Raw genomic sequence first — 71,804 nt, 5'->3', positions numbered from 1 at the left:
CACCTGCAGAGCGTAGTAATCAACTAGGTATATAAGGGGTCAGATGATATTTCAGGTATCCTGATCCCAAGCTGTATATGGCTTTGTGCACCAAAACCAGAACCTTGAACTTAGCCTGGTGGTAGCTAATAGGCAGGATTAGCAAACATGCAGGACTTGTTAAAGAAGCTAAGTGCATCTGTGGCCAGTCTTGGATGGGACAGCATCCCCAGGCATCTGCTGTGGGCCCACCACTTCTAATCTGCTGCCCGGGGGGTGGGGGAAGGGCTGCTCCTATGAGTCCTAGATGGATGCCATACCACTCCAATTTCTTTTATGAGCAATTAAACATAAGAACTTTCTATGTAAGAACATCAGAAGACTCTGCTGGACCTGACCAAAGGTCCATCTTGTCCATCCTGTTCTCACAGTGGCCAACTAGATACCTAAGGGAAACCCACAAGGAAGACTTGAGCGCAAGGGTCCTCTCCCCTCCTGTAGTTCCCAGCACCTGGTATTCTGAAGCAGGCTTGCAACGACAGGTGCTCAACACTCACTCTGGAAATGGTGCTACCTCTGCTGTTTGTGTCCCTTCTCCTTGGTAAGGCCTGTCCACCACCACCACTGCTATCACTCCTGTGTCTGGCAAAAATAAGCAGAGAGGAAGGGAGGAGCAGAATGGAACCACCATATTGAGGACCCCATTGCCCATCCCTTGCTATGTCCCTGTCTGTGAGATTTGCACCACCAGGAGCATCAGGTGTGATGTGCAACAGGGACAGAAGGTCTCAGGGTGGCTGGGGGGCATCAGAGGACCCTGGAATGCCCACTGAGGAACAGGGCTCTGCTCAATGTCCACCTCTTCCTCCCACGTTGGGCCATGCAAGCAAATCCTAAATGTCACCCTTGGGAAAGGGGCAGGTTCTGCCAAGCATGAAGACTACAGATCTCGTTCTCACTAACCACATACTGCTTGTCAGCTGCGCCTGTCTATTAGTATGACGGGTGCTGCCTCAGTGGCCCAAGCGCAGCTTGTAAATCCAAAATTACAGGTATCCTGGCAGAAGCTTTGTGTGTGGCACAAATGCAGGAGAGGAAGCTGGGGGTCCCTTGTTGTCAGGTGGTGCTTAAAATTGCCATCTCATCAGGCACTCCTCAGGGGTTAATTTGAGCCAGGGCATCAGCATGAGAGATGCAAAGGAATGAAGAATCACAAAGAGGACAGACTTGAAGCTTGGCACAGGTTCTATGCCTCAATACAACCTGGGAGCCACAGGGAAGCACCATAGATGAGGGGCACAGTGCAAGACATCCTTGATCCACCTGCCAACTGTGCTGCTGGAAGCCTGGGCATCCTAGCAAAGAGGGGGGAAGACACCATAGCTCCCACCCACTGGCGTGAGAACAGACAGCAGTGTGTGTTTGGGGTGTGTGTGAGAGAGAAAGAGCTTGTGCCCCTTCAAATCCAACACAAAATACATCAGTGGTTTTGTCGGCTGCTGCAAAACTCCCTGGCCATTTTGAAAATGAAGGCCTGTAAAGAATTATTTGGGGGAACATTTCTTATCTTCAGTTCCTATTCTTTTTTGTTTTGTTTTGTTGTGAATTGCAATGCTCAAATAAAATGGAAAATGCATTGAAGTCATGGCCCACTATTTAAAGAAAACAAATTATAGCGAAAACCAAACATGACAACGTAGGGGTTGTTACAAACCTTTTCCAATCACATTTCCTATCTTATCTAAATAAGGTGGCTGAAGCCATCATCTTTCTGGGGGAAGGTGTGGGTTAAAATGGCTACATTATTTTCATTTGATGTTGACGCTCTGGCTAAAGTGTTTGCACTGCACTGACCTCCACACTGCCTCCCGCCTCTCTCCTGGTAAGCAACAGCTGGGAAGCTAGCACAGAATCATGGAATCGTAGAGTTGGAAGGGACCTATAAACCCAACCCCCTGCTCAATGCAAGAATCCAGCTTGAAGCATACCTGACAGGTGCCTGTCCAGCTGCTTCTTGAAGGCCACCAGGGTTGGAGAACACACCCCCTCCCTAGGCCATTGGTTCCATTCTCGCACCGCTCTAACAGTTAGGAAGTTTTTCCTGATGTTCAGTTGAAATCTGGCTTCCTGTCACTTGAGCTCATTATTCCGTGTCCTGCACACTGGGATGATCGAGAAGAAGTCCTGGCCCTCCTCTGCATGGCAACCTTTCAAGTTCTTGAAGAGTGCATAGCGGCTCCTCCCCAGATTCTGTGCCAGTCCAGTCAGCTTCTGTATTCGCTGGACCAGCCATGTTGTTTGAATGCCTGATTACCAACTTCCAAAGCAGCTACTTTATTTCCAACTTAAGGATGGAAAACGGAATATCAGTGGACAGCAAAAGAGGTTTAAAGATGTTCTTAAAGATAATATTTTTAAAAGTAACATGAGCATTGAGAACTGGGAAGCTTTGGCCCATGAGCTTCCCAACTGGAGGTCAGCTATTATCAAAGGTGCTATGGACTTTGAAGAAGCACAAGTACAGGGTGAAAGGGACAAATGAGCCAAGTGGAAGGCATGTCAAGCAAATTTCCATTGTGACTGTCTTCCACCTGGAAACCTATGTCCTCACTGTGGGAGGCTGTGTGGATCTAGGATTGGCCTCCACAGTCACTTACAGACCCACTGTTAAAGACCTTATCCTGGAAGACAATCTTACTCGGTCACGAGTGATCACCAATGAATGATGGTATGTAGAGGGGGCAGAGCATCTGGTCTGCACACTATCTTGGGCTGGCCCTGCCTGGCCCTTATCTAAGCTCTGAGTAGTAAGGGTAGTTGCTCTAGATCAGCGTTTCCCAACTAGTGGGCCACCAGATGTTGTTGGACCACAATTCCTATCTTTCCTGACCATTGGCAATGCTGGCTGAGGCTGATGGGAGTTGTGGTCCAACAACATCTGGTGGCCTACTAGTTGGGAAAGGCTGCTGTAGATGGTCTTCCTCCTTCTGGCCCTGATCCTGAACCTGCCTTCAGATCTACCTTAGTTTAGCTCCTAGCCTGGCCCTGTGTGTCCAGAGAAGAGTTCTCTCTTTGAAGGGCTGCCCAGTCCAAGTGTGGTTTGAAGGAAAAGAACCCTAAGAATGGAGACCTACAGGGTCATTGACAGTTCTCATCAACATAGGAACATAGGATGCTGCCTTCTCCTAAATCAGTCCATTGGTCCATCTAGCTCTCTACCAGCAGCAGATGTCCAGGAATTCAGGCAGGCTTTTCTCCCAGCTAGGAATGGGGTGGAATTCGACTAAGTTCACATTTATAGCTCAATCGATCAAATTCACACTTTCTGAAACAATATGAGAACCTAAACATGGCCATCATTCAAAATTTGCAATTAACCGAATTTTGCGACGCAGTTCTCCAACCAAGCAGTGTTTACAAAAATGTATATATTAGGGGAAAGTGTGAACAAAATGAATATATTAGTGAAAATAGCATACAAAAATGCGTTACATTAGAATAAATTGCTTGCAAAAAAATGTATACATTAGCAAATTCAGAAGTGCAGGGTCCCTTCATGATAATCAGCCACACACACACATCCTGAGATGAGAATGAGATCCTTACTAGTGCCTTCTCCCATAAGAACAGACATCTGTATGAGCCAATCAGAATGAAAGGAGGGTGTGTTAGGTACTGAATGAGTCTTCTCAATGGCTGACATTCCTCCTTTCTCTCTGATTGGCTCCAATCAGCAGTAAAGGACTAGGATGCATGTTAGAAGACTGTTCTCCCTTTTCATGTCAATTGGTTTGTAGGATGCTGGAGACACAGGGAGCCTGCTGGGACCTAGCTCCCAAAAAAGTACGGGGAATAAGACCTCCCGAGACCCTGAACGACTACACCCCTGTACATTAGTCAAAACTGCATACAACAATTTGCACTAAAATGGTGAAGAATATTCATGAGGATTAAAAAAACAAATTGCTGCAGAATTGTGGCAAACTGAATTTCAGATGGAAAGAATTACAGACTGTTGTTGTTGTTGTTCTGTGCCTTCACATCGATTACGACTTATGGCAACCCTATGAATCAGCGACCTCCAAGAGCATCTGTCATGAACCACCCTGTTCAGATCTTGTAAGTACAGGTCTGTGGCTTCCTTTGTGGAATTTCCCCCCTGGGATAAAAACCAAAGAAATGATGAAATTTTAAAAGGGGTAGGCCTAGAAGTAGACATTGTGAGAGTAGGGGCACAGGATATAAATTCAGAAGAGCAAAATTACCACAGGCCAAACCACAAGTGCCAAAGACACTTGAAGAGAGACACTGCTTACAAGTGCCTGTACACTAATGCTAGGAGCCTGCGAACCAAGATGGGAGAACTGGAGTGCTTGGTCTTAGAGGAGAGCATTGATATAGTGAGCATAACGGAGACCTGGTGGAATGGAGAAAACCAGTGGGATACGGTTATCCCTGGATATAAACTATATCGGAAGGACAGGGAAGGACGTATTGGTGGCGGAGTCGCTCTATACGTGAAAGAAGGCATTGAATCCAGCAAGCTCGAAACCCCAAAAGAGGCAGACTCCTCCACAGAATCGTTGTGGGTGGTGATACCATGCCCCAGGAGGGATTTAATACTGGGAACGATCTATCGTCCCCCTGATCAAAATGCTCAGGGAGACCTGGAGATGAGATATGAAATTGAGGAAGCATCCAAACTAGGAAATGTGGTAGTAATGGGTGACTTCAACTACCCAGACATAGACTGGCTGCATATGTGTTCCAGTCATGACAAAGAAGCAAAGTTTCTAGATATTCTAAATGACTATTCCCTAGACCAGTTGGTCATGGAACCGACCAGAGGGACGGCAACCCTGGACTTAATCCTCAGTGGGGACCGGGACCTGGTGCGAGATGTAAGTGTTGTTGAACCGATTGGGAGCAGTGACCACAGTGCTATTAAATTAAACATACATGTAACTGGCCAATTGCCAAGAAAATCCAACACGGTCACATTTGACTTCAAAAGAGGAAACTTCACAAAAATGAGGGGATTGGTAAAAAGAAAGCTGAAAAACAAAGTCCAGAGGGTCACATCACTCGAAAATGCTTGGAAGTTGTTTAAAAACACTATATTAGAAGCTCAACTGGAGTGCATACCGCAGATCAGAAAAGGTACCGCCAGGGCCAAGAAGATGCCAGCATGGTTAACGAGCAAAGTCAAGGAAGCTCTTAGAGGCAAAAAGTCTTCCTTCAAAAAATGGAAGTCTTGTCCGAATGAAGAAAATAAAAAAGAACACAAACTCTGGCAAAAGAAATGCAAGAAGACAATAAGGGATGCTAAAAAAGAATTTGAGGAGCACATTGCTAAGAACATAAAAACCAACAACAAAAAATTCTATAAATACATTCAAAGCAGGAGACCATCTAGGGAGACGATTGGACCCTTGGATGATAAGGGAGTCAAAGGTGTACTAAAGAACGATAAGGAGATTGCAGAGAAGCTAAATGAATTCTTTGCATCTGTCTTCACAGTGGAAGATATAGGGCAGATCCCTGAACCTGAACTAACATTTGCAGGAAGGGATTCTGAGGAACTGAGACAAATAGTGGTAACGAGAGAGGAAGTTCTAAGCTTAATGGACAATATAAAAACTGACAAATCACCGGGCCCGGATGGCATCCACCCGAGAGTTCTCAAAGAACTCAAATGTGAAATTGCTGATCTGCTAACTAAAATATGTAACTTGTCCCTCGGGTCCTCCTCCGTGCCTGAGGACTGGAAAGTGGCCAATGTAACGCCAATCTTCAAAAAGGGATCCAGAGGGGATCCCGGAAATTACAGGCCAGTTAGCTTAACTTCTGTCCCTGGAAAACTGGTAGAAAGTATTATTAAAGCTAGATTAACTAAGCACATAGAAGAACAAGCCTTGCTGAAGCAGAGCCAGCATGGCTTCTGCAAGGGAAAGTCCTGTCTCAGTAACCTATTAGAATTCTTTGAGAGTGTCAACAAGCATATAGATAGAGGTGATCCAGTGGACATAGTGTACTTAGACTTTCAAAAAGCGTTTGACAAGGTACCTCACCAAAGGCTTCTGAGGAAGCTTAGCAGTCATGGAATAAGAGGAGAGGTCCTCTTGTGGATAAGGAATTGGTTAAGAAGCAGAAAGCAGAGAGTAGGAATAAACGGACAGTTCTCCCAATGGAGGGCTGTAGAAAGTGGAGTCCCTCAAGGATCGGTATTGGGACCTGTACTTTTCAACTTGTTCATTAATGACCTAGAATTAGGAGTGAGCAGTGAAGTGGCCAAGTTTGCTGACGACACTAAACTGTTCAGGGTTGTTAAAACAAAAAGGGATTGCGAAGAGCTCCAAAAAGACCTCTCCAAACTGAGTGAATGGGCAGAAAAATGGCAAATGCAATTCAATATAAACAAGTGTAAAATTATGCATATTGGAGCAAAAAATCTTAATTTCACATATACGCTCATGGGGTCTAAACTGGCGGTGACTGACCAGGAGAGAGACCTCGGGGTTGTAGTGGACAGCACGATGAAAATGTCGACCCAGTGTGCGGCAGCTGTGAAAAAGGCAAATTCCATGCTAGCGATAATTAGGAAAGGTATTGAAAATAAAACAGCCAATATCATAATGCCGTTGTATAAATCTATGGTGCGGCCGCATTTGGAATACTGTGTACAGTTCTGGTCGCCTCATCTCAAAAAGGATATTCTAGAGTTGGAAAAGGTTCAGAAGAGGGCAACCAGAATGATCAAGGGGATGGAGCGACTCCCTTACGAGGAAAGGTTGCAGCATTTGGGGCTGTTTAGTTTAGAGAAAAGGCGGGTCAGAGGAGACATGATAGAAGTGTATAAAATTATGCATGGCATTGAGAAAGTGGATAGAGAAAAGTTCTTCTCCCTCTCTCATAATACTAGAACTCGTGGACATTCAAAGAAGCTGAATGTTGGAAGATTCAGGACAGACAAAAGGAAGTACTTCTTTACTCAGCGCATAGTTAAACTATGGAATTTGCTCCCACAAGATGCAGTAATGGCCACCAGCTTGGATGGCTTTAAAAGAAGATTAGACAAATTCATGGAGGACAGGGCTATCAATGGCTACTAGCCATGATGGCTGTGCTCTGCCACCCTAGTCAGAGGCAGCATGCTTCTGAAAACCAATTGCTGGAAGCCTCAGGAGGGGAGAGTGTTCTTGCACTCGGGTCCTGCTTGCGGGCTTCCCCCAGGCACCTGGTTGGCCACTGTGAGAACAGGATGCTGGACTAGATGGGCCACTGGCCTGATCCAGCAGGCTGTTCTTATGTTCTTATGTTCTTATGAATCAATCCATCTCTTGTTTGGCCTTCCTCTTTTTCTACTCCCTGTTGTTTTTCCCAGCATTATTGTCTTTTCTAGTGAATCATGTCTTCTCATGATGTGTCCAAAGTAGGATAACCTCAGTTTCATCATTTTAGCTTCTAGTGATAGTTCTGGTTTAATTTGTTCTAACACCCAATTATTTGTCTTTTTCGCAGTCCATGGTATGTGCAAAGCTCTCCTCCAACAACACATTTCAAATGAGTTGATTTTTCTCTTAACCGCTTTTTTCACTGTCCAACTTTCATGTTCATACACAGAGATCAGGAATACCATGGTCTGAATGATCCTGACTTTATTTATTTATTTATTATTTGATTTGTATCCCACCCTTCCTTCCAGCAGTGATACATCTTTGCATTTGAGGATCTTTTCCAGTTCTCTCATAGCTGCCCTCCCCAGTTCTAGCCTTCTTCTACTTTCTTGACTGTTGTCTGCATTTTGGTTAATGACTGTGCCAAGGTATTGATAATCCTTGACAAGTTCAATGTCCTCATTGTCAACTTTAAAGTTACATAAATCTTCTGTTGAAATTACTTTAGTCTTCTTGACGTTCAGCTGTAGTCCTGCTTTTGTGCTTTCCTCTTTAATTTTCATCGGCATTCGTTTCAAATCATTACTGGTTTCTGCTAGTAGTATGGTATCGTCTGCATATCTTAAATTATTGATATTTCTCCCTCCAGTTTTCACATCTCCATCTTGGTCCAATCCCGCTTTCCATATGATATGTTCTGCATATAGATTAAACAAACAGGGTGATAAAATACACCCCTGTCTCACACCCTTTCTGATGGGGAACCAATCGGTTTCTCCATATTCTGTCCTTACAGTAGCCTCTTGTCCAGAGTATAGGTTGCACATCATGACAATCAGATGCTGTGGCACCCCCATTTCTTTTAAAGCATTCCATAGTTTTTCATGATCTACACAATCAAAGGCTTTGTTGTAATTTATAAAGCACAGGGTGATTTTCTTCTGAAAGTCCTTGGTCCATTCCATTATCCAGCGTATGTTTGCAATATGATCTCTGGTACCTCTTCCTTTTCTAAATCTAGCTAAATCTTTTCTAAATCTAGCTTGGACATTGTAATAAATAATAATATTAAAAAGTGTTTTTAAAGTTGTATATTTGTTTTTAATGTTTTTAATTGTTGTAAACCGCCCAGAGAGCTTTGGCTATGGGGGGAGGGTATACAAATGTAATAAATAATAATTTTAAAAAATAATCTGGCATTTCTCGCTCCATATACGGTATGAGCCTTTGTTGTAGAATCTTGAGCATTACTTTACTTGCGTGGGATATTAAGGCAATAGTTCAATAATTACTGCATTCCCTGGGATCCCCTTTCTTTGGAATTGGGATGTATATTTAAATCTTCCAGTCTGTGGGCCATTGCTTAGTTTTCTGAGGGAACCAGAACGGACAGATCCTTCCATCCCTGCTCCCAGCCCTACCTGAAAATGCTGGGTTTGAACCCAAGGCCTACCACTGAGCTACATCCTTTCTCCTAACAGTTAGCAGCACCTGGACAGCAGACTAAAAACGTACACAGGTCACCTGCTCACAGCCTTCCTGCCTGTGCTGAGATGTATTGTCTTTCTATTTAAATTACAGTAATTATTTCTAAATCTGCACCCCTGCAATTAGCATATGCACCATTTATTCAGATCCATGCCACCTTCTTTTTTGGATGGTGCATGTCCCCTTTGGGGGCAATGAGTAAGTGGCTACCGTATTTGCCTCACTTCATCGTTGTTTTCTCCTTTCGTCACCTCTCCGCAGTCAGCCTTGCCTTGTTCCCCAGAGCAGAGCTGGATTCTTAGGTCATGTGGGCTGTGTTGTGATTGTGTGAATATAATTGCAGGGAAACTACAAGGGAAAGAATATAACTAGTTTCATCCAACCACTCTTTGGAAATTTATAGTCACCCAAATGCAAGGAAAAGGTAGCAGATGTGATACCTGGCCCCCTGTCTTAACTCCATTTTGCAACCATTTGTTTTATGTATATAAACCATCGCTTTTATTCATCTCCTAGAAAGACATTTATTGTTGCTCTGTTAAAAACAATGTCTTGCAGAACATTATCTGAGAAGATATTAATTCTGCTATCTGATAATGATCCACACGATACCAAGCAAGTGGCTTTGTTTCCTATTGCAGCCAAGAAGATCAGAACAAAGTTCCTAAGATCTATCTCTACCAATTGTAAAGGTGATGGTTTCATTTAGCGTACAATTTTGCAACCAAAAAGACCTCCCCCCCAAAAAAACACCTGTGACTATCGAGCAATAAGCATCTATTAGTTTGTACATTCATTGTGTTGCTGAATGTCCTTCATTCTCCAGGTTTAATACAATTTTTGTTCTCCACCCTCCTGCCCCACATCTCCACTCTTTGTTAAAATAGCCTTTCCTTGTTCTCTGCCTTGCTAAGAAACTGTTTTTCTTCCTTCTGTATCGATAGGAGCAATAACTGCATTAGCCTAATTGATCTATTAGGCTGTCCTGTTTATGGATTTAATCACCCTTCATTTTCCAGCTTGGCTTGGATCCAAAAGCCAATTGAGATCAATAAAAGGAATTCAATGGGATTTCTATTTGCCTTCTAATGAGCAGAGTATTTTACACCTGTGCATGTGTGTGTGTGTGTTGCTGTTTTTATGATGGTACTTCTGACTAGTAAAGAGTACCATCCCCTCTACAGTATTTTTGCTGCCCAAGGTAAATATTTTGTGCTGGCACCCACATCACTTGTATCGAAATATGAGTAATGGCACCTTAGTTTTTACTCTCTCTCTCTTTCTCTCTCTCTCTCTCTCTGTCTCTCTCTGTACCTATCCCAAACTTTGGGGTACTCTCTGTACCCTTTCTCTACCTATACAGTACCATTTCTTTTCCAGCGAGGTCACTGGCTACCATAGCAATCAAGGGGAAGGAAATTGCGGAAAGAAAGCAAAGAAATCAACTCCTTGATTAGGTAGAAGCACTGAGATAAATTAGGCAGAAGCACTGAGATAAGAATGCGGCAATATAAAATATTTTTAAGGATTTCCCCCTCATATAGGCAATTATTCTGTGATACATCATTGACCTAAAGACCCCACTCTTTATTTATGAAGTTACAGTTATTTGCTTTGATGGAGCCCTTGAAAGTTTGGGATAAAGGTTGTTGGGTAAGGTGTTGGACTATGGCCTGGGAGACCAGGGTTCGAATCCCCACATAGCCATGAAGTTCACTGGGTGACCTTGGGCCAGTCACTGCCTCTCAGCCTCAGAGGAAGGCAATGGTAAACCCCCTCTGAATACCGCTTACCATGAAAACCCTATTCGTAGGGTCGTCCTAAGTTGGGATCGACTTGAAGGCAGCCCATCATCATCATCATCGTAAGGAGAGAGAAGAAAAAGAATTCTGTTTGAAAACAGGTTGTGGGCTGGGGTTAGCACCCAGGAAGCTGAAATGCATGTCCCAGGAGGACCGTGACTAAATCTAGCTGGGGGTTCTCAAGTGCTCTACCCTCTTGAGAGGGCTGAGAAGTCCTGAGGCCCACCCGTCACACAATAGCAGGGCAGGGGGGCAGGGGCAGAGCCCATCACAAAACCATGGCAGACAGAGCTGGTTTGCTGTAAGTGCTGGTTTTGACCGCAACATCTCAAGGAGTGCCTTTCCCCAGATGCACCAGCCCAGACCCTGTGGTCTTCTCAGAGGCCCTTCTCTGTGTGCCCCACCCAAGGGAGGTGTGGAGGGTGGCCACATGAGAACATGCCTTTTGGAGAGATGATCCACCTGGCGCCATCCTTGTCAGTCTTAAGACCTGTTTGTTTACCCAGGCCTTTGGCAATCAAGTTGCTGCCTCCAGTGGTCCTCTTCTTTTAGTGGAGTGGGCAGGACTTCTCCTTAGTAATATGCTGCTGGATGAGCATTTTATGCATTTTGTATTGTTCATCCGTAAACGTTTCTGGTTTTAAACTGCTTTTATTTATTGTATTTTATCTTGTTAAGTCACTTTGAGGCTTTTTCTCAAATATGGTATAAGGTAACTGACAAAGGTGATAAATCAGCAGCGGCTGGCAAGTACTGACCATTTTCTATTGATGTTTTAACCCCTCTTTGTGAATTTCTGAATTCTTTAGCACAGTGTTTCCCCTGTGGCAAAGAGTGCCATAGGTCAGCTTTCCTCAAGTTAAGCGCAGTCGTCAGCTCTGGAGGAATTGTGACTCAAATGGCCCAGTCTTTAGACAGAATTTGCTGATCCAGTGGAGAAGGATTTTTGTTTTGTGCTGTTTTCCTTCCTCCCCCCACATCTCAGCCTCCTATAATTTCTGCTCCTATGCTTCTGTCATGCTTACCCTGTACCTTATCCTGCCCCCACTGCCAGTAGAGCTTTGCTCCCCTTCTGATTTGAGGCCCAATCTATTGCTTCAGAGCAGCCCCGATCTGACCTGGGATGACCTGGCACCAACCTGGCCCAGATCCAGGCCCCAAACCTAACCAGGGGAGCTGTGCACAGTTTAACCAGCTGCCTGTGTGCATCTCTGTCTCCCTGCCCCCCTTGCCACCAGAGCTAGGGATGGAGAGTTCTGTTGCTTTTGGTTCTCTCCGTTTCTCATTTTTCCAGTCTTCACATTTCTGTAGCAATTTGCATTTTTTAAAAAGAAAAATCCTCATAAAAACTGTCAAGCGTTTTAGTATAAATTTCTCCTAATACACATTTTGTAGGCACTTTTTGACCAACGTATACATTTTTGCAAGCAATCTCTTGTCATATAATGCATTTCGGTGTGTTATTTTCACTCATATGTTCATCTTCATGCACACTTTCCCCAACGTAGGCAGTTTTGTAAACATTGTTTGGTCGGTGAACTGCATTGCAATATTTGAAGATGTGCGAATTTTGAAGGACAGCTGTGTTTCGGTTTGCATATTGTTTTGGAGAGTGAGGATTTGATAGATTCGGCTTGAAAGGCAAACAGAATCAATTTCTCACCCATCCTTACACCAGGCCCATGTGTCGCTCTGGGTAGACCTGATCTGACCCATGGCTATCCAAGGCTGCCTCACCTTGAACTGGCTGAATTCCGGGTCAACCCAAATCATCCCAGGGTAGTTCAGGATCTGGGATTTGGCTGGATCTAGTAGTACACAGTCCTACCTGCCAGTTCCTTTCATTCTCCCTCCATGCTGCTTTTACATCTACTTTTTCCTTCTATAGCTGCTCTCCGCTCCTGTCCCCTTCTTTTGTATTCTCAGATGATGGCAATACTGATTAAAAATGTTCACCTTTTTTATCTCCCTGTCTAATTTCCTTCAGCACCTCCTCTAGCCCTTTTTCCTCAGAAGAGGGAGTCCTCCCTTCCCTCCCCCAGTGAATTTTTATGCATCTTTATTCAGCTTGTAGGGAGTTGCTGGTGCTGGCATCAGTCCAGCCAAAAGGCTATGGCACAGCTATGGGGCAGGGAGTGCAAGCAAGGAGGCACTGGGCAGTCCGTGGCAGTAAGGGCCACCTGAAAGTGGCCTGAGGCCCCCTTCCAGTCCCTGGCCCACAATTTGAGAACAAAATGGAAAGCTAGGCCAGAGCCTGGCCTCCAAAAGGTCTTCTGTATCTTTAAAAGTTGTGCAGGGCGAAGGGAGAATTCCACCTTGTGGTTTTTCCCATTACAGTGTTGCAAGAACACCTGCACTTGGCTGACTTTCTCTTCTCCTAAAGACACAGGATCAGTCTCAGGCCCTGAACCTGGCAACCCTAACTGGTTAGGTTGATCCATAGAAAGGTAATGGTTGGATGGCTTAGTCACAGAGCAAGGGTTGGCCTAAAAGACCTTTGGCTGTTTACAAGAGGTGTGGGCAAACTTCAGGTTTGATACATCTACCATGCTTGTTTGTTTTTAATAGAACTCCAGGATCCATCAAACTGAGCCTGGTGCAAAAGGCATAAGCTTATAATTAAAGGATTCCAAGCCCAGATATTCGTCTTGAATACCAGAAATGTACGGAGCTTACAGTCTTTCCTTACACAAATCTTTTCCTGGTTACCCCATGCTTGTTTGCTTTCAGTAGTATAATTCAGCGCAGGGAGATCATTTCCTTCCCCCCCCCAACAATTGAGAGTCAGATGTCAACTGTAAATCATCTGGAGATCTACCAATAGATCGAGATCTACCTTCTGCCTACCCCTGGCTTACAGTTTTAAAGACTGCAACCATTTCATGCATTTCAGAGCTGCAGCATGTGCAATCAGCCCATCCAGACACTGAAAAACTTATAGGGTTGCAAAGCCATCCAAATAACATTTCTTCTTGTACTTCTTGATTACTAGCTATTGTATAATAGCTTTTCTTGTTATTAGGTGAATTACATCTTTTTCCATGCCCCCCTCCTCTCTGTATTGGATTCATCTCTTTGGCAAATAATGATCTGGGAGTTGTTGATTTCAATCTGCAATTTGATTACAAATTGCTGCAGAAATGTACAGAATTGAAGACTGAAAAAAGAAGAAACAGGGAGAACCCAAACGGACAGATCCTTCCCTCCTTGCTGTTGATCGAAGGTAAGACCAAGCCCTGCCTTCCTGCTTGGCTCACCCAACCCCCCCCCCCGCCAAAGGATGTTCCTGAGTTTCCTGATTGTCTTAAAAAGGGCTTTGAACCAAGCCATCAAATCCGAGATGAAGGCAGTTAGCTAATCTTTTCCCCAGCACATTAAAACACACACCAAGTGATGTCTTTAAGCACTTAGGTGGCATTAGTGTCATCATAAGCACTCCAAAAATCATTTCTGAGATGAGCTCAAATTTTATGCAGGCACAGGGAACAGAAAACAGGCAATGATCCTGTTTATCCGCACCTTCCTCTACCCACAGCAGGGAGAGGGAATCTGTGGCCCTCCTGATATTGTGGGACTCCCAGCTCCCATCAGCCCCAGGCAGTATGGCTGACGGTCAAGGATGATGGGAGCTTAAGTCCAGCAACATCTGGAGATCTGCAGCGATCACCAGTAGACTGATGCACAATCCCAGTTGGCTGGCTCAGTTTCTGTCTTGCTCCTTGACAGAGGAAACCTTACTGCCTCTTGGAGAAGACTGAGGACCAAATCAAACATGGATCCATTCCTGCAAATACCAACTGTGTCAGTGGTTTTTAAAGTAGAAATAGAAGGTGAGGAGTGCTGGTCCATATTAGGATCCTGATGTGTGTGAGAGGGGCTTTAAACCTTTGCCCCTTCTCGGGGCCTCACCATGGTTCCAATGTGGATCAGGGGGCTCTGTGACTGCTATTGGTTCTGGAAGAAAAAATGCCATTGGCATGATTAGGATCTTCCCTTCAAGGGCAAACAGCACATGCAGGGGACCTGATCTGGACCACATTGGGAGCTAAAGGTTAAAGACCCCCTCCCACCAGGGACCTGATCTGGCCTCCTATTTGCTCTTTACTTGCTGGAAAATTTATTTATTTATTTGTTTGTTTGTTTAATTTGTATCCCGCCCTTCCACCCAACAGGAGGAAATTTGAGTGAGTTTGTCCTAATAAACACATTTTTCTATGCAGCTTTGACTAACGTGCGTATTTTTGCAAGCCATTCCTCATTATTCATTCTTGTATGTTATTTTCACCAATATATTTATGTTTATGCACACTTTCCCCTAATGTATGCATTTTAAAAAACATTGCTTGGTTGGTGAACTGCATTGCAAAATTCAGATAAGTGCGAATTTGGAAGGACGGCTGCGGTTTGGTTCTCATCTTGTTTTGGAAAGTGCAGATTTGATTGATTCAGCTTGAAATGCGAACTGAATTGAAAATCTCCCCCATATCTAAGTCCAGAGGGGTCCTCAGCCAGGAAACCCTGTTAATACACCAAGGACTAGTAATAACTGTTCCTCCTCAAAAACCTCTGTGAGGAGTCCCCGCCACCAATCTGAGCCTGACCTAGCTCTCATTGAGATGGACAGCCTGTTCTTGGATGAAAGTGGGGGCTCACATGATTGATTACCTCTTCATGCAACCTCCCCCCACAAAAACAAAACTCCCTGCACATGGAAACCTAGGTTGTCAGGGAGAAGGGTGCAAGCCTCGCTTGATGTGTTCATTGTCTATGTACAAGAGAAGTATTTATTTATTATTTTTAGTATGGAGTAACAGCAAATCATGTGAGCTCCTCCTTACAAATGGAAGTGATATAGTCAAGTCACAGGTTTACCTGTCACAACGAGACTTCTAACACAGGCAGATTTAAGGACTGCAAATCTCCTTGGCAGCAGTTATTCTTCCTTGAGGCCATTTTTCACAACTAGAGGCTGGGTTGCAGCACAGATCCTGTCAATCCTCAGCCACCATACCCAATAATTATTAACTGATTCCTTGCTCGGAGCTTGCACTATATCCACTCATCGGAACAACTGTTCATATCTTTGGGTGATTATTATGGAACCTAATCTAGTCAAGTGATGTAGAAAAGGATTGGCTAGATTTTTTCTGTTTCTTTGCTTGCTGATTCATGTGGGATCCCCCCCTTTTTTTGTATAATAAAAATTGGAAATCATCAGAGAAAATGAACATTGCTCAGTGATATTCAGGGCTCAATGGTTAGCCAAAGATGACATCCGAAGAGCGTGCGGCAGGCAGAGTTTCAGGAAATCTGCTTCTGTCTCTTGGAAGCATAGCTCTGAGCCAGGTTAATCATCAGCTTGTTCGTTCGCATTTGGCTGGATTAAATGAAGAAAAAAAATAGTGGTGTCTGCAATTCTTTTCACCTCCTCTGGTTCCAGTTAAGCCTGTTTACCAAGCATGCTGGTTGGCCAGCAGATGTTATGAGCAGAGAATTTTCTGTCACGGGTGGGGGGGGAATGGGATGATCTCTATATGGTTCTCAGAACACAACTGCTGAGCCCATGGGGAGCTCAGTTCCGGCTGGATTGGACCTGGAGCTGAACAGAGTGCTGGAGCAGGTGCAGGAAACCTTTGACCCTCCAGATGTTGCAGAACCTCAACTCCCATCATCCCTAGCCACTCGTCATGTTTGCTGGGGCTAATGGGAGTTGTAGTTCGGCAACATCTGGAGGGCCACAGCTTCTCCGTGGCTGTCTTAGAGCATCGGTAGCCTTTCAGATGTTTTGGGTTAACACTGCCATCAGCCCCAGTGAACATGGCCAGTAAGGACAATGAGCCTCATAGTCCACAACATCTAGAAGGATTGTAGGCTCTCTCTCTCTCCCTCTCTCTCCCTCTCTCTCCCTCTCTGTGTGTGTAGGATTTTCTAATGTAATTTTTAAAATATTACTCTGTTCCTCTTCTGAGAGATATTGGTGGTGCAGTGGTTAGAATATTGGACTCAGCCTCAAAGCTCTGTGGTTGATCTTGGGCCAGTCACCATCACTTACCTTATCCCCTCAATTGTTTGTTGGGGGGATAAAATGGAAAAGGGGAGTAACATGTAAATAATTTATTGTTGTTATTGTTGTTATCATCATCATCATCCCACCCTTTCTCCAAAAAGAAGTCCAGGTTGGCAAACAGCAAATGACAAAACAATAAAAATATCTTTAAAACATCTTAAAAACAATTCTAATAAAGTTGTTACCTGGAGCTCCTTGGAGGAAAAGTGGAATATAAATGTAATAATAAAAATAAATTAGTGAAATAAATAATCTGTGGAGCTGGGTTGATGGGCCATTGCACTGGCCCATTGCACAAGACCTTGGGGCGTAGTGGATTGCTTGATGAAACCGACAGCTCAGTGCACAGAAGCTGTGAAAAAGGCGAATTCCATGCTAGGAATCACTAGGAAGGGCACTGAAAACAAAACTGCCAATATCGTAATGCCATTATGCAAATCTATGGTGTGACTGCACTTTGAATACTGTATGTCAGGGTTCCAAAACTGTGGTCCATTGACCACCAGTGGTCCATGAGCTTCATTCAGGCAGTCCATGGCGTGTCTGCATTAAGTATTCATCCTGATTTCTAATTGTTTATTTCTTATGCTGCATTTTTTTTATTTATCTAAAACACATTTGTATACTGCTACTTTGTTAAAAACATCAAAGCGGTTTACGAAAAGTTAAAAAAAACAACCACCACACAATAAAAACATTAAAAATACAATAAAAACAAAGGTCAACAATGGAATGCAAACTGTAATACAGTAAGATACGACAGGAGAAAGACAAGAAGCTTTCCTATGTCCATTTTCCTGCAACACTCGCCCCCTACAATGAAGTCTGTAGCCGTAGCTCGCCATGGATGTGCCAACAGTCAGTTCCACTCACACAGAGCAGTGCCTTTAAGCACGCATAATATTAGCCATCCAAGTGCCTCAGCAGGGGCAGCTGACAGACATATTTTAATTAGCAGAAGAGTAAATTACACTGGGCTCCGAGAGCCCCGGACTCCTTTCTCGACAGCCTGGGAAAATGGAGAGACTTGCATTTTCAATTTGAGGTTTAGTTAGATAATGCCTGTTGGTGCCAATAGATTACAGAGTGGATATTAAATCCTACAGGATTTGCAAGAGGAGACAGCCGGCGGAATCCATAAGCAGTTTGGAAGCAGAGAGAGGGCCCAGGCAAGCTTTGGAGCTAACAATCCCCTGGTTCTTTAACAATGGAGAGAGAGAGAGAGAGAGAGAGAGAGAGAGAGAGAGTAGATCATTGCAGTAGAGGGGGCTCCAACTTCGAAGCATGATGTCTGTTCGCCTTTCAAGGTTTTCTGATTAACCACTGAAGAAGTGTCTTGCAAAAAAAGGGGGGAGGAATGGGTGTATGTAAGGAAAAGGAAACTCTAATCGATTCTAGTCTTTCTTCAAGAACTACTGGCTCATCCTGCAACAGGCTTACCCTGCAAGATTCCCTGGAACGTGTCCTATGTGCTAACAGCAAACTCCTTCTCCAAGTATAGATCCTTATGCAGCCGAAAGAGCACTAGGCACACACGAGAGGGTGGCATTAGCAGGCTTTAGGAAATGCCAAGGTTTGCAGAAGATGTACAATAAATCTTGGGAGGGGAGGGAACCCTAAAGGGTTGGGAGACCTGAAAGCTTTGGGGGGGGGTGCACACATTTCTCTGCCATCCCTTCACAACTGTTCACCCAGAGCATACAAGTTTGCAGAATGTGTTTGAGCTGTAGCAATTCTGTAATTAGTACAATCAGCTCCATTAAACAGATTCAAGATGCTCCAGGATATTCTTAAGGAGTTTTTAAAAGGAAACAGAAGCCTCCTTCCCACATTGCTTGCACGAGGGGCCGTAATGTGAATAACAAGGGCATTCCTCTGTCCTTGGACTCTGATCATGCAGGATCTCGAAACACCTAACACATTGAGGTCTGCATGTGTGCACTTCTCCATCTCTAACATCCAGGTTTCGGGAAAGGGGCACAGCTCAGTGACAGAGCACCTGCTTTGCATGCAGAAGGACCTAGGTTCAGTCCCCGGCATCTCCAGATAGGGCTGGGCAAGAACCCTGCTTGAAATCCTGGAGACCTGCTGCCAGTCAGTGTAGACGATATATAAGGCAGCTTGCTGTGTTCTGGCCAGTGGGGAGCTGCATAGGGGTCGAACCATGGGCTTCTTGTGAGTAACCTGTGAAGGAGGCTTATGCCATGGTAAGTTTGCTAATACGGAGTGCTTCAGAAGCCAATGCAAGGCACAGGCTGTTCCAGGGTGAACGAATACAGCAAGCAAAGAGGAGACTTCTGAAATATATAAGGCAGAGGAGAAAGAGATAAGGAATGGGCCTATTTTTATCTAAAAATGTTGCCTGGCGTGTGTGTGTTTCCCCTCATTAATAAGCAACTAGAGTCACATCCCACACAGCTGGAATTGTGAGTGTGGTGGGAGAGTGCCAGCTACTAAGAAGCTGATTGCATTTCCCCAGGGACTAATTTGCTCTCCCGACATCATTAAGGGCATGATGCTGGGAGGGAGGAGGACACTAAGGGCAGCTGCAACAAGCCAGAAAGCAGGAAATGAGATCACTTGTAAGCCAAAGGAGACAGGTTATGATGGTGGCTGCTTACTCTGGGCTGGATGTGGAATAGCAGCTTTACAGCAAGAATCCATTGGGGGAAATTACCTGGGTGCTTTGCAAGCAGGGATGGACAAATCTCCCGTGTTTGGTTTCTCTGTTTCTCATTTTTCCAGTCTTAAGTTCAAAGTCCTTATGAAAATCTGTCAGCATTTTAGTGCAAATTTCTTATAATATACACATTTTGTACGCTATTTTGCCTGATATCCACATTTTGCAAGCACCTTTACTTCACATAATACATTTTCTTATCATTATTTTTCACCAATATCTGCATTTTATGCACATTTTCCCCTAATACTCTCATTTTTGTGCATATTATTTGGTTGGAGAACTGCATTGCAAAATTCAGAGAAGTGTCCCTTGTGAAGGATAGCTATGGTTCCGTTTGCATATTAGAGCAAATTAGCTAGCCTCCCATTAAAATCTGAACCGAACCAAATCTCTCTCCCCATCCCTATTTGCAGTGCAAGCAAAAAATAGTTTTTAAAAGAAAGGCACAAAAATAAAATCTGGGTTAGAGATGTATTGAAAGAGAAAAAGAAAAAGGAATGAAAGCGTTTTGTTTTTCAACAAAGCATCATATTTTAAGCCAAGCCCGATGTTACATTGAATCAAGCCACACCAAATATTCCTGAACTAAACACCATTTTAAAAAGAAAAACAATATGTGCTTGCTTTATTGGTTTTCTGTTTGCTAGCGTTTCACCCCTTCCATGGTCACACTGGCCCCCATCCAAGACACAAAAACCTTTCTGACACAAAGTTGATCAGGCTTTCAGAATTCCTCTCACTGAAAAAAGCAACCCCTCTCTCCAGCAGTGATGATATTTGCTTGCCTCCCTGGGGTGTCCATGCTTGCAAATTGATATTTGCAAATCATTTTGAGACGTTCTGGCAGCATTTGTGTTTGGCAAGGGGAAGAGGAATATCAATTATTGTCCAAAAACACATGCTGAACGATGGGACTGGCCTGTTTGACTAAGCCCAGGGACCGTCTGGGGGCTGTGTAGATGACTGATGAGGGCCTGTAAGATTGCTAGCTTTAATTTATGAGGAGGGGGAAATCCCATATAAATTAATTACCACAAGTATCTGGGCATGTATTTTTATTGTTCAACCCCTTTTCTCAAAGGTTAGAATAAGTATTAACCTCCTGCTCCCTCCGCAAGAACCAATCCTTCTGTTTATAGATATTAAGGTTAATGGAGAGCTCTTTAAAGCGGATCCTGGCAGCAGATGGAGATGGAGCACAAATGAGTTTGTTCTCAGCAGTGTTTAATATTTCCCGATCTTTTGGAATTGGGGTGATGCCGCTCATGATTTGGGGATGGATTTTTCATTTGAGCTGAAGATGGAAGCCCTCATTAAAAGTGGCTAAATACAATGGAGTGTGTTTAGTTTTATTTTGGGTTTTTTCAGGATGCTAGGCAATTGAGTAACTGGGGGTTGCATGAAAAGACCAGGGCTGGCCTAATCATGAGGCAAATTGAGACAATTGCCTCAGGTGGCAGGCATGGGAGGGTGGCAAATTGGTGCCGCCACAAGGCCCTCCCTACTTGTCCTATTACTTTACAGTTGTACCCAAGTTTAAACAAAATGTTCTTTCCATTACAGCAAAGTGGTACAGGCAGTTTCCTGGCCACCTTGCCCAGAATTAGGGATGGGGGAGGAATTCAATGCAGTTCGCATTCAAAGTGAAATCTGTCAAACTTGAACTTTCCAAACAGTGAGAGAACTCAAACACAGCTATCCTTCGAAATTTGCACTTATCCGAATTTTGCAACGCGGTTCTCCAACCAATGTTTACAAAAAAAAAAAAAAAGCATAAATGAGGGGAAAGTGTGAATATAAATGAACATATTGGTGGAAATAACAAACATGCATTGTATTAGGAGAAGCTGCTTGCAAGAAATGTGTCCATAAGTCACATTTGCATACAAAAATATGCTTATTAGGAAAAACCCACACTAAGATGCTGAAGAACTTTCATGTGGATTTTTTTAAAAAAAACCACATGACAAATTGCTGCAGAAATGTGGAGAACTGAGTTTCAGATTGGAAAAATGAGAAAGTGAGAGAACTGACATTGACAGATCCTTCCATCCTTACCAAGAATGCATCACTTTGAGGAAGATCCCCACCCCTTGATCCTTTCGCAGAACATGGCAGAGAGGAGGGGGAGGGAAGAGGCAGTGGTGCCGGAGAGAGGGGAGAGAAAGAGTTGGGCTGCTGACAGCCCCCCCAAAGCATTGTAGACTCTGGCACCAGTCCTGTAAAAGACTTTCCACAAACAAGACCTGCCCTTCTGGGGCAGCTGAAGACTGTCAGTATTTTGCAGGAGTCATTTAAACACACACCAGAACTTTAGGTTTGTGCATTTAAAGTGGATTAAGTGTTTTAATCCACTTTAAATGCACAAACCTAAAGTTCTGGTGCCTGGTCTGGTGTGCACAACAAACCCACTTTTAAAAAGAAAAAAGACATTTTCCAGTAAGGAAAGTGACTGGAAAATGCAATTAAAATGTGGGATGAACAAATGATGAACAGGAAGATGTATAAACACCCTGTAAGCAATCAAGAAGAATGCACATTGTTGTATAACTGTCCTACAAACAAATCAGAAGGAATGTTCAATGCAGGCTGGCTGCAATCTCACCTCTGCATAAGCAAGTAAATCAGGATGAATGCTCAAGAAGGTTGTCTAGAAGAACACTGGGTCAGTGACTCCAAATGTCCATTTAGACAATATTGTGTTTCCATCAGGAGGCAGCCAGATGTTTGTGATACGGTTACTAGAGGAGCATAATGGCAACAGTCACGCTTCAGCATTTGTCTCCAGACATATAGTGCCTCTGGAGGTTCGCTTCAGAGATTGTGCCTATAGCCATAAGTAGACCTGTTCTCTTTGTTAATTTGCCTGATCCTCTCTAAAGCCGTTTAAGCTATCTAACGCATCTTGCATTGGTGAGTTCCACAAGTGAATAAAGCAAATTTTGTGATGTAGCATTTTCTGCAGGACCGAACATAGCTGTTTTTTTTATTGTTAGGTAGCTTACAAATGGCAGCTGTGAATAGCTGGAGCAGCATAGAACTGGTCAGCAAAAGCTCCCATGAGCCGGAGGTGAATATGTGAACTTGTAATACGTCAAATTCCCAGGGGCTCCAAAAAGTGAATTCCACCTCACTGTGACCAACCTTAATTTGGAATCTGTGTCTCCTCTTCCACCTCCAGCTGCAAATAGGCTGGGTCAACTAAGTTCTCTCCATGATTCCTTGACGATCCAAGCAGATGTTATAGCAGGTGTGGCAGCTGAACCCCCCCCAAAAAGCAAGACCGAGGAACAGCTGTGCAGATAAAATGGCACAGACAAATTGCAATGGAATGGTGACCCCTGCTGGACACTTTGGTCTGTGCACCATGGTTCCTTCTGATGTTATAGAATCAGCTGGGTAACTAAAGGTTGCAAAGCAAAACTTAGAGGATAAAATAGTTCGAGGGTTTTTTTTCATTTTAGAGTTATATGTTTTCATCCTGAAGAAACTATCCCACGTTTTCAAATATAACAGGCTAATATACACATGCCATTTGATGGGAGACTGGAACCTCCATAAGAGAACGTAAGATGGGCCAAAAGGCCCTCTAATCGAGCATTTTGCTTCCTAAGTAGCTCTATATGCCTTAGGGCAGCCCTCAAGCAGGACTTAAAGGCAATAGTTCTATTCCACTGTGACTCCCCAGGAGGCTGCCCCTGAACATGGAGGCTTTATACTGCCTTCAAGTCAAACAGCCATCAATAGACATGCTCCATGAATTGGCCTGATCCCCAGCTAAAGCCATCGTACGCTTATCAATGGCCACTGCCATGTCTTGTGACCATGAGTTCCATAGGTTAAGGATGCACTGTGTGCAAAAGTACTTTCTTATATCTGTGCTGGATCAACTGCTAATCGACCCAGAGCTCTTTTCTAAGCTAACACTCCACCACCTAAGACTTTAGTCTTTCCTCACCTGCCTACTCTAATCATTCTGGATGCTAGAAGGGCTGGCCTCTCTCAGTAGCACCTCCATATTGAGTGGCACATCAAGGACATTTTCAGTGCCACTTTTGTAAGCTTTGCACACTGTAGAACCATTCAGTGCACACCATCCAGGCACTGACACCACTTGACTTAACATAAAGCAAGTGTGATCTATTTCTTTCAAAGGTTGGTGAGTGCATTTGGCTTGAAGGGAAGCCTTGATCTAGCACAAAGGGTCTCTGCAACACACACTCTGTATTAGGGTTGCCAGGTTCCTGGCCTGAGACTGATCCTGTATCTTTAGGAGAAGAGAAAGTCAGCCAAGTGCAGGTGTTCTTGCAACACTGTAATGGGAAGAACCACAAGGTGGAATTCTCCCTTCCCCCTGCACAACTTTTAAAGATATAGAAGACCTCTTGGAGGCTGGGCCTGGCAATGAAGAGGTCTTCTGTATCTTTAAAAGTTGTGCAGGGGGAAGGGAGAATTCCACCTTGTGGTTCTTCCCATTACAGGGTTGCAAGAACACCTGCACTTGGCTGACTTTCTCTTCTCCTAAAGGTACAGGATCAGTCTCAGGCCAGGAACCTGGCAACCCTACTTTGTATGCAAAAGGTGCCATGGTCAATTCTTTGCCATATTCAGATAGGACCAGTGGTGCTGTCTGGGCTGGACTTTAGGGCACAAGCCAGGGCCCTATGCAGCACGATGGGCAGAAGAGTCTCCAACACACCATGGCTAGTTTGCCACCTTCTGAAGTAAGTGAAATGTTACCATCTCATGAGAGAGGTCCCTGTAAGCCTGTTAAGTCCGGAGGCTAAAAGGTGGTATTCAGTGCTAGAGTAGATCCTCTGGAGTTAATAGCTCCATTCCAGGCAGAAGTACTGGTGGAGCCAGGCCTCTGAGAACTTTTCAGGAGCAGGTCATGTGCACCAGGCCAGGCCAAGCTCTGCGGTTCCTTTGTGGCTTCTTCTCTGGAAACCAAAAGGCACCAGAGGCAGCAGCTGCAATATCCTCTGCTTGCATTTCTGGGATCTGGAAGCGAAGTGCTTGTTTCAACCATTTTAGAAAGAGAAGAGGATTTTCTTTGATTGCTTTTTAATCACAGTAATAACAGTAGTGGATGCAGCAAGTGGAATGGATAGGGAAGAGCCAATAAGTTGGCACACATAGGATAAATGAGAGGAATTTGTCTCACTTCTCTTGCGCATCGCAATCCCAATTTCCTTCTCTGGGAAAATGACTCTGACCTCTCCATTCATGATAGGTAAAGCTTTGAAATAATAATATATATATTTTAAAGCAGCACATGAAAAAGCTGACAGGCTTCAAACCCCGTCAGCCTCTTCGAAGAGAATGCTCAAAGAGGTTGTAATGCTGATCACTCGGGTTGAATCTAGTCCCTTCCTTTCTTGTGCTTTCTTGCTTTTGAAGCGATGCAATGATAAAATGCAATGTTTGAAACTTTTGGTTTTTTGCAGTGTGCTCTGACCTTTACATATGTTTTTAAAGCTTTGTTTAAAGATATTTTTCAAGATTTTTTAAAAATGTTTTTCAAGATGTTTTTTTTTTTAGTATGTTTTAAAGTCTTTTGTTTTTAAGATCTCTTAGAGTGTTTTTAGTCAGGGACGGTGCCAGGCATGATTGAGCCCTTGGGCACCAGCCTGTCCCGGGCCCATGGCACCATAGTCCTACACCCCCCCATATAGGCATCACAGGGTTAATAAGCTCGCCCACATGCCCCACCTACCTCTCGTGTTGTGGAATAATGCGTGCGCATAACATGCCTGCCAGCCATCAACCAAGTTGGTGAGAGGGATGTCAGCCCCATACGGAAACCTCCGCTGCCATCTTGAGTAATAGCAGGCACGCACACACAGTGTGCACAGCATTCACATTAACACCCTAGATAGATGGGGCAGATGGATGAGCTTATTGAAGCCCATGCTTTCTGTATTGGGGGGCTGCCTGGGAGCTCCCTCTCCACAATCCATGGCAGGGTCACGTTGCAGGACCTGACACTGCAATGGATCATGGAATGGGAGTGCCACCCTCCCACCCTAAGGAGGGGCCCTTCAGGGGCTCCCCTGGGCTACAGGAGCCCTTGGCCAGGGCCCAACCTGGCTGCCCTCTGGCACCAGCCCTGTTTTTAGTGTTTTTGTTTGCCACCAGGGGCTCCTTCTAGGAGGAAGGCCGGGATATACATTTAATAAATAAAAAAAGAGGAAACTAATTGTTTCCAGGGACAAGAGTTTGTGTTTTTTTAATGGCTAGGGTCCAGATCCATAAGAACATAGGAAGGGCCCTACTGGACCAGACCAAAGGTCCGTCTACTCCTGCATTCTGTTCTCATAGTGCCCAACAAGATGCCTCTTCCAGGTAGCCCACAAGCAGGAAATGAGTGTAATTGCCCTGTCCTGCTCATGATCCACAGCGACTGGTCCCCAGAATCTGGGAACTGGTCCCTCAGGTGGGAGGTGGAAATAAGTGGATCTTACCTTTGTACAGGAGGCTACATTCTAGCCATGCAAAATCAGAGGTTTCGCTACACATCCAGCCTCCATACAGGAAAACAAAGAAGATGTGGAGCAGAGCAGGAAGAATGAGGGTGTTGACCTATGAGAAAGGGGTGTGGCTTGTGATAGTCACAAGGGCCACATGGAGAGGCCTGGGGCCACATTTGACCCCTGGGCCTGAGATCCCTGCTCATATCTTGATGAAAGTGTCACGGGTGCCAGCACAAAATGGCTGCCATAGGCAGCGGGGGGGGGGGAAGGTGCTGGCACTCATTGAGTACTGTCACCAAAAAAAGCCCTGCACGCACACACCGAGTGTGCTAGGACGTGTTAATTTTGCCTCTGGACTCATCCAAAGCTGCTGAGATCCACCCAATCCCAGCACAAATGGCCAGGCTTTGCTCCTGGCTCCACCCCCACAGCCCAGCCCAATTTCTGATTCCAAAATTGTCAACTTTATTCACTGAGATAGCAATGCTGCCCCCAGGCATGATTGTGGTGCTGCCACTGATCGCTTGTTCTGACTGCCTCTTTACTGGGTCTTTGTGTTCTTGAACATCCAGCCTCCTCCAGAAGCTGGCCCACCAGCCACTCTAGGTGCTTTTTAGCAGTACACCTCTGCCTCAAGTAGGGTTGCCAAATGAGCAGGGAAAAAATCCAGCTGCTCCTGCGCCCTTTAGGCAGCTTGATTTGCAGAAATCAACAAGCAAAGCCTTTCCCCACACAGACACACACGCTGCATGGAGATGAATGTGATCCCTTACTAATATTAATATAATAATTAGGGAAAAGCCATAGCTCATTGGTAGATGCAATAGCACCTAGGTTCAATCCTTGTCATATCTAGTTAAGGCTGGGAGACACCCCAGTCTGAAACCCTTGAGAGCAGCTGCCAGTCACTGTAGACGATACACAGGTAGATGGGCCACTGGTCTGGCTCAGTATTAGGCTGTAAACGCACTAGTAGCCAGATCAAAGCATTTCCATTAGCCACACCTGGAGGGAGGTTGATCTGCTGATCAACTGCAAAATCTCTTTGAAGCGGAATCATTAAAAAAAGAAAAACTCAACCTGCCCCCACCAGGTTTTACATTAAAAAGGGGCAGAGTCTGACTAGCGTTGTGTGCCCCTGTTGTCAGAAGAGAGATGTGGAGATGACCTGGAACCCGCAGAACAGGGAGTATGCTTCTATCCTTAGGCAGCTTCCCTTGTTCCTGGGTTTAATACATCTGCGGATGAAGACGCTGTTAAAAGGTGCAACTACAGGAGCTGCTTGAAAAGTTGTAACGTTTCTTCCAAAGCAATGGTCTTGATTTTTTAATGGTCCATAGAGGCTTAGCATTTAGCTGCAGCTGTTATCAATGACATGCCTGTAAAAGAGAGGAAACCCAAGACTCTAGGGCCTCTGAATTTTCAGGTTTGAGTTCTGCAGTGTAGAGCTCTCCCCTGTTGCTCAGCATCCGCGCGCTGCCCCCTCCCCCAAAGAAAGCATCTCGGCTGCTCTGCCCAAGGAGAAAACAGTCTTCCCTGTGTTCCGAGGAGAACTAAAGTATACCCACCCCTCTGCCCATCTGGGCTTATACATGTAATATCAATGCACATATTAATGTTGGAGCAAGAGGGAAATTTTGTACAAATGCAACATCTGGCAAAAGACATTCAAAATGGGAGGGCTGCATGATTTTATTTTTTTTTTAATTCTACTGTTCTATTTTCAGGGACATTTACAAAGCTGAGTCTTCCACCTTAAACTTCTTTTGAAGGCAACAAACATTAACTTGTCACTATTAGTGTTTAAAACCTGCACGTCCTCCTCAAAAGTCTCTAAATGTGACATCATCCAGAACAGGGAATTGTGTAAAAGAAGAAAGAAAAGAGCCATATGCACACTCAAATTAAAAGGATAGACATCAGACTTCTTTACAAGCGATTCAAGGATAGTTCACTTGAGCCTCTCCCCGCACAAACACACATTAATTTGGTTTCTCTCATTTTCCAACCAGATATCAATCCCTAAAGAACCAGGTGCTGGTGGGGGGTCAGATCTCAGCCTGGGTTTTGTTATTACTAATGCATTAAAGTATTTATTTTATTACTCATTCATTCATTTATATACCACTTTTTTGGCCTATAGTCCTAGATGTGTGGGAACAGCCTGAACATCAGTGGTGAGATGAAAGGCACAGTCTCTCTACAAGCTTTAAGGCATGTTTGACATAATCTGTTCTGGGGTTGAGCCCTGGGATTCAGAAGCATTTGGGGGGGGGGTAACCGGGCAAGCCTGGATGAACTCACCCAAGCATTAATTCAGACCTGGTTATGAAAGAGGACCATCCTGGCTGCAGTTTGTTTTTCTTGATTTCCCTAATATTCAGATAAGAAGGACTTTCAGAAGGGGGGGTGCAAATCTCTGCCTCTTTCTCCTTTGGTGATAAACTGACTCAGTAAAGGTGATAAACTGACTTAGTAAAGGGCATTTTCCCTGTGCACCACACTGGAATCCACTCGGCCACTTGCTTGCTCTAATTTCTCCAGAAATGTTCCAATTTTTGCTTTGCTCACTCTGTCTAATTTCTCTTGATAAGTCATTTTTTTCTCTCCAGTGCCTCCTTTAAAAAAAAAAGAAAGAAAGCGTAGTTTTGTGATAAGCAAGATAAGCTTTGCAAGCTGAAGTAACACTGACCTCGCTACAGCTCACTTGTCCTGCAGGCTAATCGACCGTGCTTAAACGAGATCATCGACAACCACAAGCAATATATTGCAAATGTATGAGAACTTGTGGACAGCACAGAACAGCAACAGGAATGAGCAAGACTCCAGATCTGCTTTTCAGTCTTAAACTGGGATGATGCAAATGTATTTTGTTGGCTTGCATTTTGTCTCCTCATGCATGTAGGAATATGACCAGGTCCCTGAGCCCTGGTGGCTTTATTTCAATGGGTGTAGTCATTTTAGGTAAGGACTTCTTTGGGGATATTGAGATACAGGTAGGAATGTGAATGGAAGTGATGCCCTCACCAACCAATTCGCAACTGCCTCTCTCCAGTTGCCTTAATGGACACCTTGCAGGCATTCTTTCCAACATCTGACAGAAGAAAATGGGAGTGTTCAAGTTATGTTCAATGTGGAGGGAAAGGGCTTCATAATGAACTAACAGAACAAGACAAATGAGCAAGCCACTATCATGAGGTCCAGCAACCTGCCCTGCTGGATATTAATGATCTCTCTCTCGATCTCTCCTTGTTTTTAACATGAATGTATAATTACTATTATCATAAAGCATCCTGAAAGAAAGGAAACAAAGCAGGAATAGCCCCAAAGTGCAGCAAACAAAAATCAAGATAGTTATCAGGCAAGAACAACAGAGTAAATTGCTTCAGTAGGTTATGAAATCTTCTTCCAGAGGTGGGAGCCAGGAAATAAATCCACAGTTCTCAGATCTCTTAAAAACCTGCTTCAGATTCTGCATTTAGAAACATAATTTTATTTTATTTTTGAAAGTGGGGTGTAAGGTGTTCTAGAGGCAAGATATTTCGAGCTGCAGTCTTTTAAAAGTCTAAGGCACTGGTTTAAAAGCAGAGTATAGCTTTTTGTCTTTGTTTTGCACAGGGATTAGCTGCCAAGTAATTTTCAGCAAGTAATAGGTGTGACCTCTGTTGGACAGATGCTGTGTGGGCATGGTCGCTCATGTGTATGTTGCCATGCATTGGGAGCGGAGAAAGAAGGATGCTTTGAAAGAACTGCTTGAATGGGAAGGGAAAAAAACTTCGTGTGTCAGCCATGTAGTGTTTCTAAGGATAGAGTCCTTCCCCGGAAGGGATTGGTGCATTAAAATGCCATCAGTCTCTAGCAGAAGACTGAGGCTCTTGGAACCTTGTAAGAAATGGTCAATGGCTTTCAAGCTTGGGTACCAATTCTAGGGGCTGGGTGAAATGGTTTCCAAGGCAACTGTAGCTCATTTGTTCTCCCTTAAGATTGCACAAGCAGCAGCATCGCCTTTGCCATGGTTCTTAGTTTGCACTCATTCCTTTTACAATAGTACACACAAATGTACACAGTATCCCCTTGTAACATGATAAGAATAAATCTCAAAACTTCCAGTAATAAGTCTTCTTCTGGATAATAAAACAAAACAACTGAACCAAAACACATCAGCCAATATCATCTGAGGGTTGCGAGGAAGGGACTAGCTCAGACATCTAATCCATCTTCTATTTGCAGGATAGATTTCTCTGCCTTTCTTCTTTAATTTGAAAAGCTGGCTGAAGGGAGGATGTATTAATGGGCCACCACAGAGCCTTTGGGCTATCAGTTCACAGCCCCTGCCTAGTTAAGTGGCAACAAGGAAGGGACAGAATTCCGTGGAGCTGTTCTTCTTGTTGCTATCAGAAAACAGGTTTGGGGGTGGTGTCTATGTGGCAAGAGCCTTTGTTAAAAGTGAACAGGGTGTCTCTGATGTGAGTGGATAAAGATGCAGTTACAACCAACAACGAGATGGTTTAAAGCAAAAAGTGGTTACGCTGAGAACACCAGTTTCATGATGCTGGTCCCTCAGAGGAAAGCAAATTGATGCACAGCTCAGATCGCTCCCCCTCCCAAAGCAAACTCATCGCAGCAGCTAAGCAGATAGGTAAGGAAAGGGGGATGCATATCAGAACTGGGTTTGCATTTCTCAGGGGCTGAAAAACTGTCATCCAGAATAACGTGATGGTGCCCAAGGGGAACACAACTGGGGGATGCTCTTCATTTCCCCCTAGAATGGGGCATACGCTACTGCTGCTGCTTCCAACAGCACCATTTCCCCCACCCCCTTACAAAATAAAAGGAAAAAAAGATTAAAACAGCATGGTTAATGCAGCAGCAGCAGCAGAGGCATCCATGAAAATTCTCATATGTTCTTCCTCTTCTGGCACAATTGGCTCCTTATGTACACCATGAGAATCAAGGAGCTTCATTGGAGGTGACTCCATTGCCCTTGTTGACATAGAAGGGGCGATAGTGGGACTGTAAATGGAGAAAGGACATGGTGAGTTCAGCTTAAGAAGTAGACAGATGCTTTGGAGACTGGCGGCTCCGAGGTCAGCAGAGCAATGAATCCGCTCTGGGTTTTCCATCCAAACTTTCAAAGAGCTGTCCAAGGTGCCTCACTGACTTTGGAGTCACCAGTTCTCCATTGGATAGATAGACTTGCTGGCTTGTATACAGCTGTCACCCATGTTCCTCCTCTACGCTGAGCAGAGCTCCAAGGGAAGGCAGCTCATCAAATGCTATAACGTCTCTATACGTGAATTATTAAAATACACATTATTATTGTTGTTAAGAGAAGGGATCTGCCACAGTCAATCCGGAACCAGATTTTGTAATGTGAAATAACAGGATCACATGGGTAACTGGGAATCACTAGGGAAATTTGATTCAGTTTGCATTTAAAGACAATCCTACCTAATGTGCACTTACCAAAACAATATGTGAAACAAAACACACACACATATATATTGCAAACTGATGTGGAAAACTGACGTGAAGGTTGGAAAAATGAGAAGCTGAGGAAAAAAACACTACAGATTCTCCCATCCCTACTTGTGATACAGGCTCATCAGTTTTGCAACTTTTGGTCCGGTGAATTTCCTTTTTAGAGAGAAGTGATTTGGTGCAAACTCAGCTGTACTGGTGACATCCCTATTAAGCCAGCTAGATAAAAAAAAAAATATTTATACTTATTGCAAAGGGTCTGCAATGGGACGTGGTGATTAGGAATCACCTGCCCTTTCATTCTGCTCCCCTCCCCCTCCAAGTTCAGCCCTACCTGGAATATGGAGCCCATTTGCTTTACGACGCAAGTTTTGCACCTAATTAAACAGCTACCCTTTAAATAACCCTCAATGAGCTGGTGGGACAGGCCTCCTCAATCCGTGCTGCCGGTTGCTAGAACTCATATTTACAGGCCTTTTTCTAAGGACGTGGATTACTTCAAATACATATTTAAAGCCGCTTTAAAAACTGGATTACTGGCCCAGCAGACCATAAAAGCCCCTGCTGAGTTTCTGCAGTCCAGTGGAAGTACATCTATTCTGGGACTTTTAATACGCTTTATTTATCAGCCTGATTGGTTGCTTTGGGGCAAAACTCCTGAATATAAATACAATTTAAAGACCGACGAGCCCTAGCTGTTGAATATACACACTAGAGACACACTTAGACCAGCCAGGGCAGGAGGGTGGGCAGTTGCTAGGGTTGTGACCTGTTCCAGGGACTGGCAACTCCAGGTGGGGCCGGGAATGTCCCCTGTCTGAAACCCGGGCAAGCCACTGCCATTCAACAGAGACTGAACTAGACTTCTTTCCAAGGCCTTGACTTGGCACGTGGCATCATCCTGTGTTCCCGGAACTTGCAAGCCCATCAGTTCAAGTGGCCAGCTAATCTAGTAGTGACAAAAATGGTCCAGGATCAAGCAGGATGTAGCTCAGTGATAGATCACATACTTTGCATGCAGGAGGTCAATCTCTGGAACCTCCACTTAGGGCTGGAAGTACCCCCCCATCTGAAACCCTGGAGACCCACTGCCAGTCAGTGCAGACAATACTGAGCTAGATGGACCAATGTTCTGGCTCAATATAAGCCCCCTTCTATGTTTCTATACTCCCCGTGAGTCAGGGCAGCCATCATCCTGGTCCTTACTCAGGCTGGACCCTGCCAAAACATAGGAAGGTGCCTTTATACTTGGTCAGACCATTAGGCCACCTAGATCTTTCTTGTCTACTCCAAATGGCAGCAGCTATTCAGGGTTTTAGACTGGTGTCTCTCCCAGCCGTACCTGGAGGTACCAGGGATTGAGCCTGCTACCTTCTGCGAACAAGCTAGCAGTGGAGGCTGGTGGCTCCGATGTCAGTGGGGCAGTGAATCTGCTCTGGGTTTTAGTCCAAACTTTCAAAGAGCTGTCCAAGGTGCTTTCAGCAAGGCAGAATCTCAGCCAATAAGCAGTGGCACCAGGTCCGATCGAAAACACTCTGCAGTTCCCCGTGGAGATGCAGGAGGCTCTGGAGCACATTCTCAGATTGGGGCCAACTAAGCTGACACATGTCCTAGATAATGCAGTGAGGGACACTAAGGACCCTTTCCCACCGTGCCCTGCATTTACCCTTGGCCAGGCTGGATGCCTGGGTATAGAATCATAGAACAGTAGAGTTGGAAGGGGCCTATAAGGCCATCAAGTCCAACCCCCTACTCAATGCAGGAATCCAAATCAAAGCATTCCCAACAGATGGCTGTCCAGCTGCCTCTTGAATGCCTCCAGTGTCGGAGAGCCCACTACCTCTCTAGGTAATTGATTCCATTGTCGTATGGCTCTAACAGTCAGGATGTTTTTCCTGATGTCCAGTCGAAATCTGGCTTCCTGCAACTTGAGCCCATTATTCCGTGTCCTGCACTCTGGGACGATCGAAAAGAGATCCCGGCCCTCCTCTATGTGACAACCTTTCATGTACTTGAAGGGTAGGCGTGGCCCAGAGTAGGTGCGGTTAGCACACATTCTCTCATGCATGCACAGGACACCCCCATGTAGATCAGCTGAGGAGAGAGTGATTGCCCCTCTCCGGTCATCAAATCACTGCTCTGATGGCCAGAAACGGGCAAGTTCCATCTACCCTCCCCACTGCTGTATCTACTTTATTTATTTAATTAATTAATATTTCCACCACCACCACCATTGTCAAAATCAGTGGGGTCTTGAGGGGGCAGAAAAATTTGTTTGGGGGGACTGAATCAGGCCTCTGTACTAGAGATCAACTCCCCCCTAAGCTGGCGCTTCCCTTTCCTGGAGGTCATTCCTGACAGCCCTGTGAACAGCTAGGCAAGCAGGAAGGGGTCAAAAACACGCCAAAAGCCCCACCTCACAGAGGCTGCAGAGGCCAGACACACTCGTGCATGCATGTTCTGAGTAAATGAGAGACACCACGTACCCAAAGAATATCCCCAAGTTGTTTTGAAAGGCTAAGGCCAAACTGCCAAGGTCCCCTTTAGATCCAAACACGGTGAATTTTGCAAGCCACGTGTCTTCTCTCTCTCTCTCTCTCTCTCTCTCTCTCTGCATGCCATGCAGTTAATTATTTTTTATTAAAAACAACAACTGACAATCAAGAATCTCTTCATCAGGAGAGCTTAGCTGCTGTCTCTTTCCTTGATCCTCCTTAATCACTTTCTTTAAACTCCCAGGGCTCCATGCGCTTGGGCTCTAATTTCCTCCTTTGTGGATGGCTGAGTGAAACGCATTAGAAAGAGCAGAGGGGCAGGGGAAGGGTACGCGAGAGCTTAGTGTTGCCATAGTCCACCTGGAGCTGGCTCATCCCTTGACAAAATTATTTTTTTTCTTGGAGAACTGCTTTGGGAAACTGAGTGTCATGACCCATGACCTGGAGACCTTGCAGTGAGTGCACAGCTGAAGACTTGGACGAGCTTTACATTACTTCCTTGGGGGAACCACCGATGCCTTATTCAGGGTCCTCCTGGCTGAAGGATACAGACCTGCCTCCATCCTCTGCGTCAGAGGATGAGTCCCTTGCAGAAGCCCAAGTCAGCAAAGTAAGCTGAGGGCCACTTAACAAGCCAGCCCGTCAGCCAGCAAGCACCTACAGGGAAGCAGAGTTTACCACACTTCAGGCCTGGTCAGCCTACATAAGGCTTCGGTTGGTTTTACTCCCTGCAGAGACAACTGCTCCTGTAGCTGCCTTAGTAAGGTGCCTTTGCTAGACTCCGTCTTAGGATTGGACACTGCTGGCTTCCCCTGCAAGCCTCAAGCACCCACAAGAACCGGACAGTGGGTGATCCAGGACTTCTGCCTTCTCATTTTTCCATTCTTAAACTCAGCTGTCCATGCCTGCAGCAATTTGCAATTTTTTTAAAACAAAAAAAACCTCATGAAAATTCTTCAGCATTTTAGTGTGGATTGCAGTTTTGACTAATGCACACATTTTGTCAAGCAATTTCTCTTGACAGAATGTATTCTTGTATGCTATTATGAACATATACATAGAATTATATCCAGGCATCATATACTACTGCTGATTGGAGAATTGCATTGCAAAATTCAGGTAAGTGCGTGTTTTGACAGATGGCTGCGTTTCGGTTCTTATATTGGTTCAGAAAGTATGAATGTGATAGATTCAGCTTGAAATGTGAACCAAGTCAGATTTCTCCCCTATCCCTAATTGCCGGTGGGGAGATCACGGTTGGGTTCAGGTTTTGCTTTTAGGTTTCCCACAGGCATCTGGCTGGCCACGGTGAAAACAGAGTGCTAGTCTGTATGGGCCACTGGCCAGATCCAGCTGCATGGCTCTACTTAAGTTCTTAATCCCACTCAGTTCAATAGGGCTTACTGTCATTTTCATGTGGATAGGATTGCAGCCTGAAGGCCTCTTTCATGGAAGAAGTGAACAGTTTAGACATAATGACTTACCAGCATGTTCTGCTTGGAGGATTTCCATGACTGAGGTTGTGCCTTAGCGGTTTGGTGCCTCACTATTGAAGGGTAGGCTGAAGGAGAAACAAGGCAGCTGTGGTTAATATTCCTGAAACACCCGCCCGTGCGTGCATTCCAGAGTTGGAGAGACACCTTGTTTAAATGTAGGACTTAAAGGCACAGTGATCCCAAGGCAGCCAGGCCAGACTGGGGCATTTGGAATAAATGCCTCCCCAAAGAAAAAGACAGAAAAGGAGAAAGGAGGGGAGAAGAGGGAAAAGGGGGACTCAAAGCATGTAGAAGCCCTGAAGTACCATTCTTAGTATAGAGGCTCCCGTCGGATTGCTTGCTGAAATCTCCCGGTGAACTCTGGCCAATTGGGGGGAACTGATATGGCATCTTGGTCCCATTGCCCACTGGAAAATAGAAGAAGCAGTGTTATGTTGAAGCAGGACAGCACATGCTTCTCTCAGCTAGCCTCCGCCCCTTTGGGCCTGATCCTGTGTGCTCCTGCGCCAAGACAGAACCACGGAATCGGCAACAGGTCCCACCACAGGCACAAAGGCAGGATGAATGCTCCAATGCAGGGGCAACCAGGTGGAAGGCACACACTTCGCTCAGCTAAGAAGCGACGGGGAGCGGAGACTCCAAATTTGCCTGCCACTTCTTTGATAAAAGCAGGACTGACAATAAGGATTCAGTAGGAATCAGGGAACCATGGATGAGAATCAAATTTCTGTGATTTGCCCTAGCATAAACCCAGATGCCAAGTTCTCCTCAAATTTTCCAGTGTCTCAGAAAAAGCACATCCTGGCCCTGATCCTGCAAAGAATTCTATGACTAGAGCTGCAATATTTAATTAATTCATCAGTTACGTTCATTGCTTTTCAAAAACATTTTAAAGAACTAAAAAAGTGTCCCTGATAAACTGGCCGGTATATTTGTTTTGCTGCTGCTGCTGCTGCTGCTCCTGTGATAAACCGCAATGGGCGGTTTAAAAATGAAACAAAATAAATAAATAATAAATAAAAATAAATAATGATGAACACAAGTACAAAAACTGATGGCAAGCACCATCTTAAAAGAAGCATTTCCCAGTTTTCTCTCTTGTATAGGAGAGGAAGCCTCTTCTGAAATGACAGTGGCCAACCAGACGCCTCTTCTGGGCGTCTGCAAGCAGGACCTAAGTGCAGCTGAGATCTCCCTACTTGCAAATCCCAGAAACTGGCATTCAGAGGCAAAACTGCCTCCGACGGTAGAGGGAGTACATAGCCATCATGGCTAGTAACCGTTGACAGCCTTATCCTCCATGAATTTGTCTAAATCCCTTTTACAGCCATCAGAGTGGAGTGAATGCCATAGTTTTATATGTTGTGTGAAGAAGTACTTAGTGCTGCCTTTTTTTGTGTGTGTGTCTGCCCTGAACCTTCCAAAATTCAGTTTCATTGGATGACCCCACTGAGTTCTAGTATTGTCATAGAGAGAAGAAAAACTCTCCTGTAGCCACTTTGTGTGGCAGATAACTGGAGAAAGATCTTGCCCCATGCTATCTTCTCCAGCATTCCCAAACCTGGTGACCTCCAGACATTGCTGGACTACAACTCCCATAATCCCATCCCATCATGGTCCATGCTGGCTGGGGCTGATGAGAGTTGAAGTCCAAAATAGCTGTAGAACACTATGCTGGTTCAGGCTGGCGTACGCTGGGGAAGGCCTCCAAAGTCCAGGCCTGAGCTAGATAACAAACGCAGAAGACAAGGAGTGACTGAGGAGACATTGAGCCTTAGCTCAATAACCAGAGACCCTCCCCTCAAACCCAAGACACCTGGACCTGAGTTTGGACACCCAGAGTGTGTAGACCCCAAGCCTGGTTCAATCAAGAGGCTGGCATTCTCATGCCAAAAGTCCTTGTCCTCCAACAAGCCTGCTTGCTAACACATTTAGAGTGCCTGGCATGAAGTCATGGAGAGGTGAGGGTGTGCTGGGCTCCAGGCCAGAGTTTTGCCCCTTTAAGGCTTTGCATTCTTTAGCAGGAAAGTGGAGCCTAAGAATCAGGGCTAAGGAGCATAAAAGGGCTCTGTTGAGACTGAGCTCTTGTTGGAGCAAATCCTCTGCTCCTTGGGTTCTTCTCTCTGAGGTCCTGAAAAACCTACTACTTGACTGTCCTAACTATCAGGATCCTGATTACAGAATCCATCTTCAAATGCCAAACCTTTAAATGCCTGCCAAACGTCCCCCCACCCACATGGGGGCTCTGATTCACCAGGATTGGACAGTAGTAGCTCTTGGGGGTCCTGCTACCAGGCCCTTTTCCTTGTTGGGTGAAGGTGCCAGGGGACAGACCTGGGACCTTCAACTTTCAAAGCAGATGCTCTGCTGCTAAGCTTAGGGCCCCAGAAGCAAAAGAGGAGTGAGAGAAAAGGCGGCAACTCTTTAAAAGAAGTTGATGGAGTACGGTGGAGTGGCGAGCCACCGCTGGAACCACTGAAGGATGGAAAGTAGTACCTTTCAAGGAGTATGCAGAGTTCCCTGCTGAAAGTGTCTCCTCTGCACTCTGCATGGAAGAAAATTCCCAGGCTCTTGTGTTGTAGTTGCCTCCTAGACAAGAGGATCCAGTAAAAGAATTAGTTGGTATCAAACAAATTAGGTGGACTGAGGATCTGCTAGGGATGGATCAACCTATCCCTTTCCATTTCATTCAGTTTTCTCATTTTTTCCTGTCTTAAATTCAGTTCACCACCTTTCTGCATCATTGCAGTTTTTAAAAATGTCCTCAGGAATTCTCATCAGCATTTTAGCGCACACTTCTGCACACATGTTGGGATGCAATTTCCCCAAATATACACATTTTCCAAGTAATGTCTGCTATAATGTCTTTTTCTAAGCTATTTTCGGTAATATGGGCATTTTAATGCAAACTTTCCCCAAACGTCTTTTGACTAGAGAGCTGCATCACAAAATTTGGAGAAGTGTGAATTTCAAAGGATTGCTCTGTTTCGGTTTGCTTATTGGCTGGGAAAATGCAAATTAAGTAGGATCGCATTTTAATGCAAACCAAACCAAATTTCTGCCCCATGCCTAGGATCTACCTGTCATCTTAGCAATGCTCATACCAGCAGACTGAAACTCAGAAACGACGTAACCGATTTGAGCAGGGAAAGAGCTGAGCATGTGAATGAAGTTGTCCATCTTTTTCCATAAGGGGGTGGTGACCCAAAGCTCTCCCTGAGTGGCTGTTAGTTCCATTCATTTACCCACTCAGGGTCCATCTCTCAGACTGATTGTCATGAGGGGGTTGGGACTCTGGCTTTGCAAAAGAGAGATGTCAAACCAGTTAAGCTGCTCTTTGCTAGAGATCCAATGAAGGCTCAAATGCCCAAAGAAATTGCTGTGTTTATTTATAATATTTCTATGCCATCCAGGCCTCCAGACATTTTAGGGAGAGGACATTTAAGTCTCGCTCACTTCTCCACTGCACTAAAATGTTCCAGGTAAAATACCCACGTGGTAAGGAAAAACAAGGAGAATGGCTTTATTGGGGCAGTGCATGCCTCTCGCCCCCCACCCCAAAGCTGATTCAGGGCCTGGATCAAGGACTTCAGATTGGGGCCGACCTGACCAGGATTCAGACCCCAAATCAATTCTAATTGTTTAATTAAGGTTTAAACCCCTAATTAAGCACGAGTTGGGAGGAGTAAAGAGACACTGTCTCTCCTTTCCACTTGTCTCCCAGCCACGTATTTATTCAGGGTTTTGGAACCCTAATTAAACACATGTGTGTGTCCCCCCCAACCACACTGCTGCCATCAGGACTGAACCCTCTGTCCTCTCTAATTTCAGTTCTGGTTTTGAGATCAGCATCATGTTCAACATAGCAGACTAAATTATATTCAAAAAGTTGCTCACCTTGCTGAAAGCTCATGTTGCTGTGATGTTGCTTATAATGCTGCTGTCCCTCTGCTGCCCTCCTCCTCCACCTCCTCCTCTTCCTTCTTCTCCTCCTTTCCCCTCACTGTCTATGGCTTCATTTGCCCTCACTGCTGCTTAATCTGAATAGCCGAGCATCCCCATGAGATTGCATTTCTAATCACCTATGTGGTCATCACGTTAGATGTAAAACCTCTTCCCACCCCATGCATTCCCTCAATGTGTGGAAGGGAACAGGCCTATGCCAACTAACCCAGCCAATGCTCATCCATTCCCACTGCCCCTGGCCTTCATGCATGGGGCTAAAGTTGAGGCTTGTGTCCAACATAGCACTAAACAACTCATTCTGTTAGCACATGGCTTTACACTTGCACAATGGAACATTTTCCCCTTCTCCTCCCTGCCACGACCTCCAAATCTATTGAAACAGCATAGATCTATTCATGAGTATAAAACAACCTTCCCAACCTAGTGCCCTCCAGGCGTTGGTGGACTCCATCTCCCATCATCCCTGAGCACTGGCCATGCTGGCTCAGGCTGATGGGAGTTGTAGTCCATCAACATCTGGAGAGCAACAGGTTTGGGAAGGCCAGTATCTCTAAAACAATAGCATTTTGTAACATGCACAACCACAAACACCGATAACCAGGTAGGATGTTTTGGCTAGCCTCTGCTTTGTACCTTTTGGAGTCAAGAACATGGAAAACCTCTTCAGGTTGTCTGGCTGATTCCAGTCGGAGTAGTTGTTCATCATGAAACGGTGATCACCTGAAAGATTGTTTGGGGGGGGGGGAGAATAATAGCCATAAGACAAGAAGAAAATGGTGGAGAAGCCCATGGTGGCTGCCTGGGTCTAGCCTGAAAATCTGAACCCCAAAAGTCCTATCCGGTGCAAATAGTTATCTTTGAGCTGCTATACACATTTGCATGCTTGCTGCTAGATGATAGTGGGACCATGGGTTGCATTTTCTGTGTCTCAGTTTTCCAACCTTAAATTCAATTCTCCACATTTCTGCAGAAATTTGCAGTCCTCATGAGAATTTTTAGTGTGAATGGCTCCTAAGAAACACATTTATGTCTGCAGTTGTGACTAGCGTACCCATTTTCTCCAAGCAAGCTCCCCTAATATAATGTATTCTTGTAAGTTATTTTCACTAATATATTTATTTTTATGCACACTTTCCCCTAACACATGAGTTTTTGAACACATGGGTTAAAGAACTGTTTAGTGCAGAGAAGTGTGAATTTTGCTTCAGTTCATTTACTGTATTGGTTCAGAAAGCTTCAATTAGGCAGGTTCACATTAAAATGGTCACAGAATCAAATGGCTCCTCCATCCTTATATATATACTTCTGGTTTTTGCATGGCTGGAATATAGCCTTCTGTAAGTGCGGTAAGGGTCATATCCATGGCTCCGCCCACTTTTTCATCTGGCTGCACTCACCACTGGCACGCAGCCATCCAGAAGGTAACCCACAAGGGAGTGTGACCTTCAGACCGAAAAAAAATGTTGCCCACTCCTGACTTAGGTAAAGGTCAGAGTGGATAAGGAGACTGTGCAAAGCTCAGCTTGAAGAGGAGCTTGATCTCTCTTTCTTCAGGCCTGTCACTGGGGCATCTCCCACCAAACAGAAAGCTAGGAAACATCAGTGTTTCAAGCGCAGGAGTGCACCAGATTGCACCCTGTGTGATCTAATGCGTGTCTGCATGCAGAAATCCCTCTGATCAGAAGGAAACTGCATCCCATGGAAGCTGGCATTTTATGGCCTAACCTATACTTTAGGACCACCTACTAACATCCATTATCAGTCCCAGCAGAGTCCCCTTCCTTCTGCTTTCTCTCTTCTGTTCCAACTTGTAGTAGAGGAAGCGTCCACTTTTCTACACTCTTTGCAACTCCCCACGCACTTGGCCAGCTGTGAAAATTGCATTGTAGCACTCTCTCAATGAGACATCACTTACAGAACCAGACACGGTAAAGCCTTTTTCTTTTTTTTCTGGACAGCAATGGGTGATGTAGGCAGAGTTTTGTCGCGTGTGTGTGTGTGTGTGGCATGACAGGGGGATGCAATCTTTTCCTCCTAAGCTGGACACATGACTTTTAAAAAAGTAATCCCTCTGCCTTTTAGACACTTTAAATCAAGATTTGGTTTTATTATGGGAAGGGCCAATTAGTGATGGGCGAATCTGTCAGTTTTGGTTTTTCTCAGTTTCTCCTTTTCCCAGACTTAAGTTCAGTTCTCCACACCAGTTTGTATTTTTAAAAAGTCCTCATGAAATTCATCAACATTTTAGTGTGAATTTCCCCTGATATGTGCATTTTCGTATGCAATTTTGCCGAATACGGACATTTTTACAAAGCAATTTTCCTTTATAATGCATTTTTATATGTTATTTTCATGAATATATGTGTTTTATGCACACTTTACTGCAGCATATGCGTTTTTGTATACATTACCTGGCTGGAAAACAGCATTACAAAATTCAGAGAAGTGCAAATTTTGAAGTATTGCTGTGTTACGGCTCACATACTGCCTGGCAAAGGGCAATTTAGGTAGGTTTGCCTTTAAATGTGAACTGAATCAAATTGTTCCTCCATCCTTACTCAATTAAAAAGGTTTTTTATTATCGTTTGGGGGAATACTGTCCAAGCCTCTGTGCACTTTGCCAAGAGAACAAAAATCACTGTACTGTAGTGTATTAGGAAAGTATAAATTCTCCTGATGCAGAATGAAAGCTCTACAGCCATCTAAAAAAGAACAGTGATGCTCATAACCTTCATTCAAAGCCAACATGGGGAGATATGTTGGGTCTAATAATCTTGCTCTCCAAGCTGAATGTCGTGGGAGGTCCCTGAATGGAGCTTCCACATTCTTTTCCTTTTGATAAAAGCCACTCATTGTGCCCTGATCCAAACTGAGGTCATTTCCCTGACATAAATGACCCACCCTCCAAAACTACTATTACTCACAGAGGGGAAATGAAGGTATGTTTTCTCTTCTATAGCCGATGGCACAGTCAAGGAAATTATCATGACCCCTGAATCTAGTGGTGATCTCGACACATGGTCGGAGGCTGCAGGGGTGCCAGATGGGGAGCTGGGTGACGTTTGGGGCTCAGAACTGACTGCTGAAGATAGGGAGATTAGTGCACCTAAGGCTGATGGGCAAGACCCCCCAGAGGAATCTCTCAGACCCCAGACTCTCATGGATACCTTCCCCTGAGCCTGAAGAACCAGGTGCTTCCTCCCGCACATCACCAGCCCCGCAGCACAGGGAGTACACCAGGAGGGAGTGGAACAGAGGAGGAGTGCCCACCTTCAGACCGCAGGGTCGGCCCTTGAAGGCTCTGAAGCTCTCTACAGGAGGGATGGAGCCTGTTGGAGGTAGTCTGGAGACAGGGACGCAAAAGTCCTGAATGTGATCCCAGCCTACACCAGAGTAAGTTGCTCACTCAGAGCTATGCATGATCCAGCAACCTTTGACCAGCCTTGCTGCTTTTTCTGTGGGATCTAACGTCAGACAGGAACGTGACAACAATACCATGTGATGGTGTAACTTTCCTTCCTCAGCACCATGATCCTGAGCCAAATTGGGGCTCCACAAGACTGCTTTGAGTAAAAAAAACCTCGGTACTCTGCAAAGCTCTGTGCACACGGATAGTGCCACATAAATACTTATCAACAGTGGCGTCAAAAGATCTATTAATGGGACCTATGCAGCATGTGCCATTTTGGCCCTAGTACTAATAACAGCGCTTGCAGAGCATTGTTAATTATTCCCAGTGCTTATGTACATTATCTCAGCAACTCTTGCAACAGCCCTATAGGGCAGGCCAGTGATTTTTATCTCCATCTTACAGGCAGGAAGTTGGGGCTGTGAGAATATTGGCTTGCCTATGTGGTTGGGATGAAGTTATCATGACTAATGCAATGGTAAGGTCCCTGGGGCCATATATGCCCCTTTCCTCTCAACAAAGCCATTAAAAGTGTACACCGGGGGTTGAGAACCAGTGCCCCCCCCAATGTTGTTGGACTACAACTCCCATCATCTCCAACCATTGGCCATGCTTTTTTAGGCCAACAGAAGTCGGAGTCCAACAGCATCTTGAGGGCCACAAGTTTTCCGCTCCTGTTGCACACACAGCCCAAATATACCTTCTTCTCTTACCGTTCTAGCACCCTTCTTGATATTCAGTTTTAAACTGGTGAGAATTTGCAAATGCTGGTTTAGTAAACTAGATTAGATTGCACCCATGACTGCATTAACCCCAGTTCCACATTTGATCTGCATCCTCATATCTGATTATTGCCTTGGAGTGTTCCAGCATGTCTTTGGCACGTTAGATGTGTTTGAAGCCCGGAGAGATTTGTAAGACCCTTTGCCAAGGAACAAAAAGAGGCATGTTTGATACAGATCTTAATGAAATGATAAGGATCTGGGGTTTCCATGGCAACCTTCATCAAGAGCCACATCAAAGGCTTTATTTCTGCTACAGAAGCCTTACTCCACTCCTTGTCTTCTCCACACAAATTGAAAGGTGGTGGGTGATTACTCATACATACCCACCAGCCCCGATGCCCTGGGCAAAAGCAAATTCCATCCTGAGGGCCAGAGATGAGCTATCTAGGCTTCTGCCTGGTTCTCAGCACTGGAAGCTGCCAAGATTTAATTCATTTTTTGCTATCACAGCTCCTTGTGAGGCAGAGAAATACTATGTCCATTTTACAGATAAGTATCTGAGATGTGAAACAGATTAAGGTTTTATATTCCCTGTGATTTTTTTGAAATGTAGATAATACATCTAGCAACTGTCATAAGTATTCATGTGACCAGAAATTACATCAATTATAATAAGTGATTATGAACTGCTGTGTTGCACAGTAGCAGGGCCAGCACCAGATTGCTGTGGGCCCTTGAAGGTGGCAGAAGCGATGCAGCGGCACTACCACCACCAGTGGGGACTTAAATAGGACTGGCCACATCAGTGCACTAGTGTGCTGTGCATGCCTGCCATCACCCAAGATGGTGGGGGGCATATTGATGCCCCACCGTTATCTTGGATGATGGCAAGCATGTGCATATGGCACACTGATGCAGTGAAGTGAGAAGTGGCATGGCCAGCCTGCGTGCAGCAGGGGGTTGTTGCCTGGGATGGTGGCTCCTGTTCCACAATCTGCACCAGCATCAGGTCGCAGGGTGCAAGCTACACCCACCCAGCTCCAGAAGCAGGGGTCCCTCTCAGCCACAGGGTCTCTTAGTCAGTGCCCAACCTGGCCACTCACTGGTGCTGGGCCTGCACAGTACAATTAAAAAAAAAAACAGCATCAGCAGTGAAAAAATAGAACTGTGTCCAAAACAAAATACCACTGATGTGTTATTATTGGTATCTGAATTTAAGACTTCCCTTTAATGCTAGAAACTTGGGATAATTTGGTCAAATTGACTGGCAATCAGTTCGGGTTTATCAAAGAGAGAGCAGTCCTTCACAAAGCACATTATGGTTGGAATTCACCACCAGAAAGTAAGGTGATGGCCACTATTAGCCGTAACAGCTAAGTGGAATCTCCACATTCCATTTACTCAATGTGATTATTCTGCAGTATTTGTTGTATTTTTATTACTCTGCCATTACTGATTAGTTAAATTGCTGTGGGATTTATTAAGTACTGCACTTTGAGGTCTCAGCTGTTCACTTGAGACAATGGTTGGGTACACACCATACATTTAAAGCAAATGGCTTCCCCCAAAGAATCCTGCAAGCTGTAATTTGTTAACGATGGTGGGAACTGTAGCTCTGTGAGAGGTAAACTACGGTTCCCAGGATTCTTTGTGGGGAAACCATGTGTGTTAAATATGTGTCTAGGAAGTGGGAGATGGAGGAGGGCAAGTAAGCAATACTGTTTTTACAGGGAGGCTGTAAAAATGTTATACTGGCCAGACATCTGTATAAAGCAGTAAATTATTTTGCAGTGCAGTTTGACTGATTTTATTTGCTGTTGGATTGCTTCTGCTACAGCTTTGTGATTTAAATGATGCATTATTTTGCATAAACGATTATCTATTGGTTGTTTGCCACCCTGAAATCCAGACTGGATGAAGGGCAAGACATAAGATTCTTGAATGAATGGATTCCATTTGGAACTAGATGAAATAACTTTTTTTAAAAATCCCAGGCATGTTAGACCTGTGATTTTAACTCTGCCTTTATGCAGCTGCTGTTGTGTTTCTTTCATATAACTATTGCCATTAGATTTGATTTTGATGTTATTCTTGCGGTTTTAAATGTTTGGATCATGAGCCACTTTGATAATCTATGCACTGAACAATGACATATTAAATGCCTAAAAAGCAAAACAAAAAAAGTCCAGAGGAAGAATACCTTTGCTGAGGGCGAGCAAAGGCCTGTGGCCTCTATGGCTTGCTTTCCTATCCTTTGGCATCTGGCTGGCTGTTGGTGGAATCCAAATGCCGGACTGGATGGGCCTTTGGCCTGATGCAGCAGAACGCTTCTGAAGTTCTTATATGTCATTGAAAAGGATGAGGAGAGGGAGATTTTCACGTGGCATTTCCCTAGCTCCTGGGCTTGCAAAAATCAAATTGACATTGACATTTCCTGATCCTTAACATTCCTGCTTTCATTTTTAAAGGCAGGAGACAGACAGGCACGACCTCTGCTGCCACAGAGAGGGCAAGAGAAATGGGCTTAAGTTACCTGAGGATAAATTTTGGTTGAACTTCCAGGGAAACGTCTTGATTCTACAGTAGAACTAACTGCCTAGAGGAGTGTGATGTGCTCCCCTCCATGGGGATCTTCACCGGAGGCCAGATACTCTAGCTCTGGATTCCTTGCATCAAGTGGGGGTTGGCTTAGATGGCCTGCAACAGTTGTGCAGAGCCTCTGGCCCTCCAGATGTTGCTGAACTACAACTCTCATCATCCACAGCCATTGGCTATGCTTGCTGGGGCAGATGGGAGTTGTAGTTCAGCACCATCTGGAGGGCCAAAAGGTCTCTGGTCCTGGCCTACAAGGAGCTCTCCAATGCTATGATCCCATGATTCTATGAATAAGCATCTGCTCTTGGCACCCCTGCTGTTGTCCATTTTGCTCCTCTAAATGAAAATCCTGCTTTCAATTTGATCAACACATTTAAAAGGTGCCTCTTGAAATCATGCCAATTTTTGAATAGGTATTATCCCCACCACCCCCACTGCTATATTCTGATTATCCAGAGTGAGCATCTTACTGAGAGGCACCAGATGGATTTATAATAATAACTGCTCTACTGTAACTCTTCTAAATTGTGTGGTCAGTAAGCACATCACAGAACCTTTGCTATTCTGGGTATGATAGAGGGGCATTGATAGGGAGTTTATTAATCAATCAATCAATTATTAAATATTTCTGTCCTATGCAGCACCTGCAAGGCAATTAACAAACGTTAAAATTATGCCAACCCCCCACAAAAGCTGCAGAAAGGTGTCTGGTTTCAGATAACAAGGATAAAAAATAGATCTCACAAAAGAAAGAAAAATACAACAGCAAATGACATGGATTTATATTCTTCCTGGGAGCCTCAAAAAACCCTGAAAAAGAATTGGTGCAGAAGGTCAGCAAAGAGGAAACCAGATGAATATAGGGAGGATCTACAATCTTGGTACCACCACAGGGAAGGCTTCACCTTATGTAACCACCCACCACATCTCAGGCAATGGAGGAACATCACGTTTGAACTCCAAAGGCAACCGTTTAGGACTTATAAAGATTAAAACACCAAAGAAAGTAAAAATGTTCACAGTGTGATCCCAGGCATGTCTGTTCAGAAGTAAGCCCTGTCGAGTACAAAGGGACTTATTCCCAAGAAAGGTGTGTGTATACAAGTACCACCTTAATCTCAGACATAGACATGCCAGGGACTTTCCTTCCTCAGATGTGATGCAGCACCTTGGACCAGTTCTGAACTGAATTAAAAAACCAGGTGGAATACGCTTCCCCTACCGTTCTCCATGTGGTTCCTCTCAATGAAGTTCCTGCTGAGGTCTGCCTTGCAGACCTTCTCAACGTGTCTCATGCAGACATTCAGGAGGTCGTCTCTCAGGATCCCCATAGCTGGGCTCATGTTCTCTCCCTCGAGCAGGATGCTGTATGTCGGCAGGGAGGGGGGGATGGTGTAACTCCTCATCATCGCTCCAAATTCCTGCCAGAGAGAATGATAATAAAAAGAAGTGGGGCACAGAGGAGGAGGAGGAGGAGGGCAGGATGGTCTGAAGGCACATGATGCAGCCACTGGGCTGAAGCTAAGCAGGCAGATCAGGTGTAGTCAATGGCTGGTGAAATCCTGGGGTGGGGGTGTCTAAGTAGAACTCTCAGTGTTTGGTTGGGAGCTGAGATTTCAATACTTTGTATGGATCCTTCCTCTTCCCCTATTACTGATGAATAAATCATGCCTATACAGCTATGAACTGCTGTTAAGTTTACGTAATCTACACAGCCACAGACTTCAGAGGATTTCTTCTTTTGGTACCAAATATGAAGACACACACATATCTGCACAAAATGCAGACCAAGGGTGTAGAACCTGTAGCCTTCCAGATATTAATGGACTACAACTCCCATCACCCCTAACCACTGTGCATGCTAGCTGGGGCTGATGGGAGTTGGAGTCAGTCCGACAATATCTGGAGGGGCACGGGTTGCCCACCTCCACTATAGACAAGCCAAACTGGCATTAAAGCACCATGCAGCAACTTCACTGATAGAAAATCATCTTGAAAACATGCATATGTTTTGCCATCTGGACTTGTTCTTGCAGTGGGGAACACTAACCCTAACCTTTGGGCAAATGGGGCACTGCCCCCCCAACCTCAGCCTGCTCTCACCCCCACCTGTCTGCCTTCTAACTTACAACCAGTCCAGGGATGGCACTGCCCATCAGCTTCTCCTACATCTCAGGGTTGGTCTTGGAGAACTCAGCCAGGAGGAGGTGATGGGGACAAAACTGGAATTAGTTGGCTCTGCTTGCCATTGGCTCTGGATCCACCTACTGTTGGGCTCCCTGCCCTTCCGCCCCACCAGTCCCAGTGGGCAACAGCCTCCACTGTCAGTGGTGGTGGTGGTTGGAACCTTACGCACCTGCAGGAAGAGCACTGAATCGCTGATCTGGCTGATCTGTTCCCTCGTGTCCTTATCCTCTTGCAATAGCTTAGCCCTTTCTTCCAGCTCCTCCACAATCTCCTTGATGTTCTCCATGGCAACCTTCTCCCTGTGGTCCAAACCGGCCTTCACTTCTTCCCGCTGCTTCTCCAGGTCGCGGATCAGCTCTTTGAAATGCTGGTCCACCGTAGATTTCTCGTTGGCAGTGAAGTTCTAGGCAGACAGAGAGAGAGAGAAAGAGAGAGAGGGACACTCTTGAAGGCGTCGCACTCTGACTCATCCTTACAAAGTCCTTTTTCTGCCTGGCTGGAGCTGACGTTCAATACAAAATGAAATGACCATCACAGGAAGAGAGCTAAACCAACCCCCTTCTCTCTGACATTCTAGCTTTCTATGTGTGAGGATGGTTGTGTGTGTGTTTTATGGAAGTGTATCCAAACACGCAAACAACACACCTTGAGCACGAAGTGGAATGCCCAGCAAAGGATCAATTTCCAGATCAATTTCCTGAGTGTTTTAGAAAAGTACAGTGGGGCTGGTGATTTCAGCTTTCCTACTGACATTCTAGACACCTTCACACAAGGTCCCATCTCATATCTGTGGCTTATAATGTGTGCAGAAGCCAGTGTAGGAACTATTATATGGTCTAGATGAGGGCTGGGGAACCTCAGTCCCAGGAGGTAAGTGTGGCCCTCCAGGCCTCTCTATCCGGCCCTTGGAACTCTCCCCAGGCGTACCCCCTCTCCCTAAGTCACAACCCTTACTGGCCCTGCTTTACACCCTGGCTGGCATGCGTCCTTGAACTCTGATAATGCCTCTTGTTTGTCCAGATGGAGGATACAGTAGGGGATGTGAGTGTGATTAGAAACTCACTACCGGACAATGGTTAAATTTACATTTGTTGCTCCACCCACTTTTGCCTCTGGCCCTGCCCACTATTGGCACGTGGCCCTTGGAAGGTTGCTCAGAAGGAAATGTGGACCTTGGGCTGAAAAATGTTCCCCACCCCTGGTCTAGATTGATGAGAGTAGCTGAGCAAAGAGAAGCCTGAAAGGGTTTTTTTTCCCCATATATAATATAACCTGTGGGGCAGAGTTACAACAAAGCACTCTGACGTGGCATCATCATCAGTTTATAGCTTTCACTTAATCTAACAAAGTTAGTGGTTTCTGCTGAGGCCGTTTCCACCCACACAGGAATTCTCAGCCAAATGCTCAACTCAGAATAATACGGCCCTGTGAATTAGGGCCCCTGTGAAAGCCTGATGAGGCGGCTGTGCTGGCCAGGGCTGTAATCCAAAATATCTGGAGGGCTCCACATTGGGGAAGGCTGGCTTAGAGCATTGGACTAGAACTGTGGGGAACTGGGTTCAAATCTCCACTCAGCAATGAAGCTCACTGAGTGACCTTGAGCTTGACACATTGGGAAGTATCCAGCAAAGCAGTTCCCTTCGTGCAAGGATTTCCAGTTGTGCAATGAAACTTCCTGCCTCCCCTCCCCATGTGCCCCCACACCCTCCCCAAATCTTCTCCATAGGGTTGGGGGGGCAGAATAGATTTAGAGGGCATGTAGGAGGCCCACGGAGAGAGGACAAGTAGTGTTCTGGCAAATTCAGAAGTCCAGGGTCCCTTCCTGATAGTCACGCCATACCCCTTCACAGCCAAACCCACTCACTCGCTTGCTTGCTCTCTGCCATCATCTCTAGACTCCTCAGTCCTTCCCACACACACCTTCTCCCACAATACTAGGTATTCCTAGGAGCCAATCAGCAGGAAAGGGGAGAGTGTTAGCTACTGAGAAGAGTCTTTTCAGTGGCTGACTCAATTCCTTTCGCTCTCATTGGCTCCCATCAGCAGGAAAAGACAAGGAAGCATGTTAGAAGATGCCTCTTGGTGGCTAACACACTGATCAGCTTGTAGGATACTGGAAACATAGGGATCCTACTCCCCAGAAAAGGAGTCGAAGGAGTCTAAGACACCCCCCAAGACCCCAACTGACTACACTCCTGGGAGGTTCCATTGCACAGCCAAACTTGCGCTAATGGGCCAGCTTCATTCTGCCCTCTCTGTCAGCCTATCCTACCTCACAATGTTGTTGCAAGGATCAATCTGGTGGAGTGTCGAGAATGAGTGTAGAGGCCGCGTGTAGATAAACACATGTCCCGCCCGAGCTCCTTGGAGGTAGGGCAGGGATGAAAATGTAATAAGTCATAAAACAATGAAGATTACATTAACACAGGGCACAGTGAATTCAGCTAACGGCAGTTCCCATACTCAGGCATCCTCCTGTGATTTGGAAAGAGAAAAAGCCAGCTTTGCATATTTTGCTTGACATGATTTTTATTTTTTTAATTTTAGTTTTTGCAACACCCTCAGATATTCAGGGATGAGCTCTGGCAGGCGAGATAAGCAGACATCTTTGGCAGTGCCAAAGGCACGAAGCTGAATGCTCTGGGTAGTCCCCAGAGTGTGAGACTATGTTGTGTGTTCTGGGCCCTCTGCCAAGTTCGATGCATGGGGCCCTTTTTTTCTCCCCAGTCGGAGCAGTTGGTCAGGCCCTGAAAAGATACTCGAAAAGAAAAGTGAACAAGAGGTGGGAACGTGAAGGGAGTTGAGGGGGGGGAAACGCTTAGAAGAACCATATGGAAGAAAAATGGAAGCGAGGAGAGAGAAGAGCCAAGGAGGAGGAGGTGGTGGCGGCGGCCATGCGTTTGAAAGGCAGGAAAGGAAATGAGCAGAGTGGTGGGGCAGAGGGAGGCGAAGGGAAGGAGTGGGTGGAGATTTGAAAAGAAGAGGGAAACCAGGAGGGCTTCTCACCTTGATGCGATCCCGCTCTTTGTGCCATTTGTCCACTTCGTCCTCCAGCTCTATGATCTTGAGCTGAAGCTGCTCTTTCTGCAAAGAGAGCTCCGTCTGTGGGGGTGAAAGAAAGCAACCAATGAAACCACATTGTGCGAGGCCAGCTTCAAAGCCAATTGAAGCTCCTCGTTGTTGCATTTGGCCCTGGATCCCACAATGCCTCTGAGCTACAGGTCCCTGGCAATGCGTGAGTAGCTATCATGGGTTTGGCAGCTGTCCACATCTAGATATCTTACCCGTTGGGTCAAACTATCCAACACCCCAAGCCAAATCATCATCAACATCATCAACATCATTGTCGGTGGCGTCTTAAAGCCCTGAAAAGACTCAAAATCTACTTTCATGAATTGTTTGGGAAGGAACAGGGGAGACCTTTTTATGTGTGCGGTCATACTAATATCATTCAATGGAGAGGGGGACAAGGAGCCTGATTTCAAAATCCAGATGTGTTTCAAGCAAAAGGCCCAGCCCAGGGTGTGTCTTTGCAACAATCACAGTTTTTCATGTAATTACGGGAGGATGTTGCCCAGTGTTGCAACAGGGAGGATGACACCCACAGCAGAAATTTTGCTGAGACATGACCATGGGTTCATTCGTTCTGGGTCTAGCCCTTTAATGCTGTGATCAAGGCAGGGTGAAGTAGAGGGGGCAGGGAGAAAGGAGGAGGAATAACAGCTACTTTGCTCAGGCACTGTTTAACTGCAGCCACGTTCTCCCTTCTAAGACCTGATGTGCACCAGCAGAAAGGGAAAGAGAGTTGTGCAAAGATGTGTTTGCAAGAGAGGCTGACCCTTGGCTGGTGTTTAATGGACCGATCAAGGAACACCTGGAATTCAGTGCATGGGGCTCACTGGTTAGCACCAGTATGTGTCCGGGAGTTATGCATTCAATGTGGCATGCAGTATGCAATCTCACATCAGTTGCACATGTTGCTGCACAAGTAGGCCCCTGGACTTGCATAGCTGCTCTTCGTAAGAATCCAAGAACTGCCTTGTAGATGGAATAAAGGTCCCTCTAATCCACTATCCTGATCCCAGTAGTGGCCTGCCACAAGCTCACAAGCAGGGGATGAAGGCAAGGCATGTTTGTACCCAATGTCTGATATACAGAGATATGCTGCATTTGAATATAGAGGTTCCTTTCAGTCATCAAAGCGAATCAATTAGTTATCATGCTAGTGAATTGCATGGGCACACATGAGCACCCCAGACCAAGATAGCCTCCTAACTCAGCCTTGAGAGCTGAAGAAATTGCTTTAGTCTATGTGTGCTAACTCTGCACCGCTAGAAAGAGACACTTCAAGACACACAAATGGCTGTTGTGTGTGTCCCTGTTTTACATCAATGAGCCAGGAATGCCATGGGCTCTTTTCTCTCCTAGATAGTAGTGTTGGTTTATATCATAGAAGAGGAACAGGCGACCTGCAGGCCAGAGGTGGTCACTGGGACTTCCCCATCCGGCCAAGAGCATCCCTTTTTATCCCAGCCCCCCCCCACATGCACAAACACACATACACAGCAATAAAGGTTGAAGAAAATCTCCTACTGACTCCAGCAAAATCTAATTCCACATGCTGAATATCTTATGGAAGGGGAGGAACGCCATCAAATTTATCAGATCTCTTTTAATGATAAATATTGTAATTTGTTTCACACCCTGTCCTAAGGACTTAGGGCAAGACGGTATTTTTATCTCACTTTATCCTTACAGTGCAATCCTGGGAGGGAAGTTAGGCTGAGAGACAATGACTTCCACAAGGCCAGCTCATGAGAAAAATGAATGAGCAGGGATCTGAACCCAGGACTGAGTGCTACACTCCATTCATTACCCCCGCACTAGCTCTGTCATGGGACAGCATGGATCTTTGTTCAAATGTTTCTTGAGAACATGCCCCCAACTCCTGCATGATATCCCACTGCTGGTGGACTTAGCTAGCACATGGGAAGCATGAATCTAGACAGCCAGTGTGGCAGTGCGGTGAGAGAGTTGGACTATGACTTGGCGGACTAAGGTTCAAATCCCCACTCTGCGATGAGGCTCACTGGCTGACCATGGGTCAGCCACTGCCCCTCAGCCTAACCTACCTCACAGGGTTGTTGTGAGGATAAAATGGAGAGGGGGAGAAACATGTACGCCATCTTGAGCTCCTTGGAAGAAAGGCGAGATATACATGAAATGATAAAAACTCTTTCTCTAAGGGCACGTCTCCACTGCCTAGTTGAACAGGTTTAACAGCCAGCTCAGCCTTCCTCCACTGAATCCTATGAACTGTGGTACTGTAGCGTAGACTATAGAGGCCAATGCTCTCTTAAAAAAGCTCTTTCTGCAGCCGGAGAAAACCAATTCCTATGATGCCATTGGTGGGGAAGCCATGACAGTTAAGCCATTTTTTTTTTTTAAAAAGCAGCTGTATGGGTTGAATCCGGTGCTCGTCCTACTCAGAGTAGATCCATTGAAGTTAATGGACCTGATGACTAAGATAGGTTCATGAATTTCAATGGGTCTGCTCTGAGTAGAACTTAGTTTGGTGCAACCCTGTGTTTATAATGTTCATGTCCCTTAAGCACCTTTCTGGTTCCATCTGAAGATGAACAAACACAAGTCTACTTGCTCTGAAAATGAATTGGACCCCTTTGAGCATTGCAGGGTGGTTTAACGGTCAGTCTCTCTTCCCAGGGAATGCTGGGAACTGTCACTCTGTGAGGAGAATAAGTCTCCTAACAACTCTCAGCACCCTTAATGAACTACAGTTCCCAGGATCCTTTGGGGATCCTGCCTAAGTTAGTTGGATCCTGCTTTAAATGCATAGTGCAGATGGGGCCTTGCTTTAGCACTGGTGACAGGACCTCATCCTCCACCACACCTGAGGACAACAGGCTAACTGAAAGGACTGCAGGGCAGGCTCTGTGGCACACACAATTCTGACCCCTCCAACACCTCACCACCACTGTGCACCCCCCAGCCTCTACCCCCTGAGACTGCTGCCTGACTCTCCCTAGTGGTAGGGCCAGCTTTAATGGAGTTTGCTGACTTTAGAAACCACAATGCTGGTTACCTGTTCAGAGTTTTAATAGCGCAGTAGAAATGCTGCCGCGTGGTTGGCAACCCTCTCAGCGTATGGGCTAGGTAGAGCTTGAAAGACAATTTCAAAGCGGCAAAGAGCGAGAAACGTAATAGATAATTGTCCTTTCATGGTGCTTGTCATCAAGATGGATTCCAGAGGGATTTCTAAACCCTTTAGTTACCAACTCATTGTCTAAGCTACAATCCCTTTGATCTGTTCTCATTCCTGATTTGGGAGATGGAAGCTGTGTCAACATCAATCTCTGCACTACAAGGCAACACAGCTGCAGCGAGTGCAAATTAAAATTTCATGGGTAATTTAGGGTCGCCCAAACCTTGGAACCGTTGCCATCCACATACGCCTTTGCCCAAAGATTTATGGGAAAGATCATGAGGACGCTCTCGCCCGACGCATTCCAAACAGGCGTAATGGGAAGGGGGCGAGCGGAGGAAGAAATGTGAGCAGCGAGGCAGGTAATGGAGCACACCAAAGAGGCTCTGATTTATTAAAGGGGTGGGAGAAGTGTGCTTTCCCATATATTAAAGGTGCTCGTGAAAGGGCCGGAGAAAGTAATTTTTTGGAAGAAAGGAGTAAATCAAGAGGAGGCTTAAAGTGGAAGGACATACTACTCTGAGGTCTCCACAAAGGCAGAAATGTTCCTAGTGTGCCTCTCACTCCCGGCCTACGTGGACAGGCACTCGGTGGTAGAGGGGCCATAGCTCAGGGATGGAGGTTCACTCCCTGGCTTCTCCAGTTTTAAAAAGGAACAGGGAAGAAATTATGAGGAAGGGCTCCCTTTGCCTAAGATCCTGGAGAGCTGCTGCCAGTCAGAGCAGACAATATTGGGCTAGACCAGGGGTGGGGAAACCGAGGGCCGCATTCCCTCACAGATGGTATTCCAGGGGCCACATGCCAGTGGAGGGCGGTTCAAGACCAGAGGCAAAAGTGGGCAGAGGAATGGATGTGCCTTACCTTTCTACAGTAGGCAACCTTCCTGCCACAGAGAAGTCCGAGCCCTCTCTCTTTCTTAAGAGGTACAGCCTGGGAGGGAGTGTAGCCTGGGGAGAGTCTTGGGGGGCCAAATAGTCTTGGAGAGCTGCATTTGGGCCCTGGGTGGAAGTTCTCCACCCCCAAGTTACACAGACACATAGGCAGTCTAGCTTCCTGTGCCACGCCCTACATCATTCTCCTGCTGCAATGTAAAAAGAAGGGTTTCTCCTCATAACCGCAGGCTACAAGTATTTCCACATTTTCCTACTGGGACGATACTAGTCTCCTGTTTTGGTTCAAGAGGGAGCAGCCCACTGTATTAGGAGCCGCCTTTACATTGGGGAGCTTCCAAGTAGTTATTAAGCCACATGAGAGATCCTCCGTTGGGGCCAGGGCCTTAGTCTGCGGTGGAAGGGTCAAGACACACTTGCTGTTGTGCTGGTTCCAGTGTGTCTCTACCTCTCTTTTCCCCAAACAGGGGCGCATGACTCCAGTCAAGCTCCACCCCTTTTTACTCTTAAAACCTCATCGAAATCAGCTTCAGGGAGGTTTCACAACTGATTGGTAGATCGACCCCTTTGTCTTCCAGGTGCGGCCAATGGAAATGTTTTGCTGCAGGCTCAGGCAGAGACAGTGATTGGCCCAATGGTTTGCTGTGGGCGTTCCTGAAAGGTCTGAAGGCAGCAGTGGGGAAGGGAGGTGTGGCCAGCAGAGGAGAGTGTCACTTCAAAACGCAGTCCAAAAAACCATTCTGGCTGCTTTTGAAGCCACCAGTATGCCCACAGGCTAATTGTGCAAACATTGGCAAAGGCGTGAACTAAGGTGAAGAAGGGAAATGAGAGTGAAAGTATCCACACAGGCTTCAGCTATTTTATTAGCTATTCCTTCCCAGAGAACTTGGGAGGAGGTGAAGCTTGTTTAACCAATTCTCAGTTGCATCACCAAACTACAGTTCCCAGGATTTTTGGGGGGAGGCTAAGGCCAAGGCAGTTAAACTGGCACATGACTATTACATGCTGAAAGTTAAAAGGGCCAGGAAAAAGTGACAAAACTCAACCAAACCAAATGAGGTAGAGGGAATGAAAACAGAATCCACATCTTTAAGTTGGATTTCTGCATTGAGCAGGGGGTTGGACTAGATGGTCTTACAGGCCCCTTCCAACTCTACTATTCTATGATTCTTTGATCTATTACTATTTAGCTACATATAGTTAAGAGAGCATGACAATTCTAGCCAACTGTGGCTAGAAAAATGATTGTCTGGCAATAACTTATCAGGCAAAAAGGGTTGATCAAATGATTAATGGCCAGTTGAGAGGCTTCACCATCCCAGCATGGTCAGGGCAGAGGAGAAGGGCTGTCATTCAGTAGTAGAGCATCTGCTTTGCATGCAGAAGGTCCCAGCATCGCCAGGTAGGACTGGGAATGTCTCCTATCTGAAATCCAGGAGAGCTGCTGCCAGTCAGTATAGACAATGCTGAGCTAGATGGGCTCAGTTATAAGACAGCCTTCCATGTTCCTATGGCATTCCAGCCACTTAGGAACACAGGCAGCACATTTAATCCGACCCATGTAAAATGTGTGTGTGGCAGGGGGCAGACGGGGAAGCACACAGATAATTCAAGCTGGGGGTCTGCAATGTATATCAGGTGACCTCGCTCCAATGTATCCATGGAGGGGGTGTTGCTATTCTCCCTCAACAGCCTGCAAAGTCTCCATGCAAAAAATGAAGGGAGAGCAAGAGTAGCATTTTTGTGATGTGTCTCCCTCCAAATTCTGTCGTATTAATCCAGACAATCAACACTGAATCCTGAACATATGGACACCCCATCCGGTGGCAGGAAAATGTGAGCATAGTTCCTTTGGTGTTGCACACCAACAGTTTTCACAACTGCCCCTGTGTCCCCCACCCCACCCAAAAGCCCTGTGGCATTGAGAATTTTACGCTCCCAGCTCCTGCATCAAAGAAGACTCTGCTTTGAACAGCTGCACGATGGGGAGAGTAGGAACAAAACCCATAGGTGCGCCTCCTTTTGTCACAATGCCACACAATGGGAGATGCTGTGCTTGTAGCTCATCTCTCTGCAGTACAGCTCTTAAGAACACAAGAGCCCCCTTCAGGTCAGCTCTTGGCAATCCACACTTAACATGCAGTATCTGGAGCACAAGAAAATCTATTTTGAAAACCACTCTCTTAAGCATTGTGGAGGGCTTTTGTCTACACTGAACATGCTCCTAGGCTGAGCAAAACCAACATTAAAAAGCCCTTCTCGGGCCCGTTGGAACCAGAAGAGATTATCCTAACCAGCAAACGCAGGTTATCCCTTAACACATGTGTATTTCTTGGCAACATTCATACAACCAGGGACTGATCTGCACTTGCATGGAAATTATGTGGCATTGCATCACAGCCTTCCTGGGATTGTACCACTTCAGTTTGTGGGTGGGTGAACGGCACACATACAAAAGCTACCTCTCAGGCAGAAAGCTTGGGAACGTCAGGGCTTCTCATATCACAAGAGTGGTGATTAATTTGATGACTGTTCAATGTCTGTGCATCCCACCTTTGTGTAACATTTGCATGGATGTTCCTCTTTCTGGCTCTTAGAACGTTGCAGTGGGGCAGGCAGAGAAAATTCTTCAGGAAAGGCACCTTTAGTGGGTTGTTTAACTTGGAAGGTGCAAGGCATGCAGGCAGAGGTATCCCCTGCGCTGCCTCTGAGCTTTATGAGTGTAATATCAGGAGCTGCCACGGCTCTGGGCATGGTTCAGGGCTGGTGTCAGGGGTCGGCATGATCAGGTGTCTGCTGTTGAACCCGGGACTCAGAAGGGCCCATCATCACCACCTCTGCCACCAGGACCAGCTCTCCTACCCATCATTGCTGCTGTCCTCCACCACTGCATTGAGAGCCCTCCTTGGTGCTGCTGCACTCTGTTACTGATAAGATGGGCAGCCGCACTTTGCAGTGGGAGCCAAGCCACTGCTTGGCTTCAATGCATCGTGGACAGCCACCAATTTAGACTGCCCCAAATGCAATGCTTGGCATCGATGTCAATGCCTTGCATTTTGGGCAGCTTAAGAGTGGCGAGCGGTGGATGTGCATTGGACCTGAGTGTCAGCTTGGCTCCCTTTCCAAAGCACCACTGCTGCCCATTGGCCTGCCACAGAGACATGTCCAAGCCCTGAGGAAGAGCGGGAAGGTGGGTGATTGGCTGTGGCAGCCCCTGCTGCAACAGCAGCAGCCTTGGAGGAGGGCGGGCTGATGGCATGGCTGGGACAGCAGCAGTGCAGGGTGATGGCTCAGGCTGGCACTGCCCAGCAGAGCTTGGAAAAGTTACTTTTTTGAACTACAGCTCCCATCATCCCAATCCAGTGGCCATGCTGGCTGGGGCTGATGGGAGTTGTAGTTCAAAAAAGTAACTTTTCCAAGCTCTGCTGCCCAGGGACTCATCAAGGTCCCAATGAAATCTGGCTGTAGTCCTGGCATGGCTGACCCTTGCAGTGAGCGGCCAGGGCTTCAGGTTGAAGCATCTGCTTCGGCCAGCCTTTCTTGACCTGGTGTTCTCTAGATGTTTTGGGCTGCAATTCCCATCAGCCACAGCCAGCACGTCCATTGGTCAGGGTTGATGGGAGTTGTACCTCAACAACACATGGAAGATATCACATTGGGGGAGCCTGGCTTAAGCAGTAAAAATTTCCCAGGTCCTGGAGGGACTCTGCTCATCCAGACTCTGGCCATTGACTCTCCTCAACAGGAAAGGCTATAAGGCTTCCTATTGAGGTTGGGACTTTGCCTGGCTCTTGGCTTGTTCTTTGGTTCTAACCTCTTGGCCCTGCTTCCAGACTTGCCATCCTGGCTCCCACCTGACAGCTGATCTGTGGCTCAGCTCTGACATGTACACTGAGAATGGCAGTGCTGTTGAGACAATGAGAGTCTTGAGATGCCCGCAAATGGCCAACCTCACTACCCTCAAGAACTGGCCATAGATATCAACTGGAGAACAGAATAAGAATAGATCCTGCTATCTTCATGTGAGTTGGGAAATGGCGTGCCTTGACAGAGGGCTGGTGAGGTCAGAAATATGCCAGAATATTCAGGTATTAAACAGATGCCCACGAGGCAATGGTGACTGCTGCTGATCCATCTGATGATGATGAGGGAGGCTCGAGAAACCTCTTCTTATGCCTCAGTGAATGTTCTGGGCATTCACCCAAATGCCCTCCCACTACCCACTCGCAAGAGGCCTGGCCAAACCCAACTGTGATGGTGAGAACGGCACACCAAAGGATGATGGAATGTGACTCTGTTCTTCGCTGGGCTTCCTTGTTACCAGTTTTGAAGTAAGATTCAGCTGCTAGGCTGGTTGGCTTTCATATTTGGAGTGAGCAAAGGAGACCATCTTGTCTTTTACCTCTGGCTGCATAATGTCTTGGGCCAGCCCTGGTCAACATTTGCCCAGGTGACTCCACAGATCAGAAGCTGCCTTGTACCAAGTCAGATCATTGGTCTATAGATTGTCCACACTGACTGGCAGTGACTCTCCATGATTTTCAGATTAGAGTCTCTCCTAGCTCTACCTGGAGATGCTGGGGATTGAACCTGGGACCTTCTGCATCAAAGCAGGTGCTCTTCCACTGAGCTACGGCCCTCCTCCCACCCTTTTGGATTTCATCACATTAATTCACCAGTGCTTAATTTTGACTTCTGTGTTCACGTTCACCAGGTTCATGTTGTCATCCAATACAAGCCATAATTATAGCTATGCCCTCCCTTCTTGATGGGAGGCAATATGCTTCCAAACAGCAGTTGCTGGAAACTGCAGGTGAGGAGAGTACTCTCACACTCAGGTCCTGCTTGAGAGCTTCAGTTGGGCGCCTGGCTGGCCACTGTGAGAACAAGCCACTGGACTAGATGGGCCATTGGCCTGATCCAGCAGGGCTCTTTTTATGTTCTCACTGCCATCCTTTCTATGCTTGAATGGTAAATCTTGGGTTGCGTTCAGTGCTAGTCCAGCTCAGAGTCGACCCTCTGAAATTAAGAAACAGAAACTAGCAGGTCCATTAATTTCCGTTGGTCTGCTCTGAGGTTAGTTGGATATGACCCCTCTTTTTTACCCTGAAGACTTGGGCACAATATATTTACTAGCTCACGTTCAACTCTGTGTGTTGCCATGGTCTCTCCAATTGATCAAGAAGCCGTCTTAAGAATATCTATTGTATGACCACCACATTATAGTGCCAAACATGTTGAGATGCCCTCACTTAGTACTAAATTATAAATGACGGTTATAGGACACTCCCTTCTTCTGAGGACTAGCCAAGGCCTGGACTGTCAGAGTCATTCATAAGCCCTTGTAAAACCTGTCTTTTGGGGTTGGCCAGCATATGGGTGGCCCCTTATCTGTCTCCCCAGCACCTGGTTAATTCCAGTAACCTACTGATCTGTCTGACTGACTCCAGTCATTGACTGTTAATTTCTGATTTCATAATTTACTTAACTTTCTATCTTGATCTCCAACAGCGACCTCAGGAAAGGTTGCAATACCAATTAGCTCAACATACCAATTAAGACTTATGGTTCTAGGTCGATGGGATGGGCTATAGCAACCTCTTTTGATTCCCTCCTCCATCCAAATGTTTGAAAACCACAAGCTTAAAACTCAGGATGAGTCACATTCTTGGCTTTTTTCATGGCAAATTAATTACTTGGATGCTTAACATTTTGCAGAGGGATAGCAGCTAAAGCCCAGGATCAAGATTCCTCTCCCATCACTAATGCAAGAAGTCCCATTTATGGTAGACACTAGCATCAGATTTTCACACCAGCTCAGCTGTAACAGTAGACAAACTTTGCAAAGTCTAATTGCATGCAAGCACACATAATAGAGTCCCCTATACTTTTGGGCGAATTTGAGAACAGCCATGCCGAATCTGAGCAAGGGCCCTTCCAGTTTAGCATTCCATCTGGTCAACCAGATGCTATGGGAGAGTTCACAAGAAAGGTGTGTTTTTAAAAACTGTGTTTTTAAAAATCATTTTACTATATGTACTGGAAGCTATGGATTCGCAGTGTGGGGTGTTGCCAGAAATCAAACCAACAATCTGCTGGGTTGGGTTCAGGCATTCAAACAAACCACACCTTGGCTAAACAAACTGTGGCTTAGCCTTATATGTGAACCAAGCCATTGGCTCTCCCTTACTGTGATGATGGCAACAAGAGCAGCAGCAATCATTCTGCAAAACTAAGAAACCAGCCAGATTTTCTATAAGTCAGTTTGGAAGGATGGTAGACAGCAGTCAGTAGACAGTAGACAGTAGTCAGGGGCATCCACAGGAGGAGGAGAGCCATAACTCCGTGATAGAGTTGTTGCTTTGCATGCAGAAAGCCCCAAGTTCAATCCCTGACATCTCCAGGCAGAGCTGGGAGAGAACCCAAACCAATGGTCTGACCAGTGATGGCCAATGTGGTAGCACGGAGCCACCAGGTGGGGCAGCGCTGTGGCGTGGTGGACTGCATGGATGTGCTAGTGGAGCCAATCTGGTGCTCCTACCAGTGTGTTGCCCACAAAGCCCTGACCACACCACCACCCTGCCTTTCCCATCACCATCTAGGTAAGTTGTGGCGCCTCCGGTGGGGCAGCTCTGGGTTTGACTCAGGCAGTGAGAAACCAGATTTTTGAGCCAAGCGTCAGGACCATTTTTATTGTATTTTTACACACTGGAGGTGCCTGGCTGCTGGATTTTTGTACCCCTTATAATAGCAACAATTCTTTCATCAATAAGGGATAACAAGAAACTCGTTTTAATGTATATCACTGAAGTGTTGTTTGTCTCCAAGAGAAAACTTCTTGCAAAGCGCAAACCTTTCGCAAACCTACGGGAAGTCCCAGGGCCCCCTTGCCAGCAAGCACACGACTATCAAAGGCTGGCTAAGCAGTTTGAACAGTGTTTCATCTGCAAACCACTTTGTTTAAATTAGAAACACCCACTTCCAGTCACTGACAGTTCTTCTAAGGCACTTCATTAAACCCCACAAAAGAAAAGAGGGGAAAGGAACAAAATTAAAAAGGGGAAAAAAAGCAAAGCCTTCTCTGTCTTCTTTGACATGAGATGAGGGCTGGACCAACATTTCATTATTATTATTTCCAGACTTGTGGTTGTCAGATATTTCTGGTGCTTTATCAGTTAGTTTCAAAAAGGAGAAGGCGAAAACAACCTTCGGGAAAAGACTATTGGAAAAAATAATGCTTTTTTTTTTTTAACATGCATCTGACTCCCTGGAAGCTCTTCCAAATTCTGTTTGTAAAACTCTCTTTTGCTAAGAGAGAGAAAGTTTGTTTCAATGGCCTGTGTGTGTGAAAGAGAATTTTTTGCAGTAATCTTTTTTTAAAACCCTGTTTTGTACTTGGTGTTTTGTTTTTAAATTTTTCCACCGTTTCTTTAACTGTGCACACCTGATAGTTTGGCAGGTTTGAGAGACTATTTTTTTAAAAAAGTAACTCAACAGGAAAATGAAATAAAGAGAGAATGAGAAAGAAACAGAATCCGAGGAGCTTTAAGGATAATACAGTTGGTAACAAGACACCTTGCAGAGTCTTAGCATCTCCTCTGACATTCAAATAGAAAGATGGGACTGAAAAAGTTCATATAATCCTGCTCGAATCCCACATATTGGACTAAACTTTGGAAGGCAGTAAATCGTGAGAGGTTTTGCCTCTCACTGCTAAAGGCTAAAGTATTCTCCCTGAAAACAGAGAGGAAGGGGGTACTGTCACTTTTGCTACTCTCCTGGTTTTATCACAGACCTTAGATGTAAAGACAAGCCATCAAGGTGATATTTGCAGCTTTGCTCTTTCCCAAGTTGCACGATTGAGAAAATATTGCAGTTACCACTCAACTTCCTCAAATGTGTCATGGAGGTGTGGGCCCCCCAGAAGTGGTGTTTTTGTATTCCAGCTGCAGTTTGATTTTGCATCATCAGTGCATGCAATCTGCACCAATGTACATTTAGCAAGTGAGGCTTTGTGCATTTCCCATATAAGCCAATGTGGTGTAGTGGTTAGAGCATGTGATTACTCAGAGCAAGGGTGGAGAATCTGTGGCCCTCTGTAAGTTGTTGGGCTACAGTTCCCATCTGTCCCAGCATGGTCAAGCGTGATGGAAGGTATAATCCAGCAGCAATGGGAAGACCAAAGGATAGCCACCCCTGACTTAGAGGTAGTGCAATCCAAGTTAGATCCCTGCTCACACAAGAGACTGGATGACCTTGGGCTAGTCACACACCCTTGGTCTAACCTACCTCACAGGGCTGTTGTGAGAATAAAACGGAGGGAGGAGAATGCATCCATCCTGAGCTCCTGATAGAATGGATGGGATTTTTTTCCCAAAAAAGTAGTAAGATTAGAAAATGCAATGCTGAAAGAAATTACCCTTCCCCAAGCCTGGTGTCCTCCAGATATGTTGGACTCCATCATCCTTGACCATTGACTATGCCGGGCTGGGGCTGATGGGAGATCTGAGGGACACCGAGTTGGGGATGGCTGTCTAGATCTTACTCGTCAAAGCTCATTGTTTTAAAGCCAACCTTGTGATTCTCAGAGCATGACACCTGGCTGTTTTAAAATTGGGTCAGCCATTTCCTTTGTGTTTGGCCTCTTGGCTTTGACTAAAAGAGGTGTCGACACTCTCTTAGTGTTGACAGAGCTACAGATTACAGAGTCCCTGTTTTTAAGTGCCTTGCATTCGCCAGCTTGCAAAGGTGTTCATTCAAACCTCTCACCAAGCCTCATATTTACCCTGCAGCGAAAGAGCAACGCTCAAAACCAGATTCCAGTTTATATCTGCATGAGCAACGACAATCAGGTCAAGGGATTTCCAGTTAATTTCAGGGGTTTCTCAAGTCGCAACATGCCTTGTGAATCATAGCCTAAAGATAAGCCTTTGGAATGAAGCTGAAGAGGCCGACAGATGGGGAGGAGGACCAAGTTTCCAAACTCTTACTAAATGATGTAGACTCATTTAAATGTCATCTTCTTGAACCTTGTCAATGACATCCTTTTTATTTATTTTTATTTTTGTAAGTTACTAGCCCTTGGGAATAAAACAAATAAAATCTGTTGTTATTTTTCCCAGTGTGCAGACAAACAAAATTGTAGCTAGGAATAGAGGAACCTGCCTTGTACTTGGTCAAATTATTTGTCCATCTGGCTCAGTATTGTCTACTCTGACTGGCAGCAGCTCTTCAGGCCCTCATGCAGAGGTCTTTCCCATCTAGGGTTGCCAGGCTCAGGGCATGAGAATGATTCTGTATCTTTAAAAGAAGAGAAAATTCAGCCAAGTGCAGGTTTTCTTGCAACTCTGTAATGGGAAAAACCACAAGGTGGAATTCTCCCTTCCCCCTGCACAACTGTTAAAGATACAGAAGACCTCTTAGAGCAGCCTTTCCCAACCAGTGTGCCTCCAGATGTTGTTGGATCACAACTCCCATCAGCCTCAGCCAGCATTGCCAATGGTCAAGAAAGATGGGAATTGTGGTCCAACAACATCTGGAGGCACACTGGTTGGGAAAGGCTGTCTTAGAGGTTGGGCCTGGCAACCAAGAAGTCTTCTGTATCTTTGAAAGTTGTGCAGGAGGAAGGAAGAATTTCACCTTGTGGTTCTTCCCATTACAGTGTTGCAAGAAAACCTGCACTTGGCTGAATTTTCTCTTCTCTTAAAGATACAATATCATCCTCAGGCCCTGAGCTTGGCAACCCTATTCCCATCTCTTACTGTCTGATCCTTTAGGAATGGGAAGGGTCCAACCTGCAACCTTCTGCATGGAAATATGTTCAGCTATGCCCCCTTCCTGATACCCCAGCAAAAGTTTAGGGGGCATACCAGAGCCCTTGTCCCACACTGCACTTATCTCTTTAACCTTTCAGTACTTTGCCCCATGAGGCCCAGTGCTCTGCTACATCCTGGAGATCCTCATGTATCTGTACTTTACCTTCTGCAATCACTATACATTTCTCCATAAATTAGAAAATGGTGTCTCTGGGTTGTGCATGTCATGTGATTAGGACAGATGCCGTATTCTAGAAACAATTGTGAATTTGACAAGATTTTTGCCCAGCAATCAGAAGAGAGGCTCTCTGCACAGAACTGCCTACAAGTACATTCCAGTATGGAAATGGAAAGAGCCAATACCTTTAGCTAGGTCCACATTCTGCAGTTTACTGATCCTTATGGTTAATCCGGCAAAAAAACCAAAACCAAAGAACAAAGCCAAAAATGCCCTTGCAGCAGCATCCCGCTGGCGTCAGCAGAAGAACAACGTATATCGTGTCTTCCATTCTCTCTCTCTCTCAACTTCCCATGCCTGCCTGACACCCCAGGAAGCATCCTGTCTTCCCCAACTCCCACAGATACATATCCGAACAGCTTCCATGCAGGCATATCCAGATCTCACTAATATTTCAACTCCTCCCAATCATTCTGACTTCCAAATGTCACCAAGTTCCCCAGATTCACCTAAAATCCTTTTTTTTTTTTAAGCTTTAATGAGAGCCCCCAACTTCATCCTCGAAGAAGATATGAGATCCCTGGCTGTCCTTCCTCTTGACAACCAAGGGTTAGTCTACACATGCATGCTCTTCACTTGCTTACACCAGCATCAAGTGACAACCTGAATGTGTGAACAAGTCAACCTCACAGAGTTTTGTAACATTTTGTCTCAAAATGCTTCTAAGGGGAAGGGTCGTAGCTCAGTGGTGGAGCACCTGCTTTGCATGCAGAAGGTTCCAGATTCAATCCCCAGCAGGGAATCCAGAGGGGACTGGGAATGTCCTCTGTCTGAAACCTTGGAGAGCTGCTGCCAGTCAGTGTAGACAATACTGAGCTAGATGAGCCAATGGTCTGACTCAATAAAAAAGCAGCTTCCTGTACCTCAAAGTGCACTCCGTGCACACATATCTAGGTGCAAGTCATCACATGTTCAGTTATCAAGAGATGGGCATGCATCTGTGAACTGGCCCATTGCAGAGTCCAGAAAGTGAAAGGCCAGACCCACCATAGCTAATTTATGTAAGCTGGGATAAGAAAGTTTTCTAGGTTAGAAACAGGGTACTTGAGTTTGGATGAAGATGCTCACCTGGACGGTCCCAGCATGGAAAGAGTAAAGATTGAGTATAACATGCAGGAAAAGAATAATACCTCTTTGCCGGATTTCTCGACCTCCACCGTCACCGTGGTGTGGTTCTTGTGCTCCTGGAACATGCAGAGATAACAGATGCAGACCTGGTCTGTCTGGCAGAAGAGCTCCATCGTCTTGCCATGCACAGGGCATTTCCTGGCTTCAAAGTCCCTGATGGGGTCTAGGAGCTGGTGATCCCGGAAAGCGGCCCCTTCTAAGTGGGGCTTCAAGTGGAGCTCACAGAAGCTGGCTTGGCAAACCAGGCAGGACTTCACAGCCTTCTGCTTGTTGTCGATGCAGGAGTCACAGAGGACCTCTTCGAGATTCACCCGGGGCCTTGAGCTGGACCCTCTGCTCACCCGGTTGTAGCTGGATCTCTTGGCCTCTCCCAAATCCCCAAGGGAGATATTGGGCTTCCTTAGGTCTGCAATCTGCCCACTGGAAAAGAGTGGCTTTTTCACATCCCCTTCGCTGATGAAGGTTTTTTTCGTCTCCACATTGTAGATCGACTTCCTCAGGTCCCCTCTCTCTGGGAAGGAAACCGGTGGCCTCCGAGTTTCCCCCAGTTGCATGTTTGGGAAAGATGGCTTTTTGGCCTCCGCGGGCTCTACGTTAAAGTAGGTTGACCTCTTCTCATCAGATGATTCAACAAACTGAATGATGGGCCTCTTCCAGTCGCCCCCAGAATACACTGAATTTTTGAGCTGCCCTGTCTCCAATGAAGGACTGGCATTATTTTTGTTGACATCTTTCTCCCCCCTGATTGGGCTGGTAGACTTCTTCCCTTCTTCTGCCTCCTTCTTGGGAGAGGTGGTGGTCTTCACCTCCTCTTGCTTGCCGTTGCTCCCATTCACTCTTGCCGTCTCCATCCTGGGTAGCCTTTTCTCCCGGCCTTGGTGCTTTGTTTTCTCCCCTGCAACCTCGCTGCTGTCGGGAAACAGTTGAATATTTGGCCTTGCTTGCCCTTTCCACAGAAGCAGGCAACCTTGCTGGCTGTTGTCCCAGCAAGGAATGTAAGAGAGCTACAGAGAAAGCCTTACCTAAATGTCACACATGGAAGACAGGGTGGCGAAGGGAAATACCTGAATTGTGCTGGGCAGAGCCAGAGAGGGAGGGAGAGATGTTACAAAAGGCAACAAGAGATCCAGCTGCGTCGTTAATTATACGAGCCAGCCCACACCCAAGAACATTCTTGTCTAACCAGGTTTGGGAATGAAGGGTTGTTTATGTGTCACTTTTTTTTTCTTTCAAAAATAATTTTCATTTAGAAGCAGCAACCAGTTCTGCTACCTGTTTCGAAAATAGTTGCTCCTATTGACAGCAGGAGCGGAGTGACCTTTTCTGAGGCATGGGCAGGATTAGCCAGAGGGCGTAAGGCACACAATTGGGGGTGGGAGGTTAGTAAGTGGGTCACTTGCGCACATGTGCACGCAAGCAAGTAGGCTTGTGATTAAAACGAATGCAAAGAATCAGAAACAAACCCTCATACACCAAGAACTAAGGATATACGAGTTTCCAGGCCAAGGATCCCCAACATCAGACTCTGAAGAAGTTTTTTAAAAAAGCACAGGGCCAGTAGGATTCTCCATGAGGACTAGAAATGAAGAATTTTGAGAATGAGAATTTCAGCTTCCAGTGCCTGCACCTTAACCTGTGTCTAGTTTATCTAAAGGAGGATAACATTGCAACATTCTATAGACTTTCTTATCAAATGGATAGAGGATAGTTCTACCATTGGCAAGAACATCTTCACTCAGCCTTTATGATGAGCATCCAAGTATTCACATTGCTTGTGCCAGCAATGGGGGTACAGATGTGATATCTCAATTAACTAAACTTCAGCTATTCATATAGCTCAGTGGTAGAGCATCTGCATTGCATGCAGAAGGTCCCAGGTTCAATCCCCAGCAGCATCTCTAGGTAGGGTTGGAAGAGAGACTCCCTGCCTGAAACACTAGAGAGATGCTGCCGGTCAGTGCAGACAATACTGATCTAGAGGGACCAGTGGTTGGACTCAGTATAAGGCAGCTTCCTCTGTTCCTATCATCCTGCCTGTTTATTCCTATTCACCGTGGACAAACACCATGCACTCACGTCAGGAATTTTCTGTCAATGGCCCTCTCATTTATCTGCACTTGCAGTTATTTAAAAACTTTTAAATAGTTATCAGGGCATTTCAATGACTATGGGCATTGTGTGTGTCTGTGTTTTTAATTTTTCCACTTTAGGGTGTCAGAGGTGCATAGTAGCCCTTCCCAGCTCATTTTCAGAAGCACAGGACATCTCCTTTCATTGTTTGTTTGTTTTTAAATAGGATATTAAAAAAAATTACCAGTGCTATTTACGACTTTAAATACTGGGCTTCTTTTTTTCCTGTGCTTCTTGGGCTGAAGTGATCTCTTAAGACAATAGCCTTTGGGGAAATTGAGATGATTAAAAAATGTTCTAGGGTGGAGTTTTGTGTTCTCATGATGTCCTCAGACAAATATGCAAGGATTTTTGTTTCCTTTTTTTTTGCTTTCTTTCTCCCAAGTCCAGATTACCACTTAAAGTAGGAAAGAATGAATTTCAGGTAGCCAGTCACTGAACCCTGCAAAATAATAAACTGATAATACTGATTCTCAGATTGGGGGGATTGTATGCTGTTTGGGACTCCAAACACATCCAGACAGGAGTATGCTTCATCTACAAGGCTCTTTAAGAGGCTAGCTCCCTTGTGGGGAAGGTGGTGGTCATGATGTTTGCTTTGGATTGTCTCCACTCCTAGTTCTAGTCAGAGTAAACCCCTTGAAATTTATAGAGATGACTAACTTAGGTTAATTAAAATCAATGGGACTACTCTGAGTAGAAGGTATGGGATACGAGGCTATGTAATTTGGGGGTTAAGTCAATAATATACAATTTAAAGAACATAAGAGAAAGGTCTACTGGATCAAATCAAAAGTCCATCTAGTTCACCTTTGGGTTTTACTGTATATTTAATGGTTTTTACTGTATGGCTTTTTATTTGTTGTAAAGTGCATTGATATTTTTAACATGAAATAGGAGTACACAAATTAGACAGACAGACAGACAGACAGACAGACAGACAGACAGACAGACAGACAGATAGATAGATAGATAGATAGATAGATAGATAGATAGATAGATAGATAGATAGATAGATAGATAGATAGATAGATAGATAGATAGATAGATAGATAGATAGATAGACAGACAGACAGACAGACAGACAGACAGACAGAGTGAAGTAACCTGTCCCCACAGGAGCCAACCAGATGCCTCCGGAGAGCTCACAAGTTTAATCGCAATAGGCCTCTTCTGCTCCCCAGCAATGGGTATTCAAAGGCATATTGTCTCTGATTCTGGACATCTTATATAGCCACCATGACTACAATAGCGATAGACAGACCTATCCTCCACGGTTTGGTCTTGTTCTCTTTTTAAACCATCAAAGCAGCTAGCAGCTGTCCAGCACCACATCTCCTGGCAGCAAATTCCATAAATAAGGATATGGGGTGTAGGAAAGGTCTTTCTTTTTGACTTTATGGCTTCACATTGATTTCTGAAAATTCTCCAGAGTCCATATTGTACTGTATTTTATATTGTTCTGGATTGTATTTTACATGAGCTGGTGATGACTGAAATCTATCTATCTATCCATATTGCAATTCCAGTTTGACATTTTTCCAAAGAAGCATAAGGACTAAGTGTGCAATCCGACTTGATTTTGTGCTGGGCTGGGGGGAGTTGGATGAGGCAGACCCCCGTCTGAGCTGGGAAGTTCCCAGCGCTGCCCGGCTCTGCCAGGCTCCACCAACAGAAGCCCTCCATCCTGGCTGAGCCGCAGCACCAGCAGGGCCCTGCTGGCACCACTAGGGGTCCTCCAGGGATGGCCACTCCACAGATGGAGAGCCGGCAGAAGCCAGCAGTAGCCCCAAAAGAAGGTGTTCCAGGGGCACGGTAGGTCGTAGTCCAACACTCTAACCACTTGGCCACACACACAGGGTAGAAGGGCAGGATAGAAATATTTTAAATAAATTAATAAAATAAATAGTCAATGAAAAACTGGTCCAGCCCCTTGATCATTTTGGCTCTCCTTTTCTGCCCCTTTTGAGCAGGGAAAGCTGACAACCAGCCAGATGGCACTACTCTTTGAAGCAATGTTGATCCCTTCAAAGTTGGGATGGAGGACAGATTCAATTCACTCTGCATTTAAAGCCAAATTTATCAAATTCACAACCTTCCAAAATGGTATGAGAACTGAAACACAGCCATCCTTCGAAATTTGCACTTACATGAATTTTGCGATGCCGTTCTTCAAGCAGTGCTTACAAAAATGCATACATTAGGGGAAAGAGCACACAAAATGAATATATTGATGAAAATAACATACACAAAAGCATTGTATTAGGATGTATTGCTTGCAAAAATGTGTAGATTAATCAAAACTGCATACCAAAAAGGAATTTATTAGGAGAAAGCCGCACTAGCCGCACTGAAGAATTTTCATGAGGGTTTTTTTTAAAGTCCCAAATTACTGCAGAAATGTGGAGAACTGAATTTATTATTAGAAAAATTAGGAACTGAGAGAACTGAAATTGATAGATCATTCCATCCCTACTCTAAAGCAAACATCATGCAGGACTGTTGAATGCTGCATCTTGCTAACCAGTATAAAAGATTTTCCCCCTTTTGATGGCAATATTTTGCACGATAAAATTATTCCTTCCATCCCCCATTTATCCTGGCTGGTAGGTGTGAGTCTAACCTGCAATCTTATCTCTAGGAACATTACTGGTCCTCAGAGCCCATTAGCAAGCAATTTTTAAGATATACAAAAGCAAGAGGAGATTATCATCTCCTCATCTGACACACACAAACACAACACTCTGTTCTTCCCACAGCATCATCCCCCCAAAATGCAAATTCGGCACCAGGCAATAAAAGATGCAAATCAATGGCATGTGTGTAACTGTGCTTACTTTGCATACAAGTGACTTGGTTTGCACTTAAATTGAGGCTGGATCTTCACCAAATTCTGACTAGGTGGTGGGAGTGGGCATAACATGGGACAGCCCCTCTCTGTACACCAAAGCATGGGGTTGCCAGTCACCATCCAAAGGTCATCCATGTCCATTTAAAATCTCCAAACTGATTTTAGATGCAGATGGTTCAATTATCATGAGGTCCCGAAGCCTGCATTGTGGTGGTAGAATCCCATGCAGGTCATATTCTTCCTTCTCTAGCCCAATCAAGCTATGCAAAATATCTAGGTCAAGGGG

General features: G+C 45.4%; 1 protein-coding gene across 4 annotated transcripts; it reads right to left on the bottom strand.

Annotated features, from left to right (window-relative positions):
- Window positions 1-27,556: 27,556 nt before the first annotated feature.
- Window positions 27,557-67,689, bottom strand: TRIM29 (tripartite motif containing 29). Of its 4 annotated transcripts, XM_061592330.1 has the most exons (10): window positions 66,540-67,685; window positions 51,250-51,345; window positions 48,413-48,646; window positions 47,279-47,477; window positions 45,662-45,799; window positions 39,961-40,047; window positions 37,858-37,950; window positions 35,667-35,768; window positions 35,350-35,426; window positions 27,557-30,902 (listed from the first exon to the last, which is right to left on the bottom strand). In XM_061592330.1, the coding sequence occupies exons 1-10, from the start codon at window positions 67,386-67,388 to the stop codon at window positions 30,840-30,842; spliced, it is 1,938 nt and encodes a 645-aa protein (XP_061448314.1). In that variant the 5' UTR covers window positions 67,389-67,685; the 3' UTR covers window positions 27,557-30,839. The 4 variants fall into 4 exon arrangements, with proteins under 4 accessions (XP_061448314.1, XP_061448315.1, XP_061448316.1 ...); XM_061592331.1 differs by lacking the exon at window positions 35,667-35,768 and having other exon boundaries at window positions 66,540-67,687; XM_061592332.1 differs by lacking the exon at window positions 45,662-45,799 and having other exon boundaries at window positions 66,540-67,681.
- Window positions 67,690-71,804: the final 4,115 nt, after the last annotated feature.

The sequence above is a fragment of the Rhineura floridana genome, chromosome 12 (genome assembly GCF_030035675.1).
Source record: "Rhineura floridana isolate rRhiFlo1 chromosome 12, rRhiFlo1.hap2, whole genome shotgun sequence".
NCBI classification, from domain to species: Eukaryota; Metazoa; Chordata; class Lepidosauria; order Squamata; family Rhineuridae; genus Rhineura; species Rhineura floridana.
This window is presented reverse-complemented; position numbering and strand designations above follow the sequence as displayed.

Excerpts from the sequence above, each read along its gene's own strand:
- TRIM29 (XM_061592330.1), bottom strand. The coding sequence starts at position 67,388 with ATGGAGACGGCAAGAGTGAATGGGAGCAACGGCAAGCAAGAGGAGGTG. Across the intron at positions 40,048-45,661 it reads TTTGCTCGCCCTCAGCAAAG|GTGATCACCGTTTCATGATG; the intron begins GTATTCTTCCTC and ends ACAATCTTTCAG. Across the intron at positions 30,903-35,349 it reads CCTCCAAGCAGAACATGCTG|TCCCACTATCGCCCCTTCTA; the intron begins GTAAGTCATTAT and ends CTCCATTTACAG.